This window comes from Pelophylax lessonae, assembly GCF_965119305.1.
Source record: "Pelophylax lessonae genome assembly, chromosome: 3".
Lineage (NCBI taxonomy): Eukaryota > Metazoa > Chordata > Amphibia > Anura > Ranidae > Pelophylax > Pelophylax lessonae.
This window is the reverse complement of record NC_138770.1, coordinates 284,623,821-284,695,909: the sequence shown is the minus strand read 5'-3', so window position 1 is coordinate 284,695,909 and position 72,089 is coordinate 284,623,821. Positions and strand designations below refer to the sequence as shown.

General features: G+C 42.2%; 1 protein-coding gene across 1 annotated transcript; it reads left to right on the top strand.

Moving 5' to 3' along the window:
• The first annotated feature begins 15,384 nt into the window (after positions 1 to 15,384).
• LOC309551335 (T-kininogen 2-like) lies at positions 15,385 to 69,878 on the top strand. The gene is made up of 10 exons (XM_082251884.1): positions 15,385 to 15,655; positions 20,017 to 20,130; positions 26,481 to 26,571; positions 29,030 to 29,205; positions 37,234 to 37,344; positions 47,226 to 47,307; positions 49,434 to 49,579; positions 55,604 to 55,711; positions 64,403 to 64,486; positions 69,006 to 69,878. Exons 1-10 carry the CDS (start codon positions 15,461 to 15,463, stop codon positions 69,732 to 69,734), a joined length of 1,836 nt encoding a protein of 611 aa, XP_082108010.1. The 5' UTR covers positions 15,385 to 15,460; the 3' UTR covers positions 69,735 to 69,878.
• The last annotated feature ends 2,211 nt before the right edge of the window (positions 69,879 to 72,089 follow it).

The following is a 72,089-nucleotide window of genomic DNA, read 5'->3' as shown; positions in this document are numbered from 1 at the left end:
ACTAATCCCACAGTACAGACCCCCTAGCACTAATCCCTCAGTACAGACCCCCTAGCACTAATCCCTCAGTACAGACCCCCTAGCACTAATCCCTCAGTACAGACCCCCTAGCACTAATCCCACAGTACAGACCCCCTAGCATTAATCCCACAGTAAAGACCCCCTAGCACTAATCCCTCAGTACAGACCCCCTAGCACTAATCCCTCAGTACAGACCCCCTAGCACTAATCCCTCAGTACAGACCCCCTAGCACTAATCCCTAAGGACAGACCCCCTAGCACTAATCCCTCAGTACAGACCACCTAGCACTAATCCCACAGTACAAACCCCCTATCCATCTGCTTTAAGTTGTGAACAGATGTCCTTGTGGTGGAACAACATCATTTAGCAAATGGTTCAGATTGTGCCGGGCATCATGCCTTCCTTATGGCAGTTCCCTCCACAGTTAAAACAATGTGGATTTGGTGTGCTGTCAGTTTTTTTTACACTTAAAAAGGAGCTCCATTACCCTTTTTGGGGCACAGTATTTTACTTGCTTCCTAGACAGCAATTTCCATCTGGCACCCAAATCCAGAGCTCTTAGCAAAGTAAGTGTAGCTGGCTCCATAAGAAGCCTTTCCCTCAGTTTTGGGTTTGTAGTCTTTTTAGTAAACTGGTTTCTGATCATGACTGGTCTGTTGGTTTTGCTCAAGCTCAGGGCAGGGGATTGATTGCTTTGCTTACCTGTTAGGAAGAGGCTCCAGAAATTAGTCTGGGAGGAGGCGGGTAAGTCTGGGCCGAGACCGAGAGACGATCAGACGAACGTTCCGGTCCGGTCCTCCGATGGTCCGACACACTCCGACCGACAGTGTCACTCCAGGTCAGGTCACCAGGTCTCACAAGCAGCTTCTTGCCTTCTTCTGACGACTGCGAACTGAATGCTGATACGCAGTATAACGATACCAGTCCCAGAAGTCCGTCCGTCCGACACCACATGCGGCTCTCTTCCTCTCTCTGCGCCGGCGGGCGGGAAGGACGTGACACCGGGGCGGTGCACCACCCCCACGCGTCACGTCACCACAGGACCGTCCCGGGATGTCCTCCTGTGATTGGTCCAGGCTGGAGTCTGGACCAATCACAGCCAGGACATCAGTAAAGTGGGGAGTGTTGGGGCGCATTGCTCTGCGCCCCGATGACCCCCAGAAAGCCGCCAATCGGAGCCTCTGTCTGCCTCACGTGGGAGGCAAAACCCCACCCCCCCATACCACCACTAGGTCCGGCGCCCCTAGTGGGCTGAAAATGGACACTTTTTTTTATCTTTTTTTTTCTTCTTTTTTTCGGGGGGCGGCGCCCCCTATGGGCCGGCCGCCACTGCCGCAATGTGTGACAGAGGCCTGAGGGGTTCACTGTACCAGGTTGCCCTCCTTGTCCTGCCCCTGAGTAAACAAGCCCAAAATAGGTAAGAGGAACACTCTAGTCTCCCTATCTCCCTCTACCTCTATGTAACAAACAAATATGAAACTGAAAGAGCAGAAAAAGAGGGCTGGCTCTCACAAACCCCTGGCTCTTTTACATTGCGTCTCAACTTCAACACTTGGTGGGAGACCCAGTGAGGACAACAGCCTCTGAGGATGGAACTCATGACTTCACGCTGTCTGTAATGTTGCAATTTACTGGGGTCTAGAGGCACAGCTTTTTTCCAAACCAAATAAACAGTATCCAACTTACAGGCTTATACTAAAAATATTGGAGAAAGCTAAACAACTACTAAAGGTTACGGATTACACAGGGTATGCAATGTTATGCTCCTTGGGGTATATCTGGAGAAATTCCCTAGCTCTGCATGTGAAAGGTGAGAAAGGGACATAGGCGACATCTCGGGAGACCAGTGAAGGGAGGCTCTGGAGGCATTGGGGGGGTGCTCTCTTAACTTCTCACAGAGACTGTCACAATTATACATTGTATTGAGAGTCCACCGTACCCCACTTAGGCTACATTCCATGGGCATACGCCCTTCCCCCATATGCACTACATTTAACAGGGATGTAGGGGACTTTGTACACTTGCTATGGAGGTGCCCGAAGCTTCATCGCTACTGGAATGCTGTGGTTACTATGGTGAACTCCGCATTTCAAATCTCCATAGACATGAATCCTAAACATTGTATACTAGGTTTGCTTAATGCTGTAATTCCAGATAGAGGCCGCATCCAGAGCATTGTTTCAGGCTTGCAGGCTCTTTACTTCATTGGACTTTCAGTACTCCCCCTTCACCTCAAATGTGACCTGCACAGATGGGCACAACATTGAGGTTAGAAAAGCTGATATATAGATATATATATATACATATAGGGGCAGCTTTTCCAAATGTGAGAAAATATGGGGTAGTTTGCTGGCTTCTCCTGGTTTGGCTCTAGCTGATTTTCTAATGGACAGGTTATTGTTGTGAAATATGATATTACAATAATGAATATGTTTATGTATCTGGTAATGTTATGGCTGAAATTTGCATGCCCTTGCTTTCCAAAGTGTTTTGTTTGTCCACCTGCTTTGTTATGGTGGCCATAGTGTCCTGGTTGTGCACGGTCCCTAGATATGGCTCTAAAGGGTGCTTAAAGTGATTGTAAAGTCTTGTTTTTTCCTTTCTTTTAAAAAATAACAAACCTGTTATACTTACCTGCTCTGTGCAGTTGGTTTTGCACAGAGTGGCCCCGATCCTCCTTGTCTCTGGTGCCTCTTCTGTGCTCCAGGCCCCTCCCTCCTGTTGAGTGCCCCCACAGCAGCACACACAGAGACTGCTTTGCACCCACAGTGATGATGCTGCCTTCTGAACCCAGGGTGCATACCAGAAAGGCTTTCTCCCTGGAATTCACCAAAGTAGGGTTCATTATTTCACTGCTCCAAGGTGAACTTCAGGCCTGGGCTCATCAACTGCTCAAAGAAAACAACACACAGCTACACACTATGTCATCTTTCTTTGATTCTATGGCCCAGCTGTACGATGAACCACAATGGACTGCTGCTCTCCATGCAATTCAGAAAGGCCACAGAACAGTCAAGGACTATGTTACAGACTTTAGACGCTGGAGTGTAGATACGCAGTGGAAAGAGATAGCTCTTCGACACCAGTTTTGCCTAGGTCTATTGGAAGGCCTAAAAGATGAGTTAGCTCGGGTTGGAGTGCCAATCACCCTGGAGGCACCAGGTTGACTATCGGCTCCATGAACAGAGGTTTAACCAGCAGTCCCATCCTGTATGGATGATGTCCAGCATTCCAGCTCCTGCTCATTTTGCCCCTGCCAGCTTTGTTCCTGTCAGCTCTGCTTCTCCTTCATCTGAGATTCTGGAGCCCATTCAACTTGGGCCAGTGCATCCTTCCTTGTAATCTGCGGAATGCTTGCGTCATCAGCAAAACAACTTCTGCTTATACTGTGGGGATGCTGGCCACTATGTGCGCACATGCCCTGTAAAGCTGCGTAAGTGTCTGTCTATATCTCGTGCTAATCTGCCACCGTTATCTGCCAGTGCAACTCACCTAGCTCTCCCAATTTTGTTTCATCTTCTGAGAGGAGCATACTCAGTCACCGCAATTATTGATTCCAGGGCATTCAGCTGTTTTATCTACTTGGCCTCTGTAGCACAACAACGCATTACATTACAACCAGAGAATCAAGGACTCTCATCTACCTCGCAGATGGTTCCGTTATCAAGTCAGGACTGTTAACTCGGGAGACACCTCAATTACCTGTAATCCCCACTAAGCATTAAGAACTCAATGCCATCTCATCCCTACTGATTCCTGTTATTCTGGGCCTACCCTGGCTGCAGGCACACAATCAGCAAATTTTTTGGATTACAGAAGATATTAGGTTACAGTCAACCTACTGTCGGGAGCATTGTCTGCCAGAATCATAAAACGCTCTTATAACCTTGCTGTGCATGGACTCTGATAGTGAAATGTGTCAGTTGGTGCCTGAGTCTTATCACGAATATCTTTAAGTATTTAGTAAATGGGGAGCTGACACCCTTCCCCCACATCAATCTTATGATTGCCCGATTTAACTGCTCTCAGGAGCTGAAATTTCCTTTGAGGGAATTGTTCCACTATCAGAATGAGAGCAGGAAGCTCTGAAGGAGTATGTTGATGAAAACTTAGGGGGTGAGTGGAAGACTGCTTTTTGTACCAGATTCGGCCACTTTGAATATTTGGTAATGCCCTTCAGCCTTTGCAACGCTGCAGCCACCTTCCAGCACTTCATTATTTATATTTTTAGAGACTTTTTGGACATTGTCGTAATTGTATATGGACAATATATTCATTTTTTTCTGTGTCCCTTGATCTATACTGGGGGCATGCCCGAGAAATGTGAATTTGAGTGGCAGAGCATCCAATTCCTGGATATGGTGATTTCCACAGAGGGGATTAAGATGGAACCCCAAAAGGTCTCTGCTATCCTAGACTAGTCTGCACCTACAGATAAAAAGGGGTGCAGCCTTTTGTGGGGTTTGCAAACCTTTACCGGAGGTTCATCAAGGGATTCTCCGCCATCATTGCCCCCCACCACGCAGCTGACAAATCAGAATTTTTATTTCCGCTGGACCCCTAAGGCACAGGCTGTCTTTGAAACTTTACATCGGCCCCTATCCTAAATCATCCAGATCTGTCCCTACCATATGTACTGAAAGTGGATGCATCAGAAACCGTACTAGGGGCAGTTGTATCACAACACCAGGGTCTCAAGTACTTAATGCACCCTGTGGCCTTCTTTTCACATAGACTCTCTTTTTTTCTGTGCAGTTGAAGCTCGTTTGGAAATGCACAGATGCAAATTCAGCCTAAATAGTAATGCAAGTATGAAAAAAAAAAAAAAAAAAAAAGGTCCTTTGAAGACGCTGTGTGTGACGGCGAAACGCGTTGACGCACTTCCGGTTACGGACGTAACGTCATTTCCGGTCGGGAACTTCCTGTATGTGGAACGCACGCCAAGAGCGGCGCCACTTGCTTTGTATGATATATGCCATTTTTATTCTTTGATCTTGTGGTATCGGGAACGATTTCCATACGGAGGACACATCGGAGGAATTCCATATCTGATCCTGGGCAAATGTGCAATAAAACCAAGGGCTTTTATACTATCTAATTCCGGTGAGTGGGGAACCAAGAGGGCACCTTCACCTCACAAGCACCTTTATTTACTTGGCACTTTGGCACCTTTTGGATCATCAATAAGGACTTTATTTCACCATTTTTGCACTTTAAATCTCACATTTGAATGTTTATATTTTAGTTTAAATATGCACTTTAAAATATTTCTATAGAAACTTATGCACTTTAATGTGATTAATATATTTTATTATTACATATTGTATTCACATGATATAGATTGATTTAAATAATTTGTAATTTTTTATATTATTTGTTGCTAGCGCTGCATTAATTTGGTTTTATTTAGTAATGCAAGTATGATGCACATTGCTATGCGTTTTTAAAACACATGGCAAAGCATGTGTTTTCTTGCAGCTTGCTGTGTATTTGGAAATGCGCTGATGTGAACGAATGGTAATGCAAGCACACTTCACATTGCCGTGTATTTCTAAATGCACGGAAAAGCATACATTTTCTTGGGGGTTGCTGTGCATTCGGAAATGCACAGATGTGAATGAATGGTAATACAAGCATGGCGTGCTTTGCTGCGTATTTTTGAAAAGCATGGCATGGTGTGCATTTTCTTGTGGGTTGTCGTACGTTCAGAAACGTGCAGATGCAAATGAATGGTAACTCAAGCACGCTGTGCATTTTCTTTTGAAAAGCCGTGCGTTTGGAAATGCGCAGATGTGAATGAACGGTAATGAAAACGTGATGCGCATTGCCGTTCATTTTAGAAATGCATGACAAAGCACGTGTTTTATTTGCTGGTTGCTGTGCATTTGGAAATGTGTAAATGAGAAAATAGCCTAAATGGTAACACTGAGGTGACACACATTGTGGCACATTTTTGAAACGCCGAACACTCAGAAACACGCAGATGTAAACAAATGGTAATGAAAGTGAGCCGCACGTTGCCACACATTTTCTAAATACTAACCAAAGCGTGCATCTTCTTTTGAGTTGCCATGCGTTCAGAAATGCACAGAAGGAAACAAATGGTGACACAAGTGTGATGCGCGTTGCTTCAAAATGCACAGCAAAATGTGTGTTTTCTCTGCTGGTTGCATTAAGAAATGCGTAAATGAGAACGCAGCCTAAATGGTAAGGCAAGCATGACATACACTGCTGTGCATTTTGAAAACACATTCGGGTTGCCGTATATTTAGAAACAGGCAGATGGGAACAAATGGTAGAGCAAATGTGATGCGCATTGCCACACATTTTAGAAACAAGTGGTGAAACGTGCTTTTTTTGCGGGTTGTCATGCGTTTGGAAACGTGCAGATGAGAACGCAGACTAAATGGTAATGAAAGTGCGACCTGCATTGCCGTGCATTTTACAAACGCACAGCAAAGTGTGTATTTTCTGTGTGTGTTGCCATGCATTTAGAAACAAGCAGATGCGAACCCAGCCTAAATGGCACCATGAGAGCTACACGTGTTTGGTGGGCATTGTCATGCATTTTCGATGCAGGCCAGAGCTTGGGTGGCTGGCCTGGAAGGATCCTACTACTGGAGGCAGGGCTGGTGCCAGGATTTGTGACACCCTAGGTGAAACCTCATTTTGCTGCCCCCCTTGCTCTGCTCCTGACTCCGCCCCCTGTGCCCTGCCCATGTATACGGTGAAGGTGGCGGGGATGGAGATTTTTGTGATGCCTCTCCACCTATTTCTTTAGCCACAGTCTATAGGCCTGCACCCAGCCTGAAGACAAATAGTGGTGGCACCAGCTCGCTTTCTCACGCCAGCCGTAGTCCGTAGGTATATGGACAGGCTGAGGTAGTATATAGACAGGCTAGCGTAGTAAATACACAGGCGAGGGTAGTATAAAGATAGCCCAGGGAAGTATATAGACAGGCTAGAGTAGTATATAGACAGGATAGGGTAGTAAATACACAGGCGAGGGTAGTATAAAGACAGGCTAGGGAAGTATATAGACAGGCTAGGGTAGTATATAGACAGGATAGGGTAGTAAATGGACAGGATAGGGTAGTATATGGACAGGATAGGGTAGTATATACACAGGCTAGGGTAGTATATACACAGGCTAGGGTAGTATATACACAGGCTAGGGTAGTATATGGACAGGTTTGGGTAGTAAATGAACAGGCTTGGGTATTATACAGACAGGCTCGGGGAGTATATAGACAAGCTAGGGTAGTATATAGACAAGCTTGGGTAGCATATAGACAGACTAGGGTAGTATATACACAGGCTAGGGTAGTATACGGACAGACTAGGGTAGTATAAAAACAGGCTAGGGCAGTATAAGGGTGGGCTAGGGTGGTAAATGAACATGGTAGGGTAGTATATGGACAGGCTAGGGTAGTATATAGACAAGCTAGGGTAGTATATAGCAAAAAACAGATGGTTAAACCTAGGGAGAGAAGAATTCCCCCAATGTTAACCAATCGTTAATTAAAGCGGAGTTCCGTGGAGTTCCCCCCCCCCCTGTCCTGAGTCCAGCGATGTCGGCACCGCAGCCGATGTTTCCATCGGCTGTTGGGTGCTGCCGCCGCCATGGCCGGTCAGGGAACCCGGCAGTGAAGCCTTGCGGCTTCACAGGCGGATCCCTACTGCGCATGCACGAAGCGCGCTGTGCATTCGGATTGGCTCAGCGGTGGGGGAAGGAGGAGAGGCCAAACTTCCAAGGGAACGTGTCAGGGCGCCGTCTCCCGGAAGTGGGGAAGGGTACCTGTCAAAAACAGGTACCCGTTCTTCCCCCCTCCCCCCTGAAAGATGCCAAATGAGGCACCGGAGAAGGGGGGAGGAAGCAAATGAGTGGAAGTTCCACTTTTGGGTGGAACTCCGCTTTAAGCAGACACTAGACCTACTGGTGGTTATAAACATATATTTATTCTCAATTGGTTATAAAAAGTGCCAACCCCTTATGAATACCAACTTCCCCTTCCCACCCATAAAACAATGTCACCAAAATTTACGTCCAGGCAATGTAATACTGCTATGTATGATGCGGATGCTGTGCGGATCCCCGCTTATGTATAAAGTGGGCTCACAAAGCACTTCAACAGGACACCAGCCCCACCGCATACATAGTCCCAGGGGCTCAGGTGTAGTATAATGGCCAGTTACTAAGCACTTTATACTACCAATGGGGAAAATACTCCAAAAAAGGACCTTCTAGACAGATGGAATGTCCAAAAACGTCGCCGATCAAACAGTTAGAAGGTAGAACCCGATTTGGGTAATTTAATTTGCATCAATATTACTGGTTAAGGAAGCGAGCTATCTTACCCCATCCAATTGATCTTCCTGTGATCCACACTTAGGGACTTACTGTTTGTTTGACCAAATTTAATCTTAGCGGTTCGTCTCTGCTCAGGCTTCCCTCCACAAAGAAGGTACATCAGGATGCATTTCACTCCACATGTGCTACTTCTCTAAAGGGACTGAGAGTTCCTAGTCTGTAAGACCTGTACATAGGATTTAAGAGGAGCTGTAAATGGGAGGGAATTGTCCCTGGTTTTGTTACTGTCAAGTTGGGCACCCCATAATTTCCATCCCCATCCAAGTTTTTATCCCCTAATAAAACAACAAAAACAAGCTCAATGACTGTTTTCTGTGTCTGGATGCAAGAAGGAAATGCTATGTGGCTGGCTGTACAGCAGTGGGGAACCCTATCATTTGCAACTCCTACAGGGGTAGTGCTACACTACTTACAGTCAATACAATGTTAATAACTATTGCATCAATTGGTTCATTTGGACCAGTTTGGTCCAAACAAACTATTTAAAGTCATAGCACTCTGGCATTTAAGGCTCTAACTGTTTCCCATAACAGTTCCATTCAATGCGTGCCTTGAATTAGAAGTGCTACCGTTACTCATGTGCTTATGTTAGCTCTCAACCCAATTAGTGACACCTGGCTTATAACATGTGCAGCACTATGGATATAACTGCAGATCAAACAGGCTAATGCCCCGTACACACGTGCAGATTATCTGAAGACTTTTGTCTGTAGACTTACCAAAACCATATAATATGAGGTCAAACCTAAACACTTTCAATTTGTATGCAATCCGGCAGGCCCTTGCACTACATAGAAAAGGTAAGTCTGCAGACAAAAGTCTTCAGATAATCTGCACGTGTGTACGGGGCATTAGTGTGCACCTTCCTTGGTTGCAAAGGATAGGAAGATTTAGTTACACTTTAAGCTAATTTAACCATTTCAATACCAGGCACTTTTACCGGTTTCCTGCCCAGGCCAATTTTCAGCTTTCAGTGCTGTCACACTTTGACAATTGCGCGGTCATGCAACACTGTACCCATAAGAGATTTTTATATATTTTTTTCACACAAATAGAGCTTTCTTTTGATGGTATTTAATTACCACTGGATTTATTATTTTTTGCTAAATGCTTTAGTTTTTTTTTTTTCGTTTGCTTTTGTTTTTTGCTAAAACAAAAAAAGATTGAAAATTTTGAAAACAAAAATGAATTTTTCTTTGTGTTATAAAAGTTTGCAAATAAATAATCTTTCTTCATAAATGTATTACTTACATAAATACATTTTTTACATCATCAGTGCAGTACAGTATTTTCATATAACTGGTGTGGCGATGATCAGGGATACTGACTGGTGACAGTATGTAAAAAATCAAAAACATTTTTAATATTTTTTTCTCACTTTTTAACTACTTGCCGACCGCCGCACGACTATATACCGCGGCGGTCAGCCCCTACTGGGCAAAGCAACGTAGTACTACGTCGCTCGCCCACAAGCCTCTAGGGGGCGAGCATGCGCCGCCAGAGGCGCATTCCCACCCCCGCTCGTTCATTAACATCCCCGCGTGAGTGACCGGCGGCTCCGATGTCCGCCGGTCACTCGCGATCTCCCACTGGAGAGGGAGAAAGGCAGACGGCTGATGTAAACAAAGCCGCCTGCCATTCTCCCTGATGTAACAGCAGAGACTATACGATCCTGCTATGTAGGATCGTATGTCTCTGTGGTTACATCACTAGCCATGCCCCCCACAGTTAGAAACACGCCCCTAGGGATACATTTAACCCCTTGATCACCAATAAAGTTAACCCCTTCCCTGTCAGTGTCATTTTTACAGTAACTAATTACTGTAGTAATGTCACTGGTACCCCCAAAAGTGTCAAAAATGTCAGTGAAGGGTCCGATCTGTCCGCCGCAATGTCGCAGTCCTGCAAAAAAAATCGCACATCGCCGCCATTACTAGTTAAAAAAAAAACAACAATAAAAATGACATAAATCTTTCCCGTAGTTAGTAAACGCAATAACTTTTGCGTAAACCAATCAAAATGCGCTTATTGCCATTTTTTTCACCAAAAATATGTAGCAGAAAACAAATTGGCCTAAAATGTTAAAAAATTTAGATTTTAATTTTTTGGGGGGGAATTTCATATAAAAAAATTTGAAAAATATTGTTATTTTTTCAAAATTGTCGCTCTTTTTTTGTTTATAGTGCAAAAAAAGGAAAAATCGCACAGGTGATCAAATACCACCAAAAGAAAGCTCTGTTTGTGGGAAAAAAAGGACGTCAGTATAATTTGGGTAAAGCGTCGCACGACCGCGCAATTGTCCGTTAAAGTCACGCAGTGCCGAATCGCAAAATAGGCCCTGGTCTTTGAGCAGACAAATCCTCTGGGGCTTAAGTGGTTAAAAAAAATTATTACATTTTTTCTTTTATTTTCATGATTTTTTTTCTAACACACTGTGACCAGAGCAATACGGTGCTACCATAGTAACACTGTACTACTTTGAGGAAGTGATTATGATTTTTTTTTATTTATTTTTTTTACACTTTATGTTTGAATATACCATGAAATTCATTGGTATAAGCAACAATTTTTACTGAATGAACTGGTTCATTCAGTGTCTTTTGCTGTGATTAGCTGTGATTGGTCAAAGCTAATTACATGGTACAGATGGGCTGTAATTGACCCTGTCTGTACCATGTGATCACTGTGACCAATCACAGCTAGCAACACGATTGTATACAATAGATGGCATTAAAGGAAGCCATACATTGTTTACAATTGTCATGTGATCTGCTGTGATTGGTCACAGTGATCACTTGACACTGGCAGCGGGCTGGTGCAGTGATCAGTATATGGCTGTGTCCAGTGGACACAGGTCACGCAGCTGCGTGGCCCCGCAGCCACATGTGAGGGGTGTTCTGGGAGGGCGTCATATGATGACCCCGTAGAACAACAGTGCTAACACCTTTACTTTAAAGGTGTTAAACTAACCGTTCAGCTGTCAACAATAAACTTATCTTACTTGTTTAACCACTTGCTGACCGCCCCATGCAGGTTTACTGCGGCAGGGCGGTTCGGCTGCGCATAATCACATAGATCTACGTGATTATGTGCATGCGGTTTTTGCGGCGCGCGCCGCTCTGGACGCGCTCCCGCTGTAATTAGACACATCAGGAGGCAGACCGCGGGAGGAGTGGGCTTGATCTTCGTCAAAACTGACAGGAGGGCTGTCTGGAATGTAAACAATGTAAGACGGCTCTCCTGTCAGAGAGGCAGGGAAAGATCCTGTGATTCAGCTAAGCTAAATCACTGATCTCTCTCTACTTCTGTTCAATCCATACCCAAAACAGTTAGTAAGCACATCTAGGGAACACATTTAACCCCTTGATCACCCCCAGTGTTAACCCCTTCCCTGCCAGTGTCATTTATACAGTAACAGTGCATAACATTTAGCACTGATCACTGTAATAATGTCACTGATCCCCAAAAGTGTCAGATTTGTCTGTCGCAATGTCGCAGTCCCGATAAAAATCGCCGCCATTACTAAAAAAAAATAAATAAATAAATAAAAAGTCCATAAATCTATCCCGTAGTTTGTAAACACTATAACTTTTGCGCAAACCAATTAAATACGCTTTTTGGGATTTTTTTTACCAAAAATATGTAGCAGAATACAAATTGGCCTAAACTGATAAAAAAAAAGTTTGATTTTTTTAATTTTTTTTATTGGGAATGTTTTATAGCAGAAAGTAGAAAACATATGTGTTTTTTCAAAATGTACACTATTCTTTTGTTTATAGCACAAAAACGATAAACCGCAGAGGTGATCAAATACCACCAAAAGAAAGCTCTATTTGTGGGGAAAAAAAAGGACATCAATTGTAGTTGGGTACAGCGTCGCACAACTGCGCAATTGTCAGTTAAAGCAACGCAGTGCCGAATCGCAAAAAATGGCCTGGTCATTAGGGGGGTAAAACCTTCCGGGGCTGAAGTGGTTAATTTACTTTGTTAAAAAGTACCAATAACTGTTCACACAGGAATTTAAAAGTCATTTCATATGCCTAACGCATTTTCCCAGAGCTCTCCTGCGCCCAAGGAGCCCTATGTGCCACATACATCTTACCATACAAGTAAATAGCTGTACACAGTCATGCTGTTGAAAACACTGATGCTTGTTTGCATCGGACATTTATCCCGATATCCAGAAATGTAGTATATTTTCCATTGGCATTTATGAGAACATGGTCGTGTACAGCCATTCACTTGTATGGCAGGTTGAATGTGCCACATATGGCTTCCTGGAAATGGCAAAGCACTGGAAAAATATATTAGGCCTGGTAAAGCCCTGTGTGTAAGAAACCTAAAAGTGTTTTTTTATGTGTTTTATTTGTGGAAATGTGTTTAATAAGTGGAAAAAAAAACTGTTGATCTGGCCAGAAACCTATAACCGTCTTGTGTCTTGTTTACTCTTCTTGTGTTATCTCAGGAATCCTTATCAAACCTACCAGTTCTAATCTTGGAGTCCAAAAACAATTAGGGTCTATGCACACTTTCGAATGCGTCCTGGCTGTGATTACATGCAATAACCGATTAAACGTATCATACGTGATTGCAGTATGAGTGATTACCGCTGCGTGAGGCAGCAGCCTCTCAATGCTTTCAATGAGGCTGCCTCTTGCAGCTACTCCCCCTGGGGTTCATACATATAATTGCAGCCAGGGTGCATTCGCAAGTGTGATCTCTATTTTGTTGAGATTGGATGGGATTAAGTAGTTTAGCAAAAGGCAACTGAGCAGGGCTGACACAATTTCTTATTATTTGTGTGTTGTCTGCCCACAACAGGAAGTTAGGTGCTAGGTACTTTGTTTTGCATACTTGCCAACTGTCCCGTTTTTGCAGTGACAGTCCCAGCAAATAGGAGCCTGTCCCGGGTAATTTACATTGTCCCAGGAAGCGCCCGTCAATCGGGCTCACCGTAAATGCCTGTTACAGGCAGCCGGTGCCCGTAAAAAAAATGGTTGCAGGCTGACATTGTAACTGTGCATGCGCCAGGAAAGCTCCTACAAGCTTGGCCGGGCGGACACATGCGCAGCTACGTAATGGCGCCACCTGGCGCCATTAAAACCTAATTATACCAGATAGTATAATTAGGTTTTATCGTACTTATTTACACCTTGCACTTTATTTATATTTACATATTACATTTTATGTATGGTCACACCTGAGCACATTTGACATTTTAGAATTGCAGGGAATTGTGATGAGAATTTTAAACTTTAGGCAGAAGTAGTGCAGCTGAATGGGAGAATTATTTCAACTCTGCTACTTTGGCCTCAAGTTTAAAATTCCATTTTCAATTTCCTGTAATTCTCTCTTTATTGAGTAGGCCCTATAATCTGATAAGTAGGCGGGGATTAATTATGATGAGTGGGTGGAGCTTCGGGGAAGTGGGTGTGGTTAGTAATTGATAGCTGTGCTGCAAAGTGTCCCTGGAAATTTTTTCAAATGTTAGCAACTGTGGTTTTGGCAAATCAACAGGTATTTTTCTCTACTTGTAGGGTCTTAAAAGGGATAAAGCGTGGGGGAATTGTACATATATGGCGATGATGTACTGCATATATTCAAATATTAACCCACGCTAGGCATATATAATAATACAAAAAATGATATGTGCAGCTGCTGTTCATCAAGTAAAAAAACTCAGAAATATGTAAAGATAATGATAACAGCTCTTGCCCCAACAATCTTATAAAAATACAACAATAACAATCATATCAAAATTCATCAATATCTGTGTTCCCTGTGGACAAAGAACACTTCCAGCTGAGGCATTTCCCCCTTTTCAACAATTGTAACTTTATTAACAAACGGGTGAACAGGAAAAGGAAATTTCAGAGAATTCCTTATCAGCTTGGTTTACTCAAAAGAGCAGCCCTCCAGTGTCGTGGACAGGCCTTGTCAGCGGTTCGTGCCTATCATTTACCGTCATGGACTCGGGGTTCCTCACTCACGCCTGTCGCAAAGGCCGTCTTCAGGGAAGCCGGCAAGCGAGAGAGATCCTTAACAAGCCTGTGTACAGCGGTGGTGTGGCCCTATCCAGCAATTGAATTGGCTTCCATCTCACCAGTGAAAAGCTTTATTGACCCCCAGACTGAAACAGCTGAGGGTCCATTATTTCTGGGGAGTGAGGATACAGGAGGCGAGTGTAGCACCCCGCACCGCATGATCTGTCTTGAAGCACCTCAGCACTTTTTTTTTACTTTGAAGCACTTTAGCACATTTTGTGGATACTTTGGAGGACTTTCAGCACTTTGACCAACTTTATGAGACTTTTTGGCACTTAACACTTAAGCACTTTATTGATGTTATGAATTTTTTTGCACATGAACACTTTATTGATTATTTTTTATTTGATTGTTATTGTTGTATTTTTATAATATTGTGTGGTCAAGCGCTGATATACTGTATATGTTTTTTTAATTTTAGCCTAACATATAAAGTTGAACTAAAGTCTCATATGCTTAACACTCCCTCAACCGTCTGAGGTCCCTCACGGGAGTCTACATCTTCTACCCTGCTTCTACCAGGTGCTGGGCTGTGGTCGTCCTCTTTGGTTGCGGGACGACTTCACTCCTGTGCAGGCATAGGACTTCAGTCATCCCAGAGCACAGAATCTATGCAAGAATGTAAACTAAGGTGCCTCTGCCTAGCTGGGTGTCTATTCTAAAAAAGACTGTGAGCAGGCAGGTAGATTTATTTTATTGCAGAAGATACACTGCATTTTAAAGAGCCTGCCTCCTTGAAGTTTTTTTAAAAGGAGACTTTATTTCTGCTTTAAGTAGCCATGAAATTCGGTTATTACTCGTAAAGGTGGACAACCTTCATGACGTGCACTGCCCACTCAAACAATTGTTTATGTAAACCTATACCAGAGTTTGCATTGTAGGATTGAGTAACACATATCAACAGAGTTTATTGACCATTCTCTGTTCAAGCAATGTTGTTTGCCTTTTATTCGCCTTTGCTTTTGCCTGGAGTTCATAAGTTCACATTTTCCTGAGCAGTCTTTTGGGAAATCACGGTCAGCAATGGGGCTCCTAGCCATTCTGCTCCTTTTCTCCTATTGCTCCTTAGGTTTTGCTGTTCCAGTTCCAGCTATTGATGTGGACTGTGATAACGAGAATATTTTTAATGCAGTAGATGAAGCGCTCAAGTCCTACAATGAAGCAAAAGTTGATGGAAACAAGTTTATTCTGTATAGAATCACAAAGGCCAAGATAAAGGTAGGTACATTTTCCATTCCTTCTATGTTTAGTATTGAGATTTGCTAAGTCAAGGCGTTTGTAGATTTAAAAGGGTTGTTGGATGTGTAGGTGAGATCTGAGGTACCCATGTTGGCTATTTGCTGCATAAACATAAACATTCAGTTTGACATAGTGGCTATGCTGAGGAGATGGCAAAGGTTTTTGCCTTTTTTTATAAGGTAAAGCAATGTTGATTGGAATGGGTTTTTCATATGTCTGCTGCCCTCACTAACGATTAGCCAGTAGGTGTTAGATCCACAGAATAAATAGTTGCCCAAACCTTATGAAAAGTTTTACTTATCTATGTGCAGCTTACAACATTATGATAATGTCTTTATTAACCCTCTCTATGGAAATTGACCAAATCAAACCATAAAGACCTTTTAAAAAACTAGGTTGAATTCTTATTTTATATTATTGCTTTATTTTATGTAGAACCAAGGGGTTTTGATAACCAGGGGTGCAAGAAATATCAGTCAGGGCAAGTAATTTGCCCCCAAATAAGGCATGTCTTTTGTGGTTGGATAACTAGGACTTTGTTTTGCAGAGTGCTATATTGAGCGAGAAGCAACAGGAGAGTTCAGCTATGTGTATTGGGTTATTGAATATGGAATAGGATGTCGACTGTATTTGTTAATTGCAGCTGACTCCCAGGCTATATGTTTATTGGACATCTTATTCTTCAGATTTGGATATTTTTCATATTTTTATTCTATTTTTTGATAGCTTATCTATGTTTAGTAATTGTAATTGTAATTGAAAGCTTTTAGTTTCATTTATTGTGTCCACTAGGGGGCTTTTTGATTTGGGCCCCTTTTTTATATGTTCATTCATTATTCACTTTATTTGTCAGCTGTTTGCCAAATACATGGTCTCCACTAGGGGGTGCTCTACTTTGTGTTTCCTTGTTTTTCCAATTGAAACTTTTTTAGATTAAAATATATTTTTTTACTTTTGAGCTTTGCCTCTCCCTCCTTTATGGTGTTCCAATTTTATTGAAATATATTCCGAAAGTTTTCTTTCCGTTTCCTCCGTCCTGGAACACGGAGGGCGATTTTTGGTTTTTATATGTATCTTTTCCTGTGGTTGGGACGCAACGTGGAGCGCAAGCTAGTTGGCCCCTTCCGCTTTCCAGTCATTTCCGGTTTTTGTGCTATATTTTGCATGCTTGTGGGATGTCGACATGCTTCCCATGACGTCTATTGATGACGAAACACATAAAGTGCTATGACACGACGCAAGCACGCTACGCCGTGGCCATCTTTGTACACCTATCTACACGCTTGATCTCATCTGTATACATGTGAGTGTATTTGGATTGTTTTTATTAAATAAATTGGTTTAGAACTACTACACTATTGAGTTCTCTTACTTCTGAGGTGGGCTTGATCATCTGTTTGGGTTCATCTGTCTGGTACTGGATAAGGGTTTCATCGTTTGCTAGCCCTGTCATCTGGCCTTACTGCGGCTAAGAACCTATGAGGTTTCCACATATCCATTTTGACCACTCCATAATTTGAGGGTCATTTTCTTCTGGTAAGCAGGTTTTTCTCCAGACACAGTGGTGAAGTGTGCTTTCAAGAGTCACGACATTTGGTGTGGGGAACATCTTTGCTTTTTCCATGGACATTCCTTTATTGGACTGAATTTTTTTTATTATATTTTCATTGTTTTGGCGCTGCACCCCATTGCTTATTGTTTCTTTGTGGGTCACAATCATACCTATTGGTGCTATCAGCCTTCAATTTACCTATTTCAATCTATTTAGTTACCAAGCGCAGATATTAGCCTTGTTTTATTTAATGTGCATTGGATGCTAGGGGTGGAGTGGTGGGGACAGAAAAAGGTATTAAATAATGCTTTATAGGGAAAAAAAGAGCTGTTGGAAGCATTAACTTTACTTCCAAAGCGTTGATTGACGCAGAGGTAAGGCTCAAATCACACCATTCAGGTGCGATGGAGTACTCAAAATTTGCAATGGACTGCCTTAGGCACCAGAAATGTGCAAAAGAAGTAATTTACCCTTTTGCAAAATCACGCTGCACTGAAATGCATGGTGCTAAGGCACCACATGTTCTAGTGTGTGTGAAAACACATGCAATAGCAGGTGCATGGAGGTGCCAATAAGAATTAATGGCACCACCACGTGTCTGCTAAAGGGTCTTCACGTTCTTGCAATATGTTCGCTCTATTATACCTTGCCCTCAGGATAACGATAACTTTTTCACAATCCTCAAAAAATTGTTCCACCTGTACTATTCATTTAATTATCAGTCCTAAATGCATCCTTTCAAACTATCTCCAAAACAAAAAAAAAATCATAAAGGAAGACAGAGGATGATCATAAAGGAAGTCCCTATCTAGGCAAATGAAAATCCACCTCACTCCCTCTCACTTCGCTCATCTCTCCTACCTATTAGTATATTTTTACTAACTGGAGCCTTCCATGACACTTCTTCAGAGAATGAAGACCAATTTTTTTGTTGCTGCCCCATGTCATGACATCATCACTCAGCTGCTGGAGTCTTCAGGACCCTGCCAATGGACCCAATAGGAAGCATCCATGTCACAAGGCAGCGATGTAAGCACCCAAAAAAGCACCTTCCTATTCTGTTCTGCAGTTCAGAAGCAAGTGAGGCTTGGGACCTGGTTGATTCAGGCAAGCATTTCCCCCATTTACTTTAGGTAGTTTTGTTTTTCAAATGTAAGTGTGAGTAGGGGGGGGGGGGGTGAGTATTGCTTATTGTTGGGCAGGGGGAGATAATCCTCAGGATCAGCTTTAAGATGACTAGCAGTCCAACTGCCTTATAAATAATAGGCTGGGTTCACATATATGCAAACTGGATGTTTTTTTTTAAACATACATGTTCGCCAGCACACCATGGATCTTGCACAGCAGTCCAAAGAGACTTTTTTTTGCAAAGAGATCACATCCCATCAGGATAAGTGCAACGTTTCAGAATCGCGCAGGACCCCTTCGTCATCACATGCCTGACGAAGGGGTCCTGTGTGACTCGGAAACGTAGCACTTATCCTGATGTGATGTTATCCCTTTGCAATAAAAAGTTTCTTTGGACTGCTGTGCAAGATCCATGGTGTGCTGGCAAACATGTATGTTTATTTGTGATAGATCCAGTGTCCAGCTGGTGATCGCTGCAGTACCCAAAACAGATGTGCCTATACCCAGGAAGGTGTGCAATGGGAATATGAACTATTTTTATGCCGCATCCAATTCGCATGACATGTGAATGCATCTCAATGGAGCCAGTTTACACATGTCCGGGGGTGGCGATGCGGTTTCAAAAAGGGTCCTGTGTGTTTTTGGGTCCGGTTCAGGTGCAAATTCAGGCAAAAATTTGCACCTTAATCGCACCTGAACCGGTGAACAGAAACGCACCGGACCCCGGACTGCAAACCCCAGCCACACATATGTGAACCTACATAAAAATGTACCATATAGATCATACGTAACAAAAGTGCGCTAGTATAAAACAAAAGAACAAAACTGTCCATAATGTGAAAACAGTTGGGATCAACAACTGAGAAAGTCTTTGCATCCAAAAGAGAGTGTTCTCAAATAAAGGAAAACCAACTGATGAATGGTGGGTGTAAGGAAATAATGAAGGTGGGTGTGACCTCTTCCCAAACAGCAATCCAAAAAGTGACTTTTAGAAAAGCATATCATTTTGTGATGACACCCAGTGATAGGAGTGGACTCTTACCACATTCAAGAGAGATGAAAGCGTGTACTGTGATAGCCAAAAGTCCAATTGGTCAGCTAGATGGAATGGAATCCCAAATGGAATGGATCAATCATCAGCTTCCCGGTTGGGGGGATCTATAGGCTTCCAGGGGTAGGGATACCACCAGAGAGATCGTACCAAAGAGAAGAAGGGACTAATAGTGCATTACCTCCATATTTATTGATAAAATAGGTGGAATAACACTTACAGAATCCAGAACAATAGACAGCGATACACTTAATAAAGTCACGGTCGCCTGCAGTGCGATCCGTGACAAATAGCAGCACGGCTGGCTCCCCCCGACGCGTTTCTACTGATGAGTCGGCTTCTGGGACTGTGAACCTAGCCTAAGAGGGTGTGTTTGAGCATTATACAGTACATATATATATATATACATAGTACATATATATATATATATATATATATATATATATATATATATATATATATATATATATATATATAAATATATTACTTTATTTAATATGTTTTTTACAAAAAGCATGAAGCGGCTTTCAAAAAAATGCTTTTGTAAAAATATCAAAAATTTCAAAAATTCTTTAGTACAATTCCTGTTTTTTTTTTTTTTACTTACAGCAAGAAAATGACAGCCTAACACATCAGTTCGTGAGTTTTGAAATGCGAGAAAGTCTTTGTCCCCTGAAAGTTGATCTATCTTGGAAACAATGTGACTTCAAAGCAGAAGATGCAGTAAGTTCACATGGCTGTACTAACTTGTGTGTTCATTTAACCCTTTTGCTGCCAGAGCAATTGTTTTTCATTTGACGCATAAAAACTAAAATTATTATTTTGTATATGAAAACGCACTTAAACTCCCAAACATTACATGTTTGCTAAAAGCAGAGACCCTGTAGAATATAATAATGTTAAGTTGAAGTTTTTTTTTTTTTTTTTAATGTTATACAATATTTTATCTGCTGTTTATTAAATCTATATTTTTAGTATAAAATACTCACAGATTAATTCTAGTGAACACAAATACAACGTAATCTCCAAGTTTTTGGTAAAATATGAAAGATGAGGTTCAGTAAGTTAACAAATATCAAAAATGTCCAGGCAAAAACCTGTGCATGCCTGTGTGACTACAGTACTCAACATTATCCATAAATGATGCCTAAGAAGCTTTTACAGGTTATCAATTCTGAGTTAATTGTAAATGATGCACTCAGGGATGAGAGGTAACTTCCTGATACATTGTGGGGGAGTGGTATGGGGTAAGTGACTATATATTACAAGTGTTTAAAAGTGATTGAGTTGCTTCTATGTGAAAACCAGCTGCTAGGAGTAAAAATGTAAACAAACTGGTGCTGTGGCAGCCAAGACTTTGTTTACATGCCAGTGCTGCAACTACTGAAACAGGCTTAGGGCTCTTTCACACGGGCGGTCCGATCAGATCCGCCTGTCAGTTTTTTAGGCGGATCTGATCGGATCCTCCATGCAGCTCTATGGGGCAGCGGGTGTCAGCGGAGACACCTCCGCTGACACCCGCTGCCATCCGTATCCGATCCTGTGCGTGAAATCTGGACGGATGGAAACCCTATTTTTCCATCCGTTCAGTAATCGGATCTGATGAGAGCGGACAAGCGGTCCGCTCTCATCCGATCCCCCATAGAGGGCAGCGGGGGCAGAGACACCTCCCTCTCCGCTCTGCAAGCGGAGACGGAGCTGTCATCCGCCGGCTCTGCGGGGATCGCGGATCGATCCTCGCTGAGCAACACGGATCCGCCTACGGAGGCGGACCGTGTGAAAGAGCCCTTAGGCCTCATGCACACAGGGTGTTTGAAAAAACGAGCTGCAAGGCCAGTTCTGACGCCAGGAAAAAGCAGCTGTAAAAACGCGACTTTAGAAGCGTTTTTCATTGGCATTATAGCCTGTTTTAGCCACGGTTAGTAGCGTTAGCGTATGCCAGCTTTTCTCTGCATTCTTCTATTTTTCAACCTCAAATCCAACGACTACAGCTTAAAAACATCTGACGTGGCCTAACACTGTATGCGGCGTTAAGCATCCTTTAGCAGCGTCAGGAGTTGTTACAGCTTAATGCTGCTGCTCCAGAATGCGCTCACCCTGAGGTTTTTTTACAGCTTAAAAATGCCTTTGCCACTTACAGCCCCTAAAAGCCTGTGTATGCATGAGGCCATACAATAACATGGAGGGGCATTTTTAACCGCTTCCTACCTGCCCGCCATCAAATGACGGCGGAGCAGTGCATCTATTGTTCTGGGACGCCGTCATATGATCTGCCTCTCTCTCACGCCCGCGGGGGGGCGCACAGAGCGGCGATTGTGGCCGCGCCGTGTTGCTAGGACATGGCGCGACCCTGATCTTGGTAAAGAGTCAATGGCATGTGTCCAATCACAGCCGGTCACATGTAAATGAGGAAGTGCCATTATTCGGCTCTCCTTACCTCACACTGTCAGAGTGTGAGGCGAGGAGAGCCGACCAGTAGCTCCTCCTCACAGGGGAGACAAGGACATGTAATCAGGGCACTGATTATCAGTGCCCTGATTACAGAAAATTTAAATAGAGTGCCAAACAGTGCCCAGCATCAATGCCCACAGTGCCTACAATCAGTGCCCACACTCAGTGCCCACCATCAGTGCCCACAATCAGTGCCCATAGTGTTGCCAGTCAGTGCCCCATCAGTGCCGCCTATCAGTGCCGCCCATCAATGCCGCCCATCAGTGCCCATCATTGCTGCCGTCAGTGCCGCCTCTCAGTGCCCATCAGTGCCACCTCTCACTGCCGCCTATCAGTGCTCATCAGTGCCGCCTATCAGTGCCACCTATCAGTGCCCATTAGTGTGGCATATTAGTACCTCCTCATTAGTGCCACCTCATCAGTGCCCATAAGTACCACCTTATCAGTGCAGCCTATCAGTGCCCATCAGTGCCGCCTCATCAGCGCACATCAGTGAAGGAGAAAAATGATTTATTTTCAAAATTGACTCTCTTTTTTTTTGTAAGAAATAAAAAACCCAGCGGTGATTAAAGAGGAAGTAAACCCTCCTCTGACACTTTTACCTATAGGTAAGCCTATGATAAGGCTTACCTATAGGTACTGTAAATATCTCCTAAACATGTACCGTTTAGGAGATATTTACCTTACATGCAGCCAGTGATGTCACTGGCGCATGTGCTCTGAAGGAACGGCCGCTGGTGCCGTTTCTTCAGAGCCCCGTGCCGTGACTGTCGGCTCTCGCGCGCGTGCGCGGGAGTGACGTCACCGCGGCTCCGGCCAATCAGATGGCCGGATGCCGTGATCCCGGAAGACGGGCCACTGGACATGTCGCCTGTCATACAGGTGAGCGGGCGGCACGGCGGGGGCTCGTTCTAAGGTAAGTATTTAATAATGAGCTAGTATGCAATGCATGCTAGCTCATTATGTCTTTCTCTTACAGGTTGCAAAAAAAAAAAAAAATAAAACTAATATGGGTTTACAACCTCTTTAAATACCACCAAAAGAAAGCTCTATTTGTGTGAAAAAAAATGATACAAATTTCATATGGGTACAGTGTAGCATGACTGCGCAATTGTCATTCAAAATGTGAGAGCGCTGAAAGCTGAAAATTGGCCTGGGCAAGAACGGGGTAAAAGTGCCCTGTATTGAAGTGGTTAAACTGCAAAAAAAAAAAACAAATGCCTGATGCTCCTAAAAGCAGCTGTAAAAACACCCTGTGTGAATGAGATCTTAAAAGAAAACTATATTGTTTAGTTTTTTTGTTTTTTTATTTCATTTTTATTTTGTGTTTGCATTTTTAAATTGACATTTTATATCAGTTTTAATATATTTGTAACCCCGGTTTTGGGAGGGGTGGTCATGAGATGACCCCCCCCCCCCTGAAGTTTACATCCATTTGCTCTAAAGCATCCTTTTTCAACTAGGGTGCTCAGGCACACTGGGGTGCCTTGAGATTTCTTCAGGGGTGCCTTAGCAAAATGCATAAAAATTGCCCAAAAATTGTATACAAGCCAGCGTCTGGATGAAGTCTGCCTTTTTAGTTACAAAAAGCCACAGGTCTTTCTTTGTGCCCCATTACAACCTTCTAGCTGCCGGCATCTTAACGACCAATGGCATCATCGATTGATATGGAGGATCTTAGTCGCCTGCACAGCATCTTTGTTTGACCCTCCTGTGCCCCTCTTCATCAGCGTGGGTTGATGGAGAAAAACTGAGGGAGAAGAGAAACATTGGAATACTAGGCAGTACCAGTTCATAAAAGTGTATTTGCTTTGGAAGAATAAATCCCCTCTAATGTTGGGTGTCCTACTTGGACTTGTGGATGTTCCTGCATTATGAAAAACTATTAGAATAGTTTTTACATTTTAGAAGGGGATGCCTCGAGACTGTCCATACAGAGAAGCACAGTTCTAAAGTACCTGTGTAAACCAGGAGATTTGAGCCTTTCAATGGTGGGAGATAGGGGCCTTTTTTGAATTTTCTTTTTACAGTGCCTTCACTGTGCCCCCAGGCAGATACACATAATTATAATTGGAACTGAAGGCAAAAAAATTAAAAATTGCAAACAGGCAGGTTCTTTGTTGCAGAACTGTTGCCACTATATATATTATACCTGTAATAAATAATTAGACTAACAATATGCCTCTTTAAGAATGAGGGCAATTATAAATTAATTCCCTGCCCCTAATTAAAGAACATGCACTGCCTACAATGGCTTGCTGAACACACATTACAAAAAGTGTCCAAGGAAAGTTTTTTTTGAAAAATTGGCAACTGTGAAAGTGCATGAATATATTTCAGATTAATGCTGAAAATATTGGAGCCTAACAGTCCTTAGATGAGGTTTATTTTCTTCAGTTTATATATTTTTTCCTTTATTTTTCACCGGTGAATAGCACACTTCCTGTCCTAGGGTGGCTACACTCACTTCCTGTGTCTGTGAAGGGAGCCATCGCTGTCTTCCCGGCTGGACTTTTTTTTACCTCCATAACACAGCAGGTGAGGGGAATAGTGAATTACACAAGGAAGGTCAAATGTTTTTATGCTTCCAATTGAACTCACTGGAAATCACAAGGCCACTGCATTTCTGGGAAAATAAACAGGTATTTCTGTACTTGCTGAAAAATTAAAACGAATGCTACCACCACATTTAAGGACTTGTAAGCTTCAATGCATACAGAATGCATCCAGAAAGTATTCACAGCACTTTTTCCACATTTTATGTTACAGCCTTATTCCAAAATCGAATAAATTCATTATTTCCCTCAAAATTCTACAAACATTACCCTATAATGACAACGTGAATGTAGTTTGTTTAAAATCTTTGCAAATTTATTAAAAACCAAAAATAGAAAAAACAAAATCCAGTGTATGTAGGTATTCTCAGCCTTTGCTAAATATTTTGTTGAAGCACCTTTGGCATCAATTACAGCCTCAAGTCTCTTTGAGTATGATGCTACAAGATTGGCACACCTATTTTTGGGCATTTTCTCCTATTCTTTTTTGCAGGACCTCTGACGCTTCATCAGGTTGGATGGGGAGCGGCGGTGCACAGCCATTTTCAGATCTCTCCAGAGATGTTTAAGTCTGGGCTCTGGCTGGTCCACTCAAAGACTTTCACAGAGTTGTCCCATAGCCATTCCTTTGTTATCTGGGCTGTGTGCATAGGGTCGTTGTCCTGTTGGAAGACGAACCTTCCCCCCAGTCTGAGGTCCAGAGCGCTCTGGAGTAGGTTTTCATCAAGGATGTCTCTGTATATTGCTGCATTCCTTTTTCTCTCGATCCTGACTAATCCTGATACAGGTTCTGCCGCTAAAAAACATCCCCACAGCATGATGCTGCCACCACCATGCTTCACTGTAGGGATGGTATTGGCCAGGTGATGAGCGGTGCCTGTTTCCTCCAGACATGACGCTTGCCTTGCAGGCCAAAGAGTTTAATCTTTGTTTCATCAGACCAGATAATTTTGTTTCTCATGGTCTGAGAGTCCTCCAGGTGCCTTTTGACAAACTCCAGGTGGACTGTCATGTGCTTTTTACTGAGGAGTGGCTTCCGTCTGGCCACTCTATCATACAGGCCTGATAGGTGAAGTGCTGCAGAGATGGTTGTTGTTCTGGAAGGTTCTCCTCTCTCCACAGAGAAATGCTGGAGGTCTGTCAGAGTGACCATGGGGTTCTTGGTCACCTCCCTGACTAAGGCCCTTCTCCCCAATTGCTCAGTTTAGCTGGGCAGCCCACTCTTGTCTAGGAAGAGTCCTGGTGGTTCCAAACTTCTTCCATTTAAGAATGATGGAGGCCATTGTGCTCATTGGGACCTTCAGTGCTGCAGACATTTTTCTGTACCCTTGCCCAGATCTGTGCCTGGATACAATCCTGTCTTGGGGGGTCTAAGGACAATTCCTTGGACTTCATGGCTTGGTTTGTGCTCTGATATGCACCTTTACCTGTGGGACCTTATATAGACAGTTGTGTGCCTTTCCAAATTATGTTCAATCAAATGAACTTACCATTGGTGGACTCCAATCAAGTTGTAGAAACATCTCATGGATGATCAGTGGAAACAGAATGCACTAAGTTCTATTTTGAGTGTCATGGCAAAGGCTGTGAATACTCATGTACATGTGATTTTTTTCTTTTTTTCTTTTTAATAAATTTGCAAAGATGTCAAACAAACTTCTTTCACTTCATCATTATGGGGTATTGTTTGTAGAATTTTGAGGAAAATAATTAATTTGTTTATATTTTGGAATAAGGCTGTAACATACCAAAATGTAGAAAAAGTGAAGCGCTGTAAATACTTTCTGGATACGCTATGAATATAGTTATTCTTGGGTTTAAATATTCTTGAATTTATAACATGCTTTAAGGCATAAACAAAGAACATGTTCTACTGCTGGTTGCCTCTAAACCCTAATAAGGTGCTGCAAGTGGAGACTGGTGGAGACGTAAAGGATGGTTTCCTTGGACTCACTAGTGCGCCCAGTGCCATAGCAATGTCAGACATTCACATAAATAATTCTATCTTGTTTTGGAATATGATAACTTTCTAGCCTCATTTATTTCCTAATCTATTTATTCATTCAGGAAAGAGGGGAATGCTCAGCAGATATTCTGCTCAACACAGCACAAAACACAAACACCGTTTTATCCAAAAAGTGTTATATTATTCCTAAAGGTATGTCAGCATATTGTTAATGTTATTATAATGCGCAAAGTGATAAAATGATGTAAAGTGAAATACAATATCAAACCAACAAGATTTCTGTTCTCACTTATTAAACCTCAGGCAATTGATTGCTGATTCACTGCTAGGCTTCTTTGTGATATGCATCATTAAATAATCCTGCATGACTCACTGAAAAAAATAGGTACCAACTAGAGAAAACCTCCTGTTGCCTATAAATACTGTAGGGACTACGAAGGCACAACACTGGAGACACCAATACTTAAAAAATGTGTACTTAATACAAAGATAAAAAAGAAGTAAAGACAATGGTATTATATACCATACATTATTAGAGTAAAACCCCCAGAATATTGTATTGATAAACTCAACAATACATACACAAACTAGGATAGTAGCAGTCCAATGTAAGTAAAATGATCTTTCAAAATGCCTGTAAGGTCAAAGTGTTTCGCCAGTTATTTTGGCTTCTTTAGGACCCAGACAAATGAAGATTGATTTTACTGTATAAAATAACATGCATATTAGCATAAACATATTCAAAAATATCATAATTCACAATACAACATAACAAGATAAAACAGCTCTGTGTGATCTGTGTGTTCATACCAGCAGTTCCATGTAAAGGAGTGTCCCAAACAATGTCTAGGGTGGGCATATGGGCAAAGCAGGTCCAGCTAACCCTGAGGAAAAACATATCCAAGCGCAGAGAGCCAGAATAAGATCTAAATATACAAAAAAGGAATAGTGTGATCTACCCTTAATCCCAGGGAGTATATCCCAGATAGGGATACATGGGGATATATAGGGATACATGTTCCATACTTGGTCAATTTTTAGATTTGAGTAAGCATGGTATATTGCCATGTGATTCTGTACAGCACAATGCCATAAAATGCAGCTGGGCTGAGTTGCAGTTTGGATGGGACACACAGAAAACAATTGTTTTCTGTGTGTCCCTGACTTGACTGGTGTTTTACAATGCAGTAAAAAACATGCTTCTCCGCAACATGGCACTATATCCTCTGTGATGTGAACATTCTTCGAAAAGATTTAGATGTTATTTGACGATCCATAGTGTGCTGGTGAATGTGTGCTTTTGATCTATGACGCCTCCAGTTCCAGCTACTCCTAAAGCCTCATTCAGGAAAGTGTGAGATGGGAATATTGACATTACAATGCATTAAAACACGTCACCTCAATGTGTGAATTAGCCCTAAAAGCAATAATGAGACATAGTAATTTTGGAGGTTGGAAATATTGACCATTTCCCAATTGGTCTCATTAAATTAACATGCTAATGTACTAATAAATTGACAGTGGCAAAGTAATAAAAAAGTGAAACTATAGGCAAAACATGTTTTTTCTCATTTTGTATACAGTAAGGGAGGGTTATAACCCCTGCAAGTTTTTTTTCTACCTATGTCCCATTGTGGAGATTTCCCTTTACCTCCTGTCCCGTAGCCAAAACAAGTAAGAGGAGATCCCTCCAGAGTGAGGTAGTCCCAGGTTTTCACCAGGGTCACCAGAGCTGTGTCCCCATTGGAAGATTTCCCTTTTACTCCTGTTCTGGTGACAACCCAAGATTTGGGGTTTTCTTTTACTTTCACTTTCAGTGGTAATGACAAACAGAACAAATAGGGAGGGTGAATCTACCTAACATGGGCACCAGGGGAGGACTGGGCCAGGGGGCAGGGGGGCAATTGCCCCCGGGCTGCTCTGATGCCCCATAAAAGCGGCTGCACCGCTTCTGCCACAGACATACCTAAAGGATTCCTGGTGAAGAGAAGTACAATGTGTCCACCGCTGACCTACTGAGTGCGGGAAAAAGACAAGGACAGAGAACAGGCCTCCCCCCAGCATGGATTGTGTAAACTATTTCTGAACAGAGGCCAGTTCCATGCACCACTGGAGACTTTCCTTCCCAGCCAGCCCCGATCAAGCTGTCCCAGCTCCCCCTAACCGCCCCCTGCTGGCCAGGTCAGGAACTCAGATTCCACCAATGAGTAGAGAGTACTTGGAGTGGAGCTCAGGAGGAGGCAGAGAAGAGGGAAAGTGGGAGTGATGCCGATTCGCTGCACCATGGGCTTCTGGTTTGTACTTGCCCCCTGGGCCAAAGGTTGCCAGTCAGCCCCTGATGGGCACAGACAGCAATAAAAAGCTGACAGGGGTTCTAATCCCTCCCCACTCTACCTAAAACAAAATAAAAAAAGTTTTACTTTTAGTTCTACTTTAATGTAGGTAGGTAACAACAACATCTTCATAATATATACTTGATGTGTAATTTTCTATACTTCATATAGTCTTAACTCTGCACAATCAAATGCTTGACTGTATGGACATTAAAGTTGTCTGTGAAGTTATTTTTAAAGATGTCATTTTATTTTTTAATGGTACAATATACTGCTTTTATGTAAAAGTACATTTCTGTTTCATGCTTTATTGCTAGTTGTAGAACCTACAGTGAGTGTCGTTATTGCTCAATGCCTGGGATGTTATCAACCTATAGACCCAAACAATGAGGAGCATTCAACAATTTTACAATCTGCAATGGAAAACGTTAACAAGATTTTACACCACCCATTCTACTTTGCGTTGGAAAATGTTACAAAAGCTGAACGCAAGGTGAGCAATATTTTTTTTAATGTGCTAACCTTTAGTAATGATTAGGGATAAGCTTTAAGCAGTAGTAAACTACCACTTTAAACTTGTACCAGCTTACAATAAGGCCTACCCGTAGGTACAATGAATATCTCCTAAATGTGCACTGTTTTGAAAAAAAAAGCACTCAAGCACCAGCTGATAATGTCACTGGCGCATGGGCAGTGTAAGACTAAGTCAATACAAATCTTCCCTCCAAAAATACAATTCTTGCCTCCACACTGCAAAACTGACAATTGTTTATCACTCTCATTAACACCTTCTCATCCAGTCCCTGTCAACTCTTTTCTACCTTTAAAGCCCCGTACACACGTAGCGATTGTCGGCCGAACGATCGGCCGTCTTTTGTCCGGTGCTGTCCTGTCGGTTGAAAAGTGCTAAAGACTGCACACTAATTTTGTCAGCCAACAACAGCCGACTGCAGAAGTGATGTCATGTGATGGTTAACTTTCCATGTGTTTTTTCTTCTCTGAGCACGCCCAGTCTTGCTCATCTGCTGTTTGTCGGCCGAATTCTGTACTGACTGAGGAACAATCGGCCGTTCTGGTGTTGGCCAACAAAAATTTTAAAGCCTGCACACCAGATTCTGTTCGGCCGAAAAGTCGCAGTCGGTTGTCGGAAGCATCATACTAACAAGCCGACAATCGGCCGATCAGACGTTGGCCGAATATTTACGGCCGACAATCGCTACATTTGTACGGGCCTTAACTCTCTACTTTGTCCTCCACTGCCTCCACCCACTAAATCACTCACTGCCAGGAGATTGCTAATCACTTCAAAAATAAGATTGATTCAATTGGTCATGAAATCTCCATTCTACAGGTATCTCCCCCACCTAACACCCCAAGTTAATAGGTACAATCAACACTCCCCTTATTCAAACCTACTACCATAGACAAAGTTGCTATACTCATTTCTAACCCCCACCTAACCACCTGTCCCTGGACTCTATTCCCTTTCAAATGCTACGATCACCCTCTGACTCTATCCTACATCTTCAATCTCTCCCTCTCTTCTGGCATCTTCCTCAATGCTCTAAAACATGCATTGGTCACCCCCATACTTAAAAAGCTGTCCTTGGACCCCACCAATCTTAACAATCTGTGACCTATCTCCTTGCTCCCCTTTTGTTCTGGACCTTTCGGCTGTCTTTAATACGGTTGACCACCTCCTCCTACTCAAAAAACTTTACTCCTTCAGTATCCGTGACTGTGCTCTTCACTGGCTTTCATCCTACCTACCCCACCGCACCTTCAGTGTCACTTACAATTCTACTACCTCCTCTCTTCTTCCTTTCTCTGTTGGGGTCCCCCAAGGTTTTGTTCTTGGACCTCTCTTATATTCAATGTACACCTCCTCCCTGGCTGTCAATATCATTTCTATGCTGATGACACCCAAATCTATCTCTCCACCCCTCATCTCACTCCGTCAGTCTCCTAACGCATCACTAACTTTCTAACAGACATACCGTATCTGTCTGGATGTCACACCACTTTCTCAAACTCAACTTGTCCAAAACCGAGATCATAATATTTCCTCCCCCACATGCCTCTTCCCCTGACTTCTCTGTCAAGAGCAAAGGGACAACCATCCACCCATCCCCGCATGCCAGGGTGCTAGGTGTTATCCTGGACTCTAAACCCTATTTTCAACCCCACATCCAATCACTTTCCAAGGCTTACTGTCCCAACCTCCGCAACATCTCTAAAATCCCTTCCTAACCAATAAAACCACAAAGCTCCTTATTCTCTCCCTGGTTATCTCTCGCCTTGACTACTGCAACTCCCTCATCGTTGGCTTACCTTTAATTAGGCTATCCCCTCTTCAGCCCATCATGAATGCTGCTGCCAGATGCATTCACCTTACAAATCGCTCAGCGTCTGCTACCCCTCTCTGCCAATCCCTCCATTGGCTCCCACTCACCCAACAAATTAAATTCAAAATACTAACAATAACTTACAAAGCTATCTGCAACTCGGCCCCCCAGCTACATCACTAGCCTGGTCAAAATACCAACCAAATCATCCTTTCCATTCCTCCCAAGATCTCCTGCTCTCTAGCTTCTTTGTCACCTCCTTCCATACTCATCTCCAGGACTTCTCCAGAGTCTCTCCCATTGTTTGGAATTCCCTCTCCCAATCTATACGATTGTATGCTCTAATGGGCGGGGCCCTCTGATTCCTCTTGTATTAAATTGTATTGTAACTGTACTGCCAGAACATTGTAAAGCGCTGCGCAAGCTGTGGGTGCCATATAAATTCTGTATAATAATAACAAAAAGCATAAGTAAACCACCAAACTAATAAAGAGTGAAATCTACTGGGTACCATCCATCATGAACTGCTAGCACTCCAACAGATATACTGTACTGTGCTGTGAAATTCTGTAAATTAAGAATGCTTTCAGGAATGTGTTTCTGAATGTGTGAAAAATGTTAATAGTTTTTTTTAATCAATTACCAATATGGAGAGTCAATTAACAGAATCCAAATCAATATTTGGTGTGACCAACCTTTTCCTTCAATATAGCTTTAATTCTTAAGGTACACTTGCACACAGTTTTGAAGAAACTGGGCAAGTAGGTGGTCCAAACATCTTGGAGAAGTAACCACAGATCTTCTGTGGATGTAGGCTGCTTCAGATCCTTCTGTCTCTTCATGTAATCCCAGACAGCCTCGATAATGTTGAGACCTGGGCTCTGTAGGAGCCAAGCCATCAATTCCAGGACTGTTTGTTATTCTTTACACTGAAGATAGTTCTTAATGCACGCTGCATGCATGGGGTCTTTGTCCTGCTGCAGAATAAAATTGGGGCCAATTACAGGCCTTCTTGATGGTATGGCATGATGGGTAAGTATCTTTCTGTATTTCTCAGCATTGAGGACACAATTAATCCTGACCCAATCTCAAACTCCATTTGCCAAAATGCAGCCCCAAACTTGCAAGGAACCTCCACCATGCTTCACAGTTGCCTGCTGTCTCTCATTATTGTACTGCTATCCAGCCCTTTGTGAACAAACTGACTTTTGTTACAGCCAAATAACTAAAGTTTTGACTCATCTTCCAGCACACCTTCTGCCATTTTCAGTTTCTACATTTTTGTGCATAGGACATGAAAACAAGACTAAGCGACTCAGCTATGCATGAAAACAAACTAGGGTGCAGAAAAATGTCATGAGTGAAAATTTGAAATATTTGGCTGTAGCAAAAGGCAGTTTGTTGCCATACCCCAGGAGACACCTTATATAAGGAAACGCATAGGGAAGAATTGTTGTACGTGATGTCATCACAAATCTTGTAGTCCAGAAGCCGGACATTTGAATCCAGCTCAGACCAGCTTGTGTTCTTAAAGGCATTGTGTATCTGCACACTTGTAAGTATTTTGACTGTTTTAATAAATCATTGCACATGCAATTTTACACTGTGGCATTCTTGGCTTCTTTTGCATGAGCATCTTGGAACTTTGGACGGTGTCTAAGAGGAGTATCCTGTTTTACCACAGAGGATTCCTTATTTTCTTATGCATATTGACTTCTAGACATGTGCAGTTAATTTCGTTCCAAATCAAATTTTCGAACGATTTTTCAGTTTTCGGAAATACAGATGTATCCGAATTACAATAGTATCAAATTTAAACAAATCCGAAAAATAACGGGAAAAAAATCCAGACAAAATTTGAATCAATTAGAATAGTTTTTGAATACATTTTGAATAGTTTTCAAATTTGAATAGTTTTTGATTTGTTTTCCAGTTTCCAAAGAGAATAAAATAGAATAGAAAGTAAAGCAATAGAATAGGAAAACATTTAATTGAATAAAATATAAAGACTATAACCATCTTCTAAAATTCTAATTTTTAATTAGAATAAATATGAATTAGAATATATAAGAAAAGAATAGAATAGAAAAAATTGAATAAACTATAATAGAATAGAAAAGAATAGAATTGAAAAAAACAATAGAATAGAATAAATATAATAATGTCCCAGAATTCAAATAGAATCTATTTGAATTTGAATAGAATAGATTAGAATAGAAAATACCAAAATTGTATAGATACAAAACAACAGACTAGAATAGAATAGAACAGAATAGAACGATTATAATCATTCTTCAAAATTCAAATTTTTAAAAGGATAAATTTAAATTAAATAGCACAGAATAGAATAGAATAGACTAGAAATTAGTAGAATAGAAAAGAATAGAAGAGAATAAAAAAATTGAATAAAATACAAAGAATATAACCAACAATTCAAATTTTTGAATAGAATAAATTTGAATTAGAATACACAAGAAAATAATAGAATCGAAAATAATTAAATAGAAAAAAAGATAAGAATAGACTATAATATAATAAAAAGAATAGAATAAAAAAACAATAGAATAGAATAGAATAAATATAACCATGTCCCAGAATTCAAATAGAATCAATTGGAATTTGAATAGAATAGAAAAAATTTGATTAGAATAGAAAATAACAGAATAGTATAGCAAAAACAGAATAGAATAGAATAGAATGAATATAATCATCTACTGAAATTCGAATTTTGAAAAGAATACGTTTGAATTTGAATAGAATAGAACAGAATATAAAATAATAGAACAGAAAAGAATATAATAGAATAGAATAAAAAATAATTTAATAACATATAAATAATATAACCATCTTCTGAAATTTGAATTTTTAAATAGAATAAATTTAAATTAGTATACATAAGAAAATAATATAATATAAAAAGAATAGAACATACAAAAAGAGTATAATAGACTATAATACAAGTGAAAAGAATTAAAAAAAACAATAGAATAGAATAGAATAGAATAGAATAGAATAGAAACATGTCTCAGATTTCAAATAGAATCAGTTAGAATTTGAATTAAATAGATTAGAGTATAAAATAATAGTATAGAAAATAATAGAATAAAATAGAATAAAAAAGAATTGAATGAAATATAAAGAATATAACCATCTTCTGAAATTCAAATGTTTTAAAAAGAATAAATTCAAATTCGAATACATAGGAAAAGAATAAAATAGAAAAAAATAGAATAGACTATATTAGATTAGAAAATAATAGAATTAAAAACAATAGAATAGAATGGAATAGAATAAATATAACCATGTCACAGAATTCAAATAGAATCAATTTGAATTTGAATAGAATAGAAAATAGGTTTGAATAAAATAGAAAATAACAGAATAGTGTAGAAAAAAACAACAGACTAGAATAGAAAAGAATAGAATAGGACTAGAATAGAACAAACATAATCATCTTCCGAAATTTGAATTTTCAATAGAATAAGTTTGAATTTGAATAGAATAGAATAGGTTTGAATGGAATATAATAGAAAAGAAAATAAAAGAATAGAAAAGAAGAGAAAATAATAGAATAGAATAAAAAACTGAATTAAAAAAACAATTGAATAGAATAGAAAAGAAAAAATATAACCATTTTCCAAAATCCAAATAGAGTAAATTCAAATTTAAATAGAATAGAAAAGAAGAGTTTATATATGAAGATGGTTATATTCGTTCTATCCTATTCTATTCTGTTGTTTTTTTTCTGTACTATTGGGTAATTTTCTATTCTAATCTATTATTTTCCATTCTATTTAAATTCGAATTGATTCTGTTTGAAATTTGGTAAATGGTTCTATTCTTTTGTATTCTATTCTTTTCAATTCGAATTTCAGAAGATGGGTATATTCTTTCTATTTTATTCTATTCTTTTTTTATTCTATTCTATTCTATTGTATTATATTATATTATATTGTATTATATTCTTTTATTTTCTATTCCATTTTATTCGGTTTTACTCCATTGTATTCTACTCTTTTATTTTCTGTTATATTCTTTTCAATTATTTTCTATATTTTTTCTATTCTATTCCTTTATCTTCTTTTCTATTTTATTGTCTTTGGAAATTGGAAAACAAATCAAAAATTCAACAAATGTGAAAACTTTTTCGAATTTGAAAACTTTTCGCATTTGAAAAATGTTTGACTTTGAAAACTTTTCGAATTCGCATTTGAAAACTTTTTGAATTTGAGGGGAAAAAAAGGACATCAATTTTATTTGGGTACTGCGTCGCACGAACGTGCAATTGTCAGTTAAAATAACGCAGTTCCGTATTGGAAAAAAATGGCCTGGTCATTATGGGGGATAAAACCTTTTGGAGCTGAGATGGTTTAAATAGCACAGTGCCACATAGCAAAAAGTGGCCTGGTCCTGAGGGGGTAAAACCTTCCAGGGCTGAAGTGGTTAAATAGAGTGTCAAATGAACACTGTGGTGTGGTGTGGTGTGGTGTGGTGTTCATGAGTGTGAAAAGTAAACCACTAAACTAAGGATTTTGTCATATAAATCTTTTAGTAAAAAACCCAGAGTTGAAAAAACTATTTCCAGTAATAAAGTGCAATCTTGCCTTTACCAAGTGCAATCAATATTTTTGCTTTATCTTGTAGTAGGATGCAGTGTACCACTACTATCCTGTGTAGACACAAGTTTGGTTTATGTTTGACTCTGAATATAAAAATGATTTAAAATATTTGAAAGTGCAATTGCAATGCAGTTTCAAGTGCAATCAAACAAATGTGCAAACCAATGCTAGATGTGCAACAACGCATAAATATACATCGAAACTATTTTTCCATCATAAATGTTATAATAAATTCAAAAGTGCAATAGTGCAATGCCCAGTGCAATCAAGAAAAATGTGCAATTATTGCAATGTATGTAAGTTTCAATATGCTTATAAATGTTGCAATTATATTAATTTTGCTATGGTCCACAACTGGTATTTTTAAAGTGATTTTGTGCAGATGTAGATTTTAGATTATGGCGTGGAATTTGTGCAATAAAGGATGACCATTTATGCTCAAGTGACAGAGTGCAGAATATTCATAATTAAAGTGCTTAGTGGGTATAAATATGCTCAATAAATGATATATATACAACAAGAAAGGTATGACTATTTTATATGACTATTTTATAATATATTGCACTTATAAAATAGTCATACCTTTCTTGTTGTATATATATAATTTATTGAGCATATTTATACCCACTAAGCACTTTAATTTTGAATATTCTGCACTCTGTCGCTTGAGCATAAATGGTCATCCTTTATTGCACAAATTCCACGCCATAATCTAAAATCTACATCTGCACAAAATCATCTGCACCTTTAATATGCACTTTGAAACTTACACACATTGTAATAATTGCACATTTTTCTTGATTGCACTGGGAATTGCACTGTTGCACTTTCGAATTTGCACATCTAGCAGTGGTTTGCACATTTGTTTGATTGCACTTGAAACTGCATAATTGCATTTTTAAATAAATTAAATAATTTTCATATTCAGAGTCAAACCTAAACCAAACTTGTGTCTACACAGGATAGTAGTGGTACACTGCATCCTACTACAAGATATAGCAAAAATATTGATTGCACTTGGTAAAGGCACGATTGCACTTTAATACTGGAAATTGTTTTTTCAACTCTGGGTTTTTTACTAAAAGATTTATATAACAACCATCACTCAGTAAGGGTAATAGCGCCTCACTATACCACATTTCTATTTAAGCACACACTTAAATTGACGGCGAAATTACCCCAATTTTTCACACTTTAAGGGTAGGCGCGGCATTTCATATATACAATTAAGGATTTTGTCAGACTTGCCTAAGAAAGCGATTCTGTCTCTTTCTGCGATGTCAGTGCTCCCCTTTGTTGCCAGCCCTTCCATCTTCACCCACTCTTCTTTCAGGTTTGGAGCCTTCAGCTTCTTGATTGGCCAGGCCCGGATGACATAACTATAATGCATGCGCACAATTAATTATTTGTTAACTTTTCTATCCACCTTTTATAAATTCATATATATACAGGAAGCCACAGGGGTGTATTTGAAATGCCTGAGGTCTGATAAGATTTCATTCCATCCTGTTCAGGTGTCTAAGATATATTTGCTAGCTCATGCTTGATCTGTTTTAGGTTATCAGTGGATGGATCTATAATCTGGAATTGAATATCATACAAACAAGTTGTTCTAGGAGTTTATATAGTAATGTGAGCACAGAAGAATGCACAATTGATATAAATGGGGTGAGTGTTTTGACCGTTTATATGGGTATTTTGTAGTACATGTCCTTACAAAAGTATTCAGACCGTTGATCAAGTCTTTCTTTTTGTTGAATAACACAATTTTAACCACATTTTGTTTTCTGTGATATTTAAATATCAAAATCCTGATATTCAAAGCTAGCAAAAAATGTTGAATCTTTGGGGGTAAATTGTGCCATCTTTTCACACTGCAAGAAATAGTTGAAGGAATGGTTCACAAACTGTTATTTTTACAAAAATGGTAGAGACTGTTGTAGGTAAAAATTGCAAACAGTCAACTGTCTAACAATCAGTCAGAGTTCATGTTTCAGCTTCAAATAAAAACTAGAAAAATGATAGTTAAAAACCTATTGGGTGCTAGGAGCAAAGAAAAATGTTCTTGTTAGTATACTTTTTCAAATATCAGGAAACTATCTATAAAGAAGTTGCAAAAATGATTACCTTAATGACAGGTTGTAACATCTTTGTAGCCTGCTCCCCAAATGTATTATTCTTTAAAACTAAAATAGTGTAAAAAGTTTATATTAATAACTCGGCTAACATGGAGGATCTCTGAGGAAGCAATGTGTGAACAACTTGTTCTGCGAAACACATGTTTTCCAACAACTATACTTTCAAGTAGATGGTACAATAAACTCTCCGAGCTGTTATGGGTTTACAATATACAATTTATATGTATTTTATAGTAATTTTTATTTATTTTGTATGTGAATAAATGTTATCTTTTTATATAAATGGTTAAAATTTGATGTGCTCATTCATTTGTGACAAGTCTACATCCTTTAAAGTCCAATTTCCTTGGGTGGGAGACTAATCTCTCCTTTAAAAAAAAACCCTTTCTTGTTCTCTCAAAGTGTAAAAATTGTATTTCACACCCTCATTGTTCTCAGAGCAGTTATTTTTTCTTCAACAACTTGCCGACCATGCTTTTGCCGATTGACGGCTACAGTGCGGCCGGCCAGTTCTGAGAGGGTGTCATATGATGTCCTCCCGTGATTCTTGTATCCTCAGGACACAGCTGATCACAAATCGGGGTATAGAGCCAATCAGCAGTTTTTTTCCCACATGATCAGCTGTGTTCAGTCACAGCTGATCACGATGTAAGCACAAGCCGATTATCAGCATTCCTTCCCTCAGGCTGTCAGCGGGAGGAGAGGAGAGCCGATAACTGGCTTGTGTAAAAGGGACATCTACACTGATAATCAGGGCACTGATTATCAGTGTCCTGATTATGAGTGTAGTCCCACCAGTGCTGCCTATCAGTGCCCACCAGTGCTGCCAATCAGTGCCCACTAGTCCTGCCAATTTGTGCCCACCAGTGTTGCCAATCAGTGCCCATCGGTGCTGCCAATCGGTGCCTCCTCATCAGTGCCACCTATCAGTGTCCATCAGTGCCACTTGTCAGTGAAGCCTCATCGGTGCCTCCTCATCGGTGCGCACCAGTGTCGCCTTGTCAGTGCTCATCTGTGCAGCCTATTAGTGCCCATCCGTGCAGCCTCAGTAGCGCAAATCAGTGAATGAGAAAAAATATGTTTGCAAAATCTTATAACAAACTATGAAAAACTTTTATTTATTTTTTTTCCACATTTTTTGGTCTTTTTTAATTTATTTAGCAAAAAATAAAAAACCCAGTGGTGATTAAATACCACCAAAAGAAAGCTATATTTGTGTGAAAATAATTATAAACATTTCATATAGGTACAGTGTTGCTTGGCAGCGCAATTGTCATTCAAAGTGTGACAATGCTGAAAGCTGAAAATTGGCCTGGGCAGGAAGGAGGTAAAAGTGCCCAGAAGGCAAGATTAATATGTGTTTCTATAGCTGTATTTAATATAGCCAGTTTATTTCACCAGTTCAAAGAAAACTGGCAATATTTTTTCTAAAAAAAAAAAAAAACCTCCTCATAGGATTTAAGAACAATCTGGTGAAAATGAACAAAAAATCACATTTAGCTTTAGTGAGGATAAAATTGGCATTAATGCCAAAACATCCTTATAAACAGCCCAAAAGTCAAAGTTGTAAAATCTGACTAAAGAAGCAACATTTACATTTGGCTGCTTTGTTACTGCAAAAGGAGGCTTTAAAAATAATACATTTAGGTTCAATGCTTATATTAGCAACATCAGTGCCCATCAGTGCAGCCTATCAGTGCCTATCAGTGCTGCCTCCTCAGTGCCCATGGATGGGAGAGTTTGGGATGGAGGGCCTACACAGAGTCCTGACCTCAACCCGATAGAACACCTTTGGTATGAATTAGAGCGGTAATTGCGAGCCAGGCCATCTCGTTCAGGACTCCTAAACCTTGTGGATAGCCTTCCCAGAAGAGTTGAAGCTGTTATAGCTGTTTGCCAACCCAATATTGAACCCTACAGACTAAGACTGGGATGCCCTTGAAGTTCACGTGCGTGTAAAGGCAGGTGTCCCAATACTTTTGACAATTTAGTGTACATTTACCACTTCTGGACCGGAAGGTTTTACCCCCTTAATGACCAGGACATTTTTTGTGATACGTCCCTGCGTTACTTTAACTGACAATTGCGCTGTCGTGCGACATGTACCCAAATAAAATTGATGACCTTTGTCCCCACAAATAGATCTTTCTTTTGGTGGTATTTGATCACCTGTGCAATATATATTTTTTGCGTTATAAACAATAAAAAGAGTGACAATTCTAAAAAAAAAAAAAAAAAGCAATATTTTTTACTTACTGCTATAGAACATTCCCAATGAAAAAAATCAAAAAATCTAATTTTTTCATAATTTTAGGCCAATATGTATTCTGCTACATATATTTGGTAAAAAAAAATCCCAATTAGTGTATATTGGTTTGTGCAAAAGTTATCGCGCCTACAAACTAGGGGAAAAATTTATGTCATTTTTTTTTACTAGTAATGGCAGCAATCAGCGATCTTTAGCGGGACTGCGACATTGTGCCAGACAGATCGGACACCTGACTGACATTTTTTACACTTTTGGGGGGACCAGTGACATTACTACAGTAATCAGTGCTAATAATATGTACTGTTACTGTACTGACACTGGCAGGGAAGGGGTTAACACCAGGGGTGATCAAGGGGTTAAATGTGTCCCTAGAGGGTGCTTTCTAACTAGGAGGGGGATGGGCTTGCTGTATGAACACAGAGACCTGTGTTCCTAAATAGGAGGAATACAGAATCCCTGTATTCATCACTGACAGAACAGTGGCCTGCCGTGTTTACATCGGCAGACCGCCGTTCTGTCTCCACAGGGAGCAATCGCGGGTGCCCGGCAGACATTGCGTCAACTCGATTCTCTGATTGGCTCCCCCTGTGGCCAATCGGCGTGTGTGCATACCCCCACTAGCTGTCTCCGGAAGCGACATACAGGTATGTTGTTTCGTAGTACAGAGCCAACCTACCGCAGTATAAGTATAGCGGCTGGTCGGCAAGTGGATAAACATTATTTGTTACCTGATCTACTCTGCATACAATGAACCAGGTGTCATGGTCTTACCTTCTTGCTGTTCTCCTTCGTTTGACATGTGCTGGCGGCCATCTTGGTTTCTGGGTTTCTTGTAGCCTCCCACCCTGCGGCTCCTCCTTCCCACTGGGAGGAGCTGGATGCCTGGCTCATATATATGGGAGGTCTGTGGCTTCAGTTCCTTGCTTGGTCCTCCTGTGTTCACATGCTTCTAAGACTGCTGCTGCTTCTGGTTCCTGATCCTGGCTTCGTCTGACTACCCTGCTGGTTCCTGATCCTGGCTTCGTCTGACTACCCTGCTGGTTCCTGATCCTGGCTTCGTCTGACTACCCTCCTGGTTCCTGACCTCTGGCTTCGCAAGGACTCTGCCTCGGTTTCGCCTTCCGTTTGGACTTTTGCTTTACAGCTTGATTTTCAATAAAGCTTTCTTATTTTCACTTATCTGTTGTTCCACGTCTGGTTCATGGTTCCGTGACATTAGGACCAAGCCATGAATTCTGACGGTACAGGGCCATCCTCGCTACCCACGCTGGTTGCCAGACTTGATCAGCAGGATCACCTGTTGGGTCGGTTCGCCGTGGCGTTGCAAACCCTGCTTGAACGCACGGCTCATTTCGCTCCCGTTGCCGATGGGTCGGTTGTCGCTCCTGGGTCCGCTCCTACTGCCGCTCCGGTTGTTGCGCCAGAGTCTACCCCGACACCTGTTGTTGCGCCTGCGGTGTTTCGGGGTATGACCGGTTCTGCCCCCCTTCCACAGCGCTTTGGGGGAGAGCCAACTCAGTGCCGAGGTTTCCTTAACCAGGTGGGCATTTATTTCGAGTTGCTGCCACATGCCTTTCCTACTGAGAGATCTAAGGTGGGCTTATTAATTTCGCTGCTCTCGGACAAGGCCTTGGCCTGGGCCAGCCCTTTATGGGAGAACAACAATCCGGTGGTTGCCGAGTTTTCCGGTTTTGTTGCTTCTCTTCGGAGGGTATTCGATGTGCCGGCTCGTGCTGCCTCTGCTGCGAAGCTCCTTATGTCCATCAGACAGGGTTCACGATCCGTAGCTGAATACGCCATTGAGTTTCGTACCCTGGCAGCAGAGGTGGGCTGGAATAATGAGGCTCTGGTCGCTGCTTTCTCTCATGGTCTCTCGGATGCCTTGAAGGATGAGGTTGCAGCTAAGGACCTACCAGTGGAGCTCGAGTCTCTTATTTCTTTCTTGATTTTGATTGACACCAGACTCAGGGAGAGACCTTCCTTTAAGGAGAGTTTGCGGAGACCTCCTAACAGATTGGCGCCTACCTTTGCTGTCCCACCCGTGCCTCCCTCTCCTCCCACGCCTCCTGGGGATGACTTGGCTGGGGGTGAACCCATGCAGCTGGGCTTTGCTCGCCTGTCCGAGGGGGAGAGGGTACTCCGAAGACGCGAGGGTCGATGCATGTACTGTGGTCTCGGTGGGCATTTTCGGTTGGCATGTCCGAACCGTCCGGGAAACGCTCGCACCTGAGATCCTGTTGGGGGCAGATCTTGGGTGGAGTCTCCTCGTCCCCGGTTTCCCGTGTTGACAAACCACTGATCACTGTTGTCCTCTCCTGGGTCGGGGGCTCAGTGATGACCCAGGCGTTGGTGGACTCTGGTGCTGGTGGTTTGTTCATTGATAGTGTGTTCGCTGCCTCCAATTCCATTCCTCTGCAGGCCCGAGGTTCTCCACTGGCTCTTGAGGCGATAGACGGCAGAACCCTTCTGCCGCCACACGTGACTCATGAGACCCTTCCAGTGGGGATAGCCATTGGTGCCGTTCACAGAGAGTCGGTCTGCTTCCAAGTTATTTCGTCTCCACACTACTCGGTGGTCTTGGGGTACCCCTGGCTCCAGAAGCATAATCCGACTTTCGATTGGAGATCGGCTGAGATCCTCTCGTGGTCACCGCAGTGTGGGGTTAGTTGCATCCATGGGCCTGTCAAGTTGCTGTGTACTTCCTCGGACTCTCTGTTGCCTCCTGAATACGAGGAGTACCGGGATGTATTCGATAAGGTGCGCGCGGTTGCCCTACCTCCGCACCGCCCATACGATTGTGCCATCGAGTTACAACCTGGTGCCGTTCCTCCTCGTGGCAAGGTCTATCCACTGTCGGTAGCGGAGAATGAGGCCATGGAGGAGTACGTGAAGGAGGCGCTTTCACGCGGACACATTCGCAAATCCTCGTCCCCGGCAGGGGCTGGATTGTTCTTTGTGAAAAAGAAGGGCGGTGAGTTGAGGCCTTGCATCGATTACAGGGGTCTCAATCGCATCACGATCAAGAACGCTTACACGATACCCTTGATTTCCGAGCTGTTCGATCGCCTTAAAGGGGCCACGGTCTTTACCAAACTCGACCTGAGGGCGGCATATAACCTCGTAAGGATCAAGGCGGGCGATGAGTGGAAGACCGCTTTTAACACCAGGACCGGTCATTATGAATCCTTGGTTATGCCCTTTGGGTTGTGCAATGCGCCCGCAGTCTTTCAGGAATTCATTAACGATGTTTTCCGTGACCTGTTGCAGCAGTGTGTGGTGGTCTATTTGGATGACATCTTGGTATATTCTGAATCCATGGAGACCCACATTCTGGATGTCAGACGAGTGTTGCAACGGTTACGAGAGAACAAGCTGTTCGGTAAGCTTGAGAAATGCGAATTTCACCGATCCCAGGTAACCTTCTTAGGTTACATCATTTCCGCTGAGGGGTTCTCCATGGATCCTGAGAAGGTTTCGGCTGTCTTACAGTGGCCCCAGCCCAGTGGTCTTCGCTCCCTGCAGCGCTTTTTGGGCTTCGCCAATTATTATCGGAAGTTCATCAGGGACTTTTCCATGCTAGCCAAGCCTCTCACGGATCTGACCAGGAAGGGCAGTAATTCCCAGGTCTGGCCGCTCGAGGTCATCCGAGCTTTTGAGGCTCTAAAGTCCGCCTTTGTGTCGGCTCCGATTCTGTCGCATCCCAACCCTGGGTTGCCCTTTGTCCTCGAGGTGGACGCGTCTGAGACGGGAGTAGGCGCCCTTCTGTCTCAGCGTAGAACACCAGAGGGTCCTCTGCTTCCTTGTGGGTTTTACTCCCGGAAACTGTCTTCCGCGGAGTGCAACTACCAGATTGGTGACAGGGAGTTATTGGCTATCGTGCAGGCCCTTAAAGAATGGAGGCACTTGCTCGAGGGTTCGGTGGTTCCGGTCCTCATCCTGACGGACCAAAAGAATCTGACCTACCTTTCTGAGGCCAAGAGATTGACACCACGTCAGGCCAGATGGGCTCTGTTCTTGTCACGTTTTAATTACGTGGTCTCCTACCTACCCGGTTCCAAGAACATCAGGGCGGATGCCTTATCACGGCAGTACTCCGACCTGTCCAGGGAGGAGTCGATTCCGACTTCGGTCATACCTCCGAATCAGATCCTGGCCGCCATTCGCACCAGCCTGACCTCTCCCCTGGGTGAGCAGATTTTGGCGGCTCAATCTGGTGCTCCCTCTGAGAGACCCAACGGTAGATGTTTTGTGCCTGAGGAGTTGCGCACTCGGTTGTTGCGAACCTACCATAACTCCAAGACCGCGGGGCATCCTGGAAAGAATCAGCTGTCCTGGGCTGTTTCACGTCTGTTCTGGTGGCCTTCCCTACGTTCCGACATCGCCGCATATGTAGCGGCATGCTCCGTTTGTGCCCAGAGTAAGTCCCCTCGGCACCTTCCGTTGGGCCTTCTGCAACCCATAGCCCCCGGGGAGCGCCCATGGTCACACCTGGGGATGGATTTCATTGTGGACCTTCCTGCATCCCGAGGCCATACGGTCATTCTCATGATTGTGGATCGATTTTCCAAAATGTGCCACTGTGTTCCTCTCAAGAAGTTACCCTCTGCACAGGAGTTGGCCACGATTTTTGCCAGGGAGGTCTTCCGGTTGCACGGTTTGCCCAAGGAGATTGTGTCGGATCGGGGGTGTCAGTTTGTGTCCAGGTTCTGGCGCGCCTTTTGCTCCCAGTTGGGGATTCATCTCTCCTTCTCCTCGGCCTACCACCCTCAGTCCAATGGGGCCGCAGAACGATCCAATCAGGCCTTGGAACAATTCCTTCGTTGCTATGTCTCCGACCACCAAGACAATTGGGTTGACCTCCTGCCTTGGGCTGAGTTTGCCAGGAACACGGCGGTGAACTCTTCCTCTGGGACGTCTCCCTTCATGGCCAATTATGGGTTCCAACCTGCCGTGTTACCGGAGGTATTCTCTCCCCAGGATATTCCGGCTGTGGAGGATCACCTTTCCGTCCTACGTGCTTCTTGGGTACAGATCCAGAGGTCCCTTGAGGTTTCTGTGCAGCGCCAGAGACTCCAGGCTGATCGCAGACGAGCGCCTGCTCCTTCCTACCAGGCCGGAGACCGTGTATGGTTGTCCACCCGCAACCTCAACCTTCGAGTGCCCACTCCCAAGCTGGCGCCTCGCTTTGTTGGTCCCTTCCGAGTGCTTCGCAGGGTAAACCCGGTAGCCTATGCCCTTGCGCTTCCTCCCGGCATGCGGATCTCCAACGTGTTTCATGTCTCCCTGTTGAAGCCACTGGTGTGTAATCGTTTCACTTCCTCGGTTCCTCGGCCCCGTCCGGTCCAAGTGGGCAATCGTGAGGAGTATGAGGTGAGCAATATCCTGGACTCACGCCTGGTCCGCAGTCGGGTGCAGTTTTTGGTTCATTGGCGTGGTTATGGTCCAGAGGAGCGTTCCTGGGTTCCCTCCGCAGATGTCCATGCTCCTGCCTTGCTCCGAGCCTTCCACGCACGCTTCCCTCAGAAACCGTTCTTTACTCCGCGGAGGAGGGGCCCTTGAGGGGGAGGTACTGTCATGGTCTTACCTTCTTGCTGTTCTCCTTCGTTTGACATTTGCTGGCGGCCATCTTGGTTTCTGGGTTTCTTGTAGCCTCCCACCCTGCGGCTCCTCCTTCCCACTGGGAGGAGCTGGATGCCTGGCTCATATATATGGGAGGTCTGTGGCTTCAGTTCCTTGCTTGGTCCTCCTGTGTTCACATGCTTCTAAGACTGCTGCTGCTTCTGGTTCCTGATCCTGGCTTCGTCTGACTACCCTGCTGGTTCCTGATCCTGGCTTCGTCTGACTACCCTGCTGGTTCCTGATCCTGGCTTCGTCTGACTACCCTCCTGGTTCCTGACCTCTGGCTTCGCAAGGACTCTGCCTCGGTTTCGCCTTCCGTTTGGACTTTTGCTTTACAGCTTGATTTTCAATAAAGCTTTCTTATTTTCACTTATCTGTTGTTGCACGTCTGGTTCATGGTTCCGTGACACCAGGAAGCACTCAGTCTTGATCTAATCTGCATAAAATGAACCAGGAAGCACTCAGTCTTGTTCTACTCTGCATAGAATGAACCAGGAAGCACTCAGTCTTGATCTACTCTACATAAAATGAACCAGGAAGCACTCAGTCTTGTTCTACGCTGCATAGAATGAACCAGGAAGCACTCAGTCTTGTTCTACGCTGCATAGAATGAACCAGGAAGCACTCAGTCTTGTTCTACTCTGCATAGAAAGAACCAGGAAGCACTCAGTCTTGATCTACTCTGCATAGAATGAACCAGGAAGCACTCAGTCTTGAGCACTTCAGGATTCCGGTCTGTCAAATCCTAGCCTGCAGAACCAGGTGAACAGCAAATTGGGGACTTTCAACCCTCCCAATTTGCTTGGGCAGAGGGCAGGCAGACACAAGGAAGAAGGCCTGTCATCTATAAAATGCTTTCATATAGGGGGCTTATCAGCACCCTAGCGATAGCAGTAAAGTCAAAGAAAAAACATAATGGTTTACAAAGCTCTGCCACATTTCACAACCTTGTCTGTCAGGGGAGGAGACAGGATTTTTTCCTGCTGCATTTCAGTAACACTTACAGGCCTATTCTTCACCCCCACTCTGGAAGTAGAAGAAGACCGATGAATTCAATTCTCTGTCGCTTTGCTTTCCCTTCCTATCACCATGCTACTTGCAACACAGCCAAACCGACTGGCTTCTCCTGTAGTTTCTTCCACATCCAGTCTGAACTTTGCTGTACAGGGACTGCAAGAGATGGATACCAAATCAAATTCAGGTACCTGCACTGCTTGTATTAAAAAAAGAATCAAGGATATATTAGTAAATAAATAGCTGCATTCATTCTGTTTTATATAGTTGCCTTGAGTTGAGCGTTATCATGAAAAAATATTTCTAATGCTAGATCCACTTTAGGCAACACTAAATGATGGGGGCTAATACAGGTGTGAACCTTGCATAAATTGACATAGTATAATTGGAAGAGTTGTTTATTGCATTCTGACTTTCCAAAAGCTTTTCCTTTATTAATAAGCAGCAGAAAAAAAAAATAAGTTGATAAATATTGATAATGAACATAAAAAAAAAAATTGTTTTTGCAGGATAGAGGACGCTGTTTGACCAAGGTAATAGTGAATCCAAATGGAGGAGTCAGGGATATCCTTTCGGAATGTTCCTTCACAGGTAAAACGTTTATTTATAATACTACAGGTAGGTATATGTATAAAAGCAACGATCTGTTAAACACTTTGACATACCATTGTTATAAAAAAAAAAAAAACTATATATATATATATATATACAGTATATATGTATATAAAATGTAGTCAGTTTAAACAAGGGCTTTTTGTCAGCAGGAACGCGGGGGGAACGCAGTTCTGCCACCTCCAGTACTGAATGTATACAAGGGGTGCTGGGGTGTGCTGAAGGGTCTACCGATGCTGGCTGCTGGGGGATCTATTGTAGCTGGAGGGGATCCATTTTTGTACGACGTGAGGGGGGGTCTGTTGTTGCTTTGGAAGTCTATTGTTATTGGTGGAGGATCTATTGTTGGTGGGGATAGGTCTTATGTTATAGTTGTTGCTAGGAGAGATCTATGTTGAGGGAGGGGCTTGTTAATGCTTTGGGGAGATTTGTTGTTGTTGCTTTATCCACCAAACAAGGTGTTGAATGCAATCTCACCTTTAGCCTCGTTACACCCTGCTGCAACATGGGATTTGACTTGTGAGATCCCCACGTTGGATGACATGTCAAATTCAATATTTCCTTATGAGAGCCGTCTTAAAGTGTTACTAAACCCAGGACCCTGCATTTACTTTATCTGGTCTCCACAGTACACAGAACCTAGAAATACAATTATTTTAGTAAACATAAGCTGCTAAATACCTTTTCTCATCAGCAGTATATAGCAGTCTTGTTATTTCTATCAGTTCCTGGTGAAGCTTGTAGGAGGAGTTTTGAAACTGCACTGAGCTGTCCTATGAGGTTGCAGAGCTCCTGACCCTCTGTCTGGACATGTCTGGACAGTGCTGATTGGCTCTGTGCTGATAACATGCACTCTCCCAAGAAAAAAAAACCTCTCTAGCAATACACACCAAACTGAGCATGTGCAGCCTGACTCCAAAGGCTCTGTGTTATCCAGACATGTTTTGGAGTCAGTGGAAGAAGGGGAGGATCTGGGCATACAGGATCAAGCAGCCTTTTTACACAATGCAGAAGATTAACCCCTTCGGTTCCACGGTGAGTATAACAAGCATGCTTTACTGCATATCAAGACTGATTTTACTGTTGTGGGTTTAGTAACACTTTAACTGATACTACACAAGTTGCTCTGACTTCAGAAAAGTTTCCTGCCCTACTTTGGTCTGACTTGGGTGTGATTTCAGTCCTTGTACAGGCTCTTAAATAGCATCCAAGTCGGATCAAATCAGAAGGAAGTCGCAGTGCAAAGTCGTGAACCGAGCCCTACACTGCTGTTTATAGATATAAACATCTTAAGAACATATATATATAAACATATATATATATATATATATATATATATATATATATATATAATTTATATACATCTTATAAACATTTTAAAGCCATTTTCGATCCTTAGTTAGAATAAAAAACACTCTTTGCCCTTTGATTCTGCTGAAGTGTAATTGTCTTGCTTCTCAAATTCCTTAGAGCCCTGCTTACTGATTGCTGCTCTTGTTGCACAACACTTGTTAGTGAGATGATGAAAGCCAATAAAAGGCTTGAAAAGGGATTGCGTTAATTGACAAGCTTCTCAGTTTTCTGCAGAAGAAAAGGAGGATTAAGTAGAAAACAACTATCAGAGTGGAACTAAGTAGAACACCCTGGGTCCTAAATGGAAAACTCCTTCAAACAAACTGTTAGGGTAGAAGGAGTTTCCTACTTTTTCACTAAAATTGAAAAAATGTTTAGGACACTTCTATTGTAAACAATGTATATAAAATTGAACAGTGTATATAATGCAGATACATGGACCATGAATATTAAAAAAAGAAAAAACAAATATGGTTTCCTTATGGAAATTTTTTTTGCCAATGTTGACTGTTTTTAATATTGCACTACTCTGATGATCATAAATACTCAAATAAAGTGAAGCTGGGGGGATAGAAATGGGAGAGGTTAGATTTTATCTCTAACATTTTATTCCCTGCGGTTTAATTTCAAAAAGAAGGGAATTTATATAAAATATATAACATAACAGACTATGTTACATGCATAATACCACACAGTGATACTGGATTATTGTAGTAAAATGATTATAAAAGTAAACATTTTTGCTTCTTTAGGGTTTTGCCTTTACTGCCCTGTTGTTATACAAAGAGTTGACCCGGAGATACAGGCTTTGATAAAGAAGTTTATTGAAGAATATAATTTAGGGAACCACACAAACCTTTACAACATGGCCAATTTTACAGAAGCTACAAGAAAAATGGTAGGTATACTAATGCCATAAAGCTCATTGCAATCCAAATTGAAAACTAAACCTTGAGATATATACAGGGAATATGTTATTGATAGTAGTTCACTCCACTCTAATTCAGTTATCCTGAAATACACCTGCTGATGGTGCTTAAACATCATGACACCAAACCCTCCAATAGTTCTAGCAAATAGGCGCCCTGAAGACCTTACTCGGCCCTAATTTAAATAACTACTCCAGGTTACAACAGCTTCTAAGCATATAATAGCCAGGGCCTTGAAAATTGTCCTCTCTAAGCATAGATGAAACAAAAACCACAATACATACACTATAAAACACATTACAATAGAGGCTACTCTGCAGGGCAGAGTTTCAAAATACATTAAAATATGGCAACCTTGGTTTTTCCATTCTCTCTTTCTCTCCCTCTCGGCTGCTTCTAAACTACTATAAACGCCTGAGTGTATATGTACCCATAAGATAACATTGAGTAGAGTTTCAGGGGCTGCTGAAAAAAATGCCCAAATGCTTCTAAACGTCAGTTTTCCAGCTGTAGTGTACATGAGGCCTAACACTAAACACACTATATGTGAGGCCCTTGGAGTAATGTCTCCCCAAGACAGTAAAACTGGTAGCAGATGCTAATATCATCAGCTCAACCACCTGTCTTCCAGACAATGTTGAATATGCTAATTTACTCACCTGTTATCTACTTGGGGTTCTGTGTTTACACTTATGATAATGTGTATTGTATCTCAGGAGCTCGAGGACGACAGTCTGCTAGTTAATTGGCTCAGGTTGATTGAATCATTGCCATCTATTAGTTACTGGTAGAAAAGTAGAATACGGTTTGTGTTGGTTGTCCTTTAGATAATAAGTTCAGGGTAATTATATTTCTGTATACAATTTCATCTGCATATGATAATGTAGTCAGGCCCACCTGAACTGGGGTGGTAATTTGATCAGGAGGGGGAAGTTTCCTTGTAAATATTGAGTGTGAAACAGTTCAATAAAGAACTTGTACAAGCTAAGTTGTCGGCTAGCTTTGTATGGGGACGGCTAGGATATTTGATATCTATGTTCTAGACTGAAGGAAGCCATATACTGATGGAAGTCCACAAGCTCAGCGTGGGTCGCGGTTCCGTTACAGCTTTTATTTTTATTCACAAACTGTGCTATTCATGGAACTGGGCTTTAAGCCAACTGAAACTAGACAGAGAGAGGGTGAGCAGGATAAAAGTGAACCCGTTGTGTAGGAAAACATAAAACAAAGCCACCCTGTGAAAGATAAAGTTTTAAAATAATCTTTCCAGTATGAAGTGTGTTAAATCTTCACTGTCCTGAAGAGTTCTGGGTGCTGCTGCCACTGCTATTAACCACTTTCAAGTGTGTCCTCCGCTGGGTGGTATAATTCTTTCTGCCAACTGCTATGTCACTACAAACAGTGGCGGCCGGCTCGTTAGGGGCGCAGGGGCGCCGCCCCCCCATCCATGCGTCCGGCCCACTAATCTGCATGCAAGGGCGCCGGACGCATGGAGTTCAATGGGGATTTCTTTTTTTTTTCATCACCTGATTAGAGCCAGAGGCTCTAATAGGGAGATGGAAAGGATGGTCCCGGGGCGCAGAGCAGTGCGTCCCGAGCCCACTTATTGTGTTACAATAGCGAATGAAAATTCGCTATTGTCACACCGATCCTCCTCCTGGCCAATCAGGAAGCGCGTCCGATACGCGCTTCATGATTGGCCGCAAGGCAAACCCCATGCCATTGGCCGAGGAGGAGGCGGGACCGGAAGTACTGGAGGAGACGCGCCGGGACCGAGCAGAAGAAGCCATTCGGGGGACTGAGGAGGAGCCGATCACCACCGCCGCTGCTCCAAGTAAGAGGGCACGCACGCTGATCTCTGCATTGGGGACATGTATACTGGTCACTGCATTGGGGGTATGTATACCGGTCACTGCATTGGGGGCATGTATACTGGTCACTGCATTGGAGGCATTCACGCTGATCTCTGCATTGGGGACATGTATACTGGTCACTGCATTGGAGGCACGCACGCTGATCTCAGCATTGGGGACATGTATGTTGGTCACTGCATTGGAGGCACACACGCTGAACTCTGCATTGGGGACATGTATACTGATCTCTGCATTGGGGGCATGTATACTGGTCACTGCATTGGGGGCATGTATACTGGTCACTGCATTGGGAACATGTATACTGGTCACTGCATTGGAGTCACGCACGCTGATCTCTGCGTTGGGGACATGTATACTGGTCACTGCATTGGAGGCATGCATGCTGACCTCTGCATTGGGGACACGTATACTGGTCACTGCATTGGAGGCACGCACGCTGATCTCTGCATTGGGGACATGTATACTGGTTACTGCATTGGGGGCATGTATACTGGTCACTGCATTGGGGGCATGTATGCTGGTCACTGCATTGGGGGCATGTATGCTGCTCACTACATTGGGGGCATGTATGCTGGTCACTGCATTGAAGGGGGCACGCACGCTGGTCACTGCATTGGAGGCACGCACGCTGATCTCTGCATTGGGGACATGTATGCTGGTCACTGCATTGGAGGCACGCACGCTGAACTCTGCATTAGGGACATGTATACTGATCTCTGCATTGGGGGCATGTATACTGGTCACTGCATTGGGGCATGTATACTGGTCACTGCATTGGGAACATGTATACTGGTCACTGCATTGGAGTCACGCACGCTGATCTCTGTGTTGGGGACATGTATGCTGGTCACTGCATTGGAGGCACGCACGCTGACCTCTGCATTGGGGACATGTATACTGGTCACTGCATTGGAGGCACGCACGCTGATCTCTGCATTGAGGACATGTATACTGGTCACTGCATTGGGGGCATGTATACTGGTCACTGCATTGGGGGCATGTATGCTGGTCACTGCATTGGGGGCATGTATGCTGGTCACTGCATTGGGGGCATGTATGCTGCTCACTACATTGGGGGCATGTATGCTGGTCACTGCATTGAAGGGGGCACGCACGCTGGTCACTGCATTGGGTGCATATACGCTGGTCACTGCATTGGGGGCATGTACAATGATCTCTGCATTGAAGGGGACATGTACGCTGGTCACTGCATTGAAGGGGGCATGTACACTGGTTACTGCATTGAAAGGGGGCACATTGGTCACTGTGGATTGAAAGGGGGCACGCTGGTCACTGTGCACTGAAAGGGGGCACGCTGGTCTCTCTGCATTGAAAGGGGGCATGCTGGTCTCTCTGCATTAAAAGGGGGCACGCTGGTCTCTCTGCATTGAAAGGGGGCACGCTGGTCTCTCTGCTTTGAAAGGGGGTACTCTATACCTTAATTATTGAAGGCCCCTTTCACACTTTTGCGACCTCAAAGTCACGCAATTTTTTACAGCGTTTTTTGCCGCAAAGCAACATTTTTCTGTTTGCGCCCCCCCCCCCCCCCCCCCCCAAAAAAAATTTTGAGCTCCAGCCGCCACTGACTACAAAACACGGTTTTGCTGAAGTAGTTGGTGAGAAAATACACAGTGCTTAGTGGGGGACACACTATGCAACACATCCAGACGTGTTGGGCTGCAGCAACAAATGGAGGGAAGATAACACCTGGAAAAGTAATGACAGGTAAAACACCACTTGCTGAAGATTTAATTATTCAAATTCTTCTTTTACAAGGTGGCTTTGTTTTTTTTTCCCTGTGACAGGGGCACTTTAAACAGCATTTGCAAGTCATTTGCTTGTGATTAATGGACTGCAAATACAAAGGGGAATCAGTAAAGCAAAAAAAAAAAAACACTCTGTTAGACCAGACTAGTACTACTGTACTGCAGTTACACGCAGTGGCCCCCTAACATACAGTATCTCCCCCCGTCACCTATGTACTAAAATTGAAGCATGCACGTTTTTGCTGTGATTTTTGGTGCATTACACAGCCCATTCAAATAAATGGGTTGTCCTAACATAATTTAGAATGCTTTAAATGCAATATACAAATGTAATTAGACACTTAAGATCATTAACAAATTGCATCATACAGTATATGTCGTTTTTTTTCCCTGTATCTATAGTTTTACCTAAAGATCAACTTTATATAATTAAATGTCTTTGTCAGAGCCAGATTTAGACCTTGGAGGGTTGGGGTACTTCAGGTTCAGGGGGCCCCTTATACACAGAGTTGGTTTACATTCTCAATGACAATCGCACATTTCTAAAATGCATGACACATCATTCTGAGGGTCCCACATCCCCACACACATGCAGTCATAGTGCTCTCTGTGTGGTTTGCTTGAGCCGCCAGAATAAATTTTTCAAAAATGATACAATATATAGTACCATAAAAGATAAAAGTGTACCGCGCTATGGATAAATAAAATCGTGCATTAACCTAAATGCTGCTGTTCAAAAATCAGGTAAAACCAAATTTCTCAATATAAAGTGCCAATGTACAGCGCAGAAAGGTTTATAATACCACAATAAATACTAATAAATATTCACACCAAATGATTATAAATAATCATAAAGTGCAACGTGCAAATCATGTGCAAAAAAGAATCTAAGCATATACAGTACCCAATAATAGGGTATCATAAAATGTGGAATAATTCAGCGTGATAATTCAATAAATGGTGATAATCCAATAAATATAAAAAAAAAGTAAAGATAGTAATAGTCCAATAGATATATAAATATACATAAAAAGTGATATGAATATATATAAAAGTGATATCAGCAAGTGTCCACATAAATCCAAAGGTGCTTAAGTGCCAGAAGAGAAGTGCAGAATCATGCCATCAATCCAGTGCTGTGGAATGTGCCAATCCTCCCCCTTTAGATGTTTAACTTACCGGACTCAAATCACCCCTAAGCTGTATAGCTGAAAGGGTCAAAAAGGCTTTTGTCCCAGTAAGGAACCTGGTTGGAAATTCTTGGAGATCAGATGTCTGTAGTTCTCAATGGCCCGGTATACATATATAGAGGAAAGAAGCTCACAATAGTGTAACTCAGTAATAAAGCTTTTTTTGAAATAAATAAAGAGTAACACTCACATTTTGTGCAGAATAAACAGGCCGATAATAAGTACGGAGCTGTTCTGGTGTCGTTTCCTGGTTGCGGTGTGCGCTCGGGATGTCTCCTTGGTCCCGTCGTGCGTTCCACCGTACCGGAAGTGACGTATCGATGTCCGTAAGCATGTACGTTAACCAACTTGGACCCATGGACCATTTACATTACATACTTCTGACTCCTGCACCTTGTAGGTAGGCTCATATTTTAGGGGTCTCTCCCAGTGTTAGTACAATTTTGCCATACCCACTATTTGCTGTTATTATCCCCACCCATTACTCCACCCCCATCCTTTTAAAAATTCTGATTTTTAACAGTTCCCAGATATGGAAATGTATTTTCAATCTGAAACTTCCATACTATAGATCATTTAAAACAACAGTCTTGAACATTTGTATGAAGATATTGCAGCACTCATTTGAAATTGAGCTTGGTGTTCCATATCATTCTCCATTCTCTGTGTTTAGCAAAAAATAAGAGATGAGATATAAAATATAGTTATAAATTAATAATTTGGTAATAGTTACCGATTTACACATATGTTACTGTGATTAAAATTGCAGGATATCAAATCAGTAAAACGTAAGTAGTGGGTTAGATACAAGCTATGTAAATCTACCCCTTTCTGTTTCTGTTTGAGGTTTGTAAATTGCTCATTTTCAATACAAATATTTGAGGAGAAAAAAAAAGAAAAAAAATAGGAGATAAAGCGTGGAGGTACTGCCTAGAAAACCAAGCAAATTCTTTCTTTCATTTTCAAATATTCTCTAAAAAAAACAGCTGAAATCAGGAATATAGTTTGTAGACTTGTCAGAACCTTGGTAAGATCTAACTGAAGGAGGAACTTAAAAAATGAAGATAGCTAAGATGTTTTTCAGGTTTTGTAACACAATTTTATTCTGTTGTTCTATTTGTGGTATGCATTTTAGTATAATTGTTCTGATTTTGAATCTCCAGGCAACACAGAAGAAACAGTATAATTTAAAATTCAAAATAAAAGCCACCAACTGTTCAAAGTCTGATCATACTATTCTGGGAGATGAATGTGCCATTGAACAAGATAGCGTAAGTGTAACACATACATTTTGAATTGTGGAAGCCTGGCCTTGATTCTATACATATACAATTTAAAAGGCTGTAAATACAGAATGGATTTTATGATCATGTATGAATATTGTGGGGGATTACTCATATGATTCTCACCTGCAGCAATGATTAAGCGTGATTGAGTGTTATGGCCCCTACACGATCAGAAAATCGTATGAAAAATACCACTTTCCAAGCGATCGTATGAGATGTGATCATTACTGCACAGCTTTCAAGAGCCGATCACGTCAATTCATGCAAAATTATGTGATGGGACAAGCACAAAAAACGTTCTCGTTCAATACCAGTTTGTACGATTTTCGTTTAATCAGCACAGTTTTTGTCCGAAAATACAATACATTACAACACATTACACCACTTTAGAATTTTTTTTTTTGTCGTAAGAGAATTTTCATAACTTTAGTATATAAACCAACTGAATATCCGCGCTACCAGAAAAAAGCAGCTAGCATTAACCACAATGTGATGAAGACAATATAAGATATAAAATGCAGCGCTATAAATTGACTTGTATATGTATAATGTTAAAACATAAGTCCACTTCAAGATGATATTATGGAGCAGTCCAATCCACCAAAGACACCTTGGTAAGTGAAAATCCGTAAACTCAGTGACTGGAACAGTGAAAACCTCCACCACACATAAGGTAGCCAATTGGCCTCTTACCGAATGATTATGACCACTGCTCTCACAATGGTCACCAAACGCCTTGTGCTTAAAGCAAGATGATCAGCCCCAGAAAATGCCAGTAGATACTCCCAAGGGATCCATGTATCACCTCCCAGAAACAGGAACAGTCATACAGCATCTCACCCGAATATAGGAATATAAAGACGGGGGAAGACCATAGTGAAGTATGTTCCAGCATATAAAAGTTTATTTAAAATTAGGTACACTGGCGGAGTTACCAGCGAGCGTCGACGTCACAAGCCGGAACGAACGTACTGCAGCACAGCAGTCTTTGTTCTTATTGGAAATTTTTTGAAGGTCTTTTATGTACATATACTCGGTGAGTACGTCAGTGTCACTGGTCACTCTATCCACACTCTGCAAGAACTCACACACTCTGGAGGACCTGCCTGTGCGGACCAGCGTCAGTGTGACTCCTCCTCAAACACAACGGTCTTCCGGCGAGTGAGGACATCCTGGCCCCCCGGTGGGTTTCCAGGCTGCAGACAGTGCTGGCAGTTGCACATTACTGCTAGCTTTACACAGGCAGCATGCCATCAGCCATGGCCGAGTGAGTGGAGTACAGCCGTGGCTCAGGCTGCTGTGGCTGAAAGCCGGGATATCGTGCGGCACATGTGGGTGTCAGGGAGCTGCAGCCCAAATGCAGGAGACTTCCGCACCTTGGGCGGTGATTGTGGAGGTCTGCAGTAAGGGGGCTAATCGGAATCTGCAACAAGGGGGCCCCCCCAGATCCCGGACCCCCTCCCTATGTGAATGGGTATGGGGTACCCATTCACCCTATAAAAGGCAGTGTATGTAAATAATGACAGGAGACGTTTTGAGAAGTTTATTAAAAATCTTCTTTCGGTCTTCTCCGCTCTGGTCTTCTCCCCTCTGGTCTTCTCCCCTCCGCTCTTCTCCCCTCTGGTCTTCTTTTTCCTCCGTTCCTCCTCCGAGGAAATCCCCGTTGATTATGCCGTCTCCAGTCTATGCAGCTTGTTATATAGCCATTAGGGGCGTGGCCTCTCGGTGACCTCATCTGGAGACCCCGCCCCCTTATGATGACATGGGGATAAGGTGCTTTGGGGTGGGGGGTGCAGATCTCCCCCTGCCCAAAAGCACCCACCCCCCCCCCCCCTGTTGAGGGAGTGTGGCCTGGTATGGTCCAGGGGGGTGGGGCCGCACGCTCGTCCCCTCCCCCATGACGTTTTTTTCCCATTTTGGCATTTAGTTCCCCCTCAAGATCCTTAGAGCGCAAGTCGCACCATTCTGATCCGACTTGTGATGCGACTTCCATTCAAATCAATTGGCTCCCATAGGAAACCATTGATCCCACAGGGAACCATTGATTTAAAAAAAAGTCTAACATGGCTTAACGCTGTATAAGCAACGTTAGGCAATGTTATTCAGCCTTTAGCAGCGTCAGACGTTTTTACAGCTCTGACGCTGGTCCTCAGAAAGCGCAGGCCCTGGGTTTTTTTTGCAGCCTAAAAAGCCTATGCCCCTTGGAGCTGCTAAAAGCCTGTGTGTGCATGATGCCATAGAATAACATGGAGGGCGTTTTTAGGCTGCAAAAAAAACGTCTGACGCTCCTAACAGCAGCTGCAAAAACGCCCTGTGTGAATGGGGCCTTATCTGACACATATTCAAGACCAGACTCTATATTTATACACACTCAGGGGGGTCTGTGAAGGGGAAACATGCAAAGTATAATACACAGTACATCCAACTTCCCATGTGGTCACTCTTTTCCATCTGCACCCCACCAACAGCTATACCTTGAGTATAACAAAGCAGCATGGAGCATGAAGAGGGCTGTAACAAATTAAAATCAGAAAATCAAGGAAGATACCATTTTACCATAAAACATATTGACTCTCCCTATACCTGCTTACAAGCTGTCAGCGAAAATATAAGACGCGACTAGGACCAGTTATATTATTATTTTTTTAATTTCTTCTTAATTGAATATTTGCAAAGTATATATATAAAATAGCGGTGACCACAACAAACAATGCCACCATACAACAGGCCACGCAGGGCCGACATTAACAATACAATGCCATATAAATAGGAATGGTACATGATAAAAGCTGTATTTTTAATGATTAAAAAGCATTCAATTCAGCAACAATCTTGCAACTAATAATTAAGTATTTTTTACGTATAACAAAAAGGATCCTGCGATCTACTACGATCGAAACAAATTCAATTAAAAGTAAAACCTGATAGAAAGCTGCAGTGCAGACACCAATCACTATCTCATTCAAAAGTGAAATGTGTAAATATTTAATCAATAATAGTGCTGCGCTTCAAAACACAAATAGGATTTATGTATTAAACAGTAAGAAAGCGAGGCCAGAACACATTGGCCCCATAAAAGATGATAAAGGAAAAATGGCCACTGAGGACAGAGAAAAGGCGGAAGTGTTAAATAATTTCTTTTCTTCAGTCTTCACAAAGGAATCGGGGGGCTACACGAACCCCGCTTGTAAGGCCGAACTAAATAATACACCTCAGGAAGTGCCGCCATGGCTAACAGAGGATAGACTTAGAGCTAAACTAGAGAAACTTAACATAAATAAATCCCCGGGACCGGATGGCTTGCACCCAAGGGTTCTAAATGAGCTCAGTCAGGTGATTGCCAGACCATTATTCTTGATCTTTAAGGATAGTTTACAGACAGGTATGGTGCCAGCTGATTGGAAAAAAGCCAACGTGGTACCAATATTTAAAAAGGGGCCGAGATATATCCCGGGAAACTATAGGCCGGTCAGCCTAACATCAGTAGTCTGCAAAATTTTGGAGGGGATGATAAGGGACCACATACAAGACTTTAGTAATGAAAACGGTATTATAAGTAGTAATCAGCATGGATTCATGAAAAATCGTTCATGCCAAACCAATCTATTAACCTTCTACGATGAAGTGAGCTGCCACTTAGATAAAGGTAAGCCTGTGGATGTGGTGTATCTGGACTTTGCAAAGGCCTTTGACACCGTTCCCCACAAACGCTTACTGTACAAACTAAGGAAGGTAGGTATGGACCATAAGGTGAGTACCTGGATAGAGAATTGGCTCCAGGGGAGAGTACAGAGGGTGGTGATTAATGGGGAGTACTCGGATTGGGCGGGTGTGGAAAGTGGGGTCCCGCAGGGTTCTGTCCTGGGACCAATCCTGTTTAATTTATTCATAAATGATCTAGAGGAGGGGATATCTAGTACAATCTCAGTATTTGCAGATGATACTAAATTAGGCATGCCAATATCTTCTATGCAGGATGTGGAAATCTTGCAAGCAGACCTGAACAAAATAACGGGGTGGGCAACTACATGGCAGATGAGATTTAATGTAGAAAAATGTAAAGTAATGCACTTGGGGGCCAGAAACCAGAAAGCAAGCTACTCACTAGGGGGGGAACCTCTGGGTGAGTCTAGGATGGAAAGGGACCTGGGGGTACTGGTAGACAACAGGCTTGGAAGTGGCATGCAATGCCAAGCCGCTGCAAGCAAAGCCAACAGAATACTGGGTTGTATAAAAAAGGGGATTCACTCCAGAAATAAAGAGATTATTCTTCCACTCTACAAGACTCTGGTCCGGCCACATCTGGAGTATGCTGTCCAGTTCTGGGCACCGGTCCTCAGGAAGGATGTGCTGGAACTGGAGAAAGTCCAGAGAAGGGCAACAAAAATAATTAGGGGAATGGAGGACATCGGCTATGAGGAAAGACTACAAGCACTGAACCTATTCTCTCTGGAGAAGAGACGCTTGAGGGGGGATATGATATCAATGTACAAATACTGTACTGGCGACCCTAGCATAAGGAACAAACTATTTAGAGTAAGGGAATACAATAAGACACGTGGCCACTCACTAAAACTAGAGGAAAGGCGGTTTAACCTTAAAGTGCGTAAGGGGTTCTTCACTGTAAGAGCGGTAAGGATGTGGAATTCTCTTCCGCAAGCAGTCGTATCAGCAGGGAGCATTGATAGTTTCAAAAAACTATTGGATGGACACCTTAAAGACCACAACATACAGGGGTATACAATGTACAACATACAGGGGGTATACAATAACGGTTAAAAGCAAACACACACACATAGGTTGAACTGGATGGACTTGTGTCTTTTTTCAGCCTCACTAACTATGTAACTATGTAAGGATCGCAAAAATAATACAATAATATAAAAAAAAATATATAAAATTAATACAATTGGTATTACAAACTTCTTAATATCTCAATCACACAAAGTAAAACCTAATTATACTAGCCATGCATGTGATACAAACTAATAAGTTCACATGTGTGCAATTCAAAGATTAATGAAATTAAATCGTTATGATCTTCCCCATCACCAATATCCTTATTGTGCAAAGTTCATACTCTTCCTTATCCTTTGGTGAAGTTTAAATAAACAAATCATTGTGGCACCATAAAAAAAATGCGCTCCCCCTCTTCAGTTGGATTCTCACCTTTAATATTGTGACCTTGCAACTAAGCTTGGTGAAATAGCGCCTTTCAGCTTTTGCTGGACTCAGGGATAAGGGTCCAATGTGCCCCCAATGGTTGCCCCTTATCTCCACTCTCCTCTCCTCTCAATGGTATCTATCTCATCTTGAAGGTCTTGTTTAAAGACTCCCTAACTGAAAGTAACAGCTGGTGCCTGTGACTTGGATCCAATCCAGTGGACCCCTGACCTGAGAGACTTTTATTAGGCTTTACTCAGTGTGATTGAGATATTAAAAAGTTTGTAATACCAATTGTATTAATTTTATATTATTATTTTTATATTATTGTATTATTTTTCAAACTTATTTTTGTTTTGAAGTGCAGCACTATTATTGATTGAAGTATTTTTTCATGTTATTTACTTGTATTTATTTACTTTAAATTAGTGATCGACCGATCTAATTTTTTTAATGCCGATACCGATATTTTGGTTATCGGATATCGGTATTGGCCGATATCGGCCGATATTTTCGGACATGTAAAAAATATTTTTTTTTCTAAAGTTACACCTTGTGGAGGGATCTGGGGGTCTAAAAGACCCCCCAAACCCCTCCTTGGCACTGAAAAGCATTCAAAACGCCAAGTTTGGCTGTTTTGAATGCTGTCAGTTTTTTTAATTCAGCGCCGAGTACCCGGATTTGATGTCATGACATCACTTCCGGGTTTTCTACATGGAGACCGGCGCATGCGCACTTGCGGCAGGGATACCGGCTTTCACGGGGACACATCTTCATGCTACACCGGGTCTTTTCTTTGGAGGCGGGGGTGGAGGTAGGATGCCCGGTGGGACGGGAGACCCGGGTGAGCCGTGGAAAGTGGTGGGAGAGGAGGACATCCCCTCCCACTCCTTGTAATGACAGCCGAGCAACTTCTCCGCTGCTCATTCACCAGGAAGATGTTGATCCTTTCCCACGTATATTTTTGATGCTACTGAACATCCCTAAGAGTTTCCATCTTTTGGGTTTCAGCTGTCCCCAACAAGCCGCTGGCTGGATAGCACACACCGTTAAGATCTCTTTTTATGGATCCTCATTAACAAAGAACTCTTCCTGACACCTCTGATCAGCCTTTCTTGGTCAATGGTTTGAGCACTCTGATTACCTGTTTTTAAATATGATGTTGGCAGGCCTACAATTTCAAATCAACATAGCAGAATATACCGCTATCCAAGGTTACCCCTGAAGAAGGAGTTATAAATTGTGACTTCGAAAATCCCTGGGGTCTAGTGGTCACTTTTCTGCCTGCGGATTTTATGCATTGTACATAGCTTGCCATATTTAAAATTTATGTAATTTTTTATAATAAATAGTATTTTCATTAAATGTTCTATTGTTTATACTCAATTGCTTTAAACCAGTGCCTTAAAAGTCCCACAACCAGGGGAATTTTCTTCCTTGCAAGCCGAGCGACTTCTCAGCCGCATCGGTTGTCATTACAAGTCAGCCGACCGTCGGCTATGGCTAGAGGCATCACCCCGGTACCGGTGTCCATAGCCAACGGTCGGCTGACTTGTAATGACAACCGATGCGGATTAGAAGCCGCTTGGCTGTCATTACAAGGAGTGAGAGGGGACGACCCCCCTCCCGCTGCCTTCCACAGCTCACCTGGGTCTCCCGTCCCACCGGGAGACCCGGGCATCCTACCTCCAATGCTGCCTCTAGCATCACCCCAGGACATGCACTTTACCTAAATATCGGCAATATCGGTAACCTCAGGGGCCGATTTTGATATATCGGGGAAAGTGCATATCGGCCCCCGATATATCGGTGTTGCCGATAATTGATCGATCTCTACTTTAAATCGAAAAGCCCCAAGACTGTTTAGAGATGCAAAAATCCAGAATTTTGCTGCACTCTTTGGTATCTTTATTAAATCACATCACAGGTATGACAGGTACATAAAACGTAATGTGTTTTGCGCTAAAGTCAGCGCTTACTCAAACATCCAGACCTAAGGCTGTTTCTGTGAATTACCATCTTGGATGTGATGTTAGCTAGTATAGAGCTGTCACTCAATGACACTCTATACTATTCCCCTTTGCTCCTCCTCCCTACATAAAATGTTATGTAGAAAGGTGCAGAGATGCTGGGTGAGGACAGAAGGTAATTGGACACCTACAACAGCTGAGAGGGCTATGATAATACCTAAATGAGCCTAAACCTGGCCATAAACTGATCAAAATCTTGATTAACATAAGTTAATTATTTGATCGCTTCTGTCAAAGGGATATGACTAAGGCCCCATTTACACTCCGCTTGCTCAGCGGGGGATCGATCCGCTGAGCCGACAGATGACAGGTCAGTTTCTGCTCACTATGTAGAGCAGAGACAGACAGAGTCCCGCTCTCCTCTATGGAAAGATTGGGTGAAAACAGACCGCCTGTCCATTTTCATCTGATCATACACGATCCACCAAACGGATGGAAAATAGGACAACCATCCGTCTTGATTTGGCAGACAGGATCGGATCCGATTGTGGCGGATGTCAGCAGACATGTCACCGCTGACATCCGCCACTCCATAGGAGGTAATGGAAGGTCTGATCAGGTCCGCCTAAAAAAACTGACAGGCGGACCTGATCGGACAGCCTGTGTGGAAGGGGCCTTAAAATGTTCAGACCATCAGTGGCTCCAGCTGATCAGCTGCAGGCACTGATCACTGTGTTCTGACAGCGGCGGTTGCTGCTGTCTGAATGCAATGTCCCGGCAGGATGTGTGTAGCCAGCCTTACTAAGCTTCTGTGTGCCCTGAATGTGGAAGAAACATTAAGGCCCCTTTCACACATATCATCAGTTCAGTCACGTCAAAATGTATCAGTTTTCCATCCGTTTTTTCATCCATTTTTCATAAATTTTTCATCCGTTTTCATCTGTTTTTCGTCAGTTGTCATCCGTTTTTCGTCAGTTGTTATCCGTTTTTCATCCGTTGTCATCCGTTTTTCGTCTGAACCATTTTTTTAATGGATGAAAAATAGGGCATTCATCCGTTCAAAAAAACGGACATTGACAGAAGCGGATGAAAACGGATGTTAACTGATGATCATCCGTTGTCATCCGTTTTTACATAGAGATACATTGATGTCCATTTTTCATCCGTCAACGGATGGATGAAGAACGGACAAACGGACAGCATGTGTGAAAGGGGCCTTAACCATTATTCTTTGCAGGGATTGATATGATGCATTAGCAATCTCTGTAAAACATTGCTCAATACGTTGGCACCTTACTAATGAATGAAAAAATACATTTTTTAAAACTAGTTTTCTTTTCTTTCACCCTGAAATTTCATGTTGCCTCTTTTTTACTTTTATTTGTGTATATTACATTGTTTGTTTGAAATGTTGGCTCTTCTCCATTTATTACTCCTTTAGGAAGTTTAATAATCAATGTGCTTAATACAACTAATAAGCAAATGAAAAACATGAAAAGGTAATATATTCACGTTTGACACATTTTTATCTTCTCTGTTGTAGAACACCTATGCATGTGATGTCACCATTGATGTTGTAAATGAAACGGCTAACATCCTGCCTGGTTACCAATGCATTTTTGATAAGGTAACTTTTTTTTTTTTCCAATGTTTAAGTCTGACAAATAAACATTTAAAGTGGAACTCTAAGAATTCAGCTGCTTTGTAAAATATATCAGCATACACTGAGTTAAGTCCAGCGAGGTGCATGCTACCTTGTGAATTTATTTCTTTAATTTACATCTGACAGTTTTATGGAGCCTCAGGAGGAAAGCTATCACAACACTCCAGAGCTCTGAGAAGAAAGATGCTGTCTTCTTACCAGTGAATCTAGCATAGGAGCTCCAGAAATGTAGTGATAGCTATCCTCCCAAAGCTCCATAAAATTGTCAGATTAAAAATGAAAGCAATAAGTTCACAAGGTGGCTAGTGATGTCGCGAACATAAAATTCGCCGTTCGCGAACGGCGAACGCGAACATCGGCGAATGTTCGCGAACCGGCGAACATTGCGAACTGCCATAGACTTTAATAGGCAGGCGAATTTTAAAACCCACAGGGACTCTTTCTGGCCACAATAGTAATGGAAAAGTTGTTTCAAGGGGACAAACACCTGGACTGTGGCATGCCGGAGGGGGATCCATGGCAAAACTCCCATGGAAAATTACGTAGTTGACGCAGAGTCGGGTTTTATTCCATAAAGGGCATAAATCACCTAACATTCCTAAATTGTTTGGAATAACGTGCTTTAAAACATCCAGTGTGTGTATACGATCAGGTATGATGTTGTATCGATCAGGTAGTGTAAGGGTTACGCCCGCTTCACAGTGACAGACCAAACTCCCCGTTTAACGCACCGCAAACAACCGCAAACAGACCAGAACCGACCAAAATGGGACAGGAACTGGGCTTTAAGGGTTAGGGTTAGGTTTAGTGTTAGGGGCTAGGGTTAGGGTTACGGTGAGATACTTAGGGTTAGAGTTAGTAACCCTACCCCTACGCCTCTAACCCTAACCGTCTAACCCTAAGCACTAAAAATAACCCTAACCCTAGCCCTAACCCTAACCCTAGCCCTAACCCTAATTCTAATTTTTTTTCTGGTTCTGGACATGCTACAGAGCTGAAACTTCACAGGTACACGTTTTAGACCCCCAGACACTGAATCACACAAAAAAAGTTCTTAAAAATTGTTAGAGAGCCAATTATTGGAAAAATTAAAAAAAATAAAAATAAAATTTTGGATTTAGCATCTGGGGGGTCTAAAAAGTGTACCTGTGAAGTTTCAGCTCTGTAGCATGTCCAGAACAAGAAAAAAATATGAATTAGGGTTAGGGCTAGGGTTAGGCTTAGGGCTAGGGTTAGGGTTAGGGTTAGGTTTAGGGTTAGGGTTATTTTTATGGCTAGGCTTAGAGGGTTAGGGTTAAGGTTAGAGGGTTAGGGTTATGGTTAGAGGGTTAGGGTTAGGTTTAGTGTTAGGGGCTAGGGTTAGGGTTACGGTGAGATACTTAGGGTTAGAGTTAGTAGCCCTACCCCTACCCCTCTAACTCCTTAGCCCTGACCCTAACCCTAGCCCTAACCCTAGCCCTAACCCTAATTCTATTTTTTTCTGGTTCTGGACATGCTACAGAGCTGAAACTTCACAGGTACACTTTTTAGACCCCCCAGACAATAAATCCAAAGAAATCTTTTATTTTTATTTTTTTTAAATTTTTCCAATAATTGGCTCTCTAACAAAAAATTACAACCCCTTTTACACCTATATGATCTTTTTTTCTGGTTCTGGACATGCTACAGAGCTGAAACTTCACAGGTACGCTTTTTAGACCCCCCAGACAATAAATACAAAGAAATTTTTTTTTTTTTAATTTTTCCAATAATTGGCTCTCTATCAAAAATGACAATTTTTAAGAACTTTTTTGTGTGATTTAGTGTCTAGGGGGTCTAAAAAGTGTACCTGTGAAGTTTCAGCTCTGTAGCATGTCCAGAACCAGAAAAAAAGATAATTTTTCAGTAGAGCAGGGATGGTGGGAACCCCTTTTACACCTATATGATCTTTTTTTCTGGTTCTGGACATGCTACAGAGCTGAAACTTCACAGGTATGCTTTTTAGACCCCCCAGACACTAATCCAAAAAAAGTCATGCCTGCCACCGTATATATCAGTGGTGGGTGGGCAGTGGCACTGCAGTGGGCACAGTACACTCTGTGGACCTGACAGTCACTGGCACCCAGGCAACTGCAATTATAAAAAAATATATATATATTTTTACTTTGCAAGCTGCTGTGCCACCGTATATATATCAGTGGTGGGTGGGCACACAGTGGCACTACAGTGGGCACAGTACACTCTGTGGACCTGACAGTCACTGGCAGCCCAGGCAACTGCAATAATAAAAAATATTTTTGTTTTTCAATTTGCAACAAGATGCTGTGCCACCGTATATATATCAGTGGTGGGCAGTGCACTGCAGTGGGTACAGTGCACTCTGTGGACCTGACACAGCACTCACTGCAATTATGACAGAGGAAAAAAAAAATATTTTTTAAAATGCAAGGTACTGTGCCTGTGCCACCCGAAATGAGTGTGGTGTGCACACAGTACAGTCTGTGGTGGGTCTGTGGCCTCTCACACACAGCAGGCAGGCAACTGCAGTGTACAATAGATATATATATATATATATATATATATATATAAAAATACTCAATTACCAGCCCTAAAAAGGGCTTTTGGGGACACTAGATATATATATATCTATATATATATAGATATATATATCTATATATCTATATATATATAGATATATATATATATAAAAAGAAAAAACTCAATTACCAGCCCTTAAAAGGGCTTTTGGGGACACTAGATATATATATATATATATATATATATATATATATATATATATATATATAAAAAATTACACAAATACCAGCCCTTAGAAGGGCTTTTTGGGGTGCTGTCAGGATGCTGTCCTTACAGCAGTAGTGGACCAAGAACACTGACTAGCAAGACCAGGAACACTGACTAACAACTGTCCCTAGCTATTAACAGCAGCAGCAGCAGCAGCAGCAACACTCTCCCTGCTCTCACTACACACACTGCTTCAGAATGATCTAAGATGGATGCTGCCCTTGCTTATTTATAGGAGGTGGGAGGGTGTGGGAGGGAGGTATGCTGATTGGCTGGAAATGTGCCTGCTGACTGTGAAGTTCAGGGTCAAAGTTTGCCTCAATGATGTATTATAGGGGGCGGACCGAACATCGCATATGTTCGCCCGCAGCGGCGAACGCGAACATGCTAAGTTCGCCGGGAACTGTCCGCCGGCGAACAGTTCGGTACATCTCTAAAGGTGGCATGCACCTCATTGGGCTTAACTCACAGTATACCTGCACATTTTACAAAGTCACTGATTTCCGGGAGTAGAGATTTACTGTAAAATATCTATATATGTATACATAGTTTACCCTAAAACTGCTGGATAGAGTTGGCAGCTAAGACAAAGTGGTGCTGACATTATAACCATTTTTTAGTTTAACCACTTGCTGACCAGCCACCATACTTTTACTGCGGCAGGTTGGCTCTGTCCCGCAAAACAAGATACCTGTACTTCACTTCCTAAGACAGCTAGTGGGGGCAGGCGCATGCTCTGATTGGCCACATGGGGGGCCAATCAGTGGATCTGGCGAATGCAATGTCCGCCGGCCACCCGCAATCGCTCCCCGTGGAGACAGAACGGCGGTCTGCCGATGTAAACACAGCAGGTCGCTGTGCTGTCAATGATAAACACAGGAATCCTGTGTTCCTCCTATTTAGGATCACAGGTCTCTGTGTTCATCCAGTGAGCCAATCCCCCACACAGTTAAAAAGAACCCGCTAGGCACACATTTAACCCTTTGATCGCCCCTGGTGTTAACCCCTTCCCTGCCAGTGTCATTAGTACAGTAACAGTGCATATTTTTAGCACTGATTACTGTAGTAGTGTCACTGGTCCCCCCCAAAGTGTCAAAAATGGCAGTTAGGTCTCTGATCCGTCCGTCACAATGTCGCAGTCCCACTAAAAATCACTGATCGCCGCCATTACTAGTAAAATAAAGAAATAAATAAATAAAAATGACATAAATCCTTCAACTAGTTTGTAGACGCATTAACTGTTGTGCAAACCAATCAATATACGCTTATTGTGATTTTTTTTACTAAAAATATGTGGCAGAATACATATTGGCCTAAAATGATGAAAACTTTTTATTTTTTTATTTTTTTTTTAATGGGAAAGTTTTATAGCAGAAAGTAAAAAATATTGTTTTTTTTTTTCAGAATTGTCGCTCTTTCTTTGTTTATAACGCAAAAAATAAAAATCACACAGGTGATCAAATACCACCATAGGAAAACTCAATTTGTGGGAAAAAAAAGGACATCAATTTTATTTGGGTTAAGCGTCACATGACCACGTAATGGTCAATTTAAATAACGCAGTGCCATATCGCAAAAAATGGCCTGGTCATTAAGGGGGTAAAACCTTCCGGTCCAGAAGTGATTAATTTGCTTTTTATTTTATATTTACTCGCCTGCAGTATTATATTTAAGCCTGAAGTGTTTGCTTTAATTGCAGAGTCGTATGGTAACAATAAAGGGGTTTTCCCCTCTCCGCATGGCACCAACAAAAAGAGGAAGACGAGCATCCGAGAAATCAAAAGAAAGAGGGCATGGACAAAATCATAATAAAGATAAAAACCATGGGAAAAAAAAGAAAAAAGAAGAAAAAGAGCATAAAAAGGAAAAAGAGCATAAAAAGAAGAAGGATCGCTCCTCTGAAGAGTCTGAAGAAGACCATGGGAAGAAACCTAAAGTACCACCAAGTCGGCCAGGGTTTGAAATTCTTAGAGTACCAGAGGGAGAAAAAGTAACCCAACATCCAATAGTTACAGAGAAAATTACCAGGCAGCCTGCAATGCAACCACCTACTCCATTCAAACCTGAATTGCCATCCTCTTCACAGTCAGCTGCAGGTCCACACAACCAAGGAACACTCAAACCTGATCTGTCATCTTTTACATTGGCAACAGCAATTCCAGACTACAAAGGTACACCGCCCAGCATTGATGAAACAGTTCTAGATTTTCCAGTGCTGTCTCCTCCAAATGCTTCAAAATGTCCTGGTAAAGTGTGGAAGCCCTTGTTGATTATTCCAAAGTTTGCTACAGAGAAACCCTTCATTATTGGTGATCTGATACAAGCTGCTGATGATCTAGCCCCTCCAGAGGATCAGAATCAATCTAGTAGTGATAACACAAACAGTTTCATTACTGATGAAGACCTGCTCTCTGCCTTTGGTTTTTAATACTCAAAAAGCAGTTTATTCACAAGAGGTCAAGATACAAAAAGCTATTGCATTTCTTTATACGTATAATAAAAATCAGTAACAATGTTTTAAAAAGTGGATGTTTTGCGTGTGAATTAAATAAATGTGAATTTATTACATCTACATTAGTACTCTGTACTGTAAGTTGAACCCCATATCATCAGCACACTTTAGGTACCCTGTGCTTGTGAGAGTGTGTGTGTGTATATATAAATATATATGGGACGACAGCCATGCAGACCAATTTGATGCAGTGTATGGCGTATGGTCTGAGCACTGACAGGCTGAGCCCCCACCCCTTTAACCTCAATGCTGGCAGCACTCAAAGGTCTATTTCCCAAAGACAACCTCTGGATATCATGCTGAGCACGTGCACTCAACTTCTTTGGTCGACCATGGAGAAGCCTGTTCTGAGTGGAACCTATCCTGTTAAACCGCTGTATGGTCTTGGCCACCATACTGTAGCTCAGTTTCAGGGTGTTGGAAATCTTCTTATAGCCTAAGCCATCTTTAGGTAGAACAAATTATTTTTTTCAGATCCTCAGAGAGTTCTTTGCCATGAGGTGCCATGTTGAATTTCCAGTGACCAGTATAAGAGAGTGAGAGCGATAACACCAAATTGAACACACCTGCTCCCCCATTCACACCTGGGACCTTGTAACACTAACGAGTGACATGACACCGGGGAGGGAAAATGGCTAATTGGACCCAATTTGGGCTGTGTGTTGAGGTATTTTGAGGGGACAGCAAATTGACACTGTTATACAAGCTGTACGCTCACTACTTTACATTGTGGCAAAGTGTAGTTTCTTTGGTGTTGTCACATTAAGAGCCGGTTCACATTAGAGCGATCCGACTTGCTGGGACGACCTCACAAGTCGCGGTGCGCAGCTCGCACCGCGACCTCGGAGCGGCCGGCATGGACTTCATTACATTGAAGTCAATGCAGGTCACTCCGGGTCGCCCCAAAGAAGCTCCGGACCCTTTTTCTAAGTCGGAGCGACTTGTGTCGCTCCTATTAGAACGGGTCCACAGCTTCTCTATGGCAGGCCACCTACGGCGACCTGTCAGGCGACCAGGTTGCCTGACAGGTCGCCCCAGTGTGAACCAGCTCTAAAAGATATAATAAAATATTTACAAAAATGTGAGGGGTGTACTCACTTTTGTGAGATACTGTATATATATATATATATATATATATATATATATATATATATATCAGGGATCCTCAAACAACGGCCCTCCAGCTGTTGCAGAACTAAACATACCATGAGGCATTGTAAAACTCTGACATTCACAGAGATGACCAGGCATGATGGGAATTGTAGTTCCTGAACAACTGGAGGGCCATAGTTTGAAGACCCCTGATATATATTGTATGTACTGTAAATATACATTGCATTTCGATCAGCCAGAATTTTATGATCATTGATGGGTTAAGTGAATATCATTGATTATCTCATTACAATGGCATCTGAAAGTCAAAGAGATATACTAGGCAGCATGTGAACATGTTGTCCCCGAAGTTGTGTTAAAAGCAGAAAAAATGGTCATCACAGTTTGTTGTGATGGGGCTGTGTAGCTGCAGATCGGTCAGGGTGCCCATGCTGACTCGTGTCCACAGCCAAAAGGACCTACATTGGGCACATGAGCATCAGAACTGGACCATGGGAGCAATGGAAGAAGGTGGCCTGGAAAGATGAATCAGGTTTTCTTCATCATGAGGATGCTCAGATGCATGCACATCACGTAATTGTGGACAAGATCACAACAGGATGCAGTATGGAAAAAAGGCAAGCCAGCAGAGGCAGTGTGATGCCTTGGGCAATGTTCTGTGGGGAAAACATGGGTCCTGCCATTCATGTGAATGTTACTTGACACGCACCACCTACCTAACCATTGTTGCTGACCAAGTACACCACTTCATGAAAATTATATTCCCTGATGGCAGTTGCCTGTTTCAGCTGGATAATGCACCCTGCCACACTGCAAAAATTGTCCAAGAACAGTTTTTTTAGAACACAATGGGTTCAAGGTGTTGACTTCACCTCCAAATGCTCCAGATCAAAATCTAATAGAGGATCTGTAGGGTGTGCTGAGAAAATTAATCTGATCCATGGAGGCCCCACCTGACAACTTACAGAACTTAAAGATTCTGCTTCTGAAGGCTTGGTACCAGATACCATAGCATTCCTTTAGAGGTCTAATTGCAGCTAGGTAGGTGGTTATAAAGTTATGGCTGATTTGTGTGTGTGTGTGTGTGTATATATATATATATATATATATATATATATATATACAGTACTGTGCAAAATTATTAGGCAGGTGGGAAGA

What these genes read in the sequence shown, in the direction of transcription:
- LOC309551335 (XM_082251884.1), top strand. Translation starts at nt 15,461, where the DNA reads ATGGGGCTCCTAGCCATTCTGCTCCTTTTCTCCTATTGCTCCTTAGGT. An exon ending in GTGTTATATTATTCCTAAAG is followed by an intron (nt 26,572 to 29,029) that starts GTATGTCAGCAT and finishes CTTTATTGCTAG; the next exon opens with TTGTAGAACCTACAGTGAGT. An exon ending in ACCAATGCATTTTTGATAAG is followed by an intron (nt 64,487 to 69,005) that starts GTAACTTTTTTT and finishes CTTTAATTGCAG; the next exon opens with AGTCGTATGGTAACAATAAA.